This window comes from Scomber japonicus, chromosome 14 (assembly GCF_027409825.1).
Source record: "Scomber japonicus isolate fScoJap1 chromosome 14, fScoJap1.pri, whole genome shotgun sequence".
Lineage (NCBI taxonomy): Eukaryota > Metazoa > Chordata > Actinopteri > Scombriformes > Scombridae > Scomber > Scomber japonicus.
This window is the reverse complement of record NC_070591.1, coordinates 24,578,094-24,650,182: the sequence shown is the minus strand read 5'-3', so window position 1 is coordinate 24,650,182 and position 72,089 is coordinate 24,578,094. Positions and strand designations below refer to the sequence as shown.

Sequence of the window (72,089 nt, the reverse complement as noted above, 5' to 3'; positions counted from 1 at the left end):
ACAGACTCCTCAGCAATATTTCCTTTGAGTTCACGCTCATCAGTGCGTGTTGCTAATCTTCTTATTCCACTGCCAGTCGGATTACCTGACTGCTGATATGTTGAATAAACCTTCGTGTGTTTTTTCCCCTCTTTCTTCCCTTGAGCTCTCTCTTTTCGTGAGTGTGTCCAGGCAGAAGATGCAGCTAGTAATCATTTAGTTGCAGCACAGCTAAATTGCACCATATCCAGGGATTCCATCTTATACTTGCTATGAATTCTATCTGAAAGCATTCACATGTACTGGTCTTTCTCTTGTCTGATGGGGAAGCTTAGTTTCTATAACTATGGAGTGAAACATTCCCTCAAAGACTGTTTACAGACATTCACCATTGTTGGATAATCTCCAACATCATAAACTGCCATGATTGTTCTTTAAAATAAGCATGCAAACATAATTTTGGACAGCAATTTTCTGGTGACTGTAAACTTGTAACGTTAATTATCGAAAAGCCTTCTAGAAATGCTTGAAAGAGTGCTCTGCTGCTCTGTCTTTGCATCTGCTTGGTGAGCAACAGTTGCCAGCAGCTGCTTGGAGGACAGCCGTCTCAGAGTGTGTTGTATATTGTGACATCCAGGCAAGGACATATTTAGTCCTTCCTCAGTAAAGCCTCAGTCAGTGACTCTAGGCTGTGTTTCTCTGTGCCCTTTTCTCATTCGGTGCCCCTCTGTCTCTCACAGACACACACACAGACACACACACACACACACACACACACACACACACACACACAGACACACACAGGGAAGTGCTTGCATCTACTTACACACATGCACATAAACATGCTGGCATTGCTCTTTCATCTCCCTGCGTGTACCAGTCCCCAAAAACACAGAGATTTGTCTTTTCATTAATTTTCTCTGTTCTGCTCTACTTGGTGCAATGGCTAAATTGTTGCTCATTAAAAGAGACATGGCCACACAGTGTCCCAGGTCCATCCTGCTCCTCTGCGTACCGGAAACAACTCCACTATTAAGAGGGAAAGCATTAAGAGTGGCCATTAGTGAGCATACAGTGGAGACACATAAAAGGCAAAATAGCACTGCACATTGTGACAGAGAGTTTCAGGATTGCGTTATTATCTCTAGCATCTGGATAATGGCATTACCAATCAATTTCCAACATAGGCCGCCAGCTGTATTGCAAACATAGAGTCCTAACAGAAGCTCTCAAAAATAAGGACTCCAACATGTGTGATGACAGAAAATTCTGACTTTGTTTTAGCAGCAATTGTAATAATACTTAAATTTAATGACAGATCTCATCAAATTTGCTAATATGGAATTTTTTTTAATCATCATAACGCAGTAGTCTACCATTATGTGATGCACTACTTGCATGGCAAAAGAAAGATTCTAACACTGGCTATTGGAAAACTACCCACAAAATATTTTGTTTTTTCTCCATGTAGTCAGTAAATAATGTGGAGTCTTTTTTGTGAACTGCAGTGAAGGGAGATCCATGTCTTGTCTGAACTTTAATGACTCCTTTCCCACCCACCAAGTTGCAAAAAGGTCAGTGTTGCTCCCATCAATGCCAGTTTAACGTCCGAGAAAGCCGGGGTCACTGTGGAACCACGCTGCTGCAAAATCCTTTTTCCTGCTGCAACCTCGTTCTTAATAAGCTCAAAAGTTTGCTTTAATGGGCACTGTACTGAGAAGAAAAACAAAGACATGTTTACTTATGTATACAGTACAGGCAGCATGGGGAAAATGTTTCCTTTTCTCTAGCTTAAAAGGTTATCATCAGTCCTGGTGAACATGTGCATTTAAACAGCACTGCTTCATGTTTGTTCGTCTTAACTTTCAATTTACTTTATCTCACCATGACAGCTACTTAAAATTGCAGACTTTCCTGAATGGCAGCGGCTGTGCAATAAATTATTCATATAGAAATGTTATTTTGCCATATTTTAGGGCACCGTAATGGGTATACTCACAGCAAAATTCAGAGTAAAAATAAGGCTTGTTTGTGTTAATTTCTACTGACAGTCTAGCCCACACACTGTCTTAATGTGTTCTTGTACAATCACCATCTTTTGGGATATTACACATCCTTGGTACACACAGCACAAATTCATATAGGACAATGATTCAAATCAAATCTTTCACATATCTTCACATTTAATTGGAAGCCTACACAGTTGTCTTTAAAGAAGAGTTAGGGTTAGTTTTTCATAGTTGCGGCCCAGCTCCATAGTGTTAGTGCCTCAATATCAGCTAACTGTACAGAGAGTACATCAGCGGCAACACACAGCTGAGTTGGAGCGTTATGTTTTATTCAACATCGCCTGGGAAAGACGTTGGAATAAAAACATTTTGATCGGGAGAGAAGAGGAGAGGGAGGAGGAGGAGTCAACGGAAATTCACTTCTTTTTGACAGCACAAGGTTCAAGGTGAATGTCTTTAAGCTGTACTCCTTTGTTGTCCAATATGATTCTTTAAGGATTGACAATGTGTTCATTCTGAAGTCCTTTCCTTTTCTACAAAACTGTTGCTCTTTGCCCCTAGAGTACTTATTTTGCTTAAACCGCTTTTACGTCCGTTTCTCTTAAGATATTCTGAACATTTTCTTCAGGTTTTAATAAATCTGAGACTACTGAGCTGCCTAGAGGCATAGATGTATAAAAAAACTGCATGCATAATCCATATGTAGAGCCACTGCACCTTCACACAATCCCCCTGTCGACTACACACTGAAACACTACTGACAGCAAACACATAACCTATAGGTATAATTTTGCATTAATTTTTCATAACTAATTCCTACCTGATTACAAAGTCAGATAATGAATAGCTACAGAGGCAAAATTGCTTCCTGAATGGCTGTAACTGACATAAACTGTAATCAAAGTGCAAAGCAGTCTGTCACCTTTTCTCATCAGAGAATAACACACAATCCCATATCCTTCACACATAATGAAAATGCAGCTTTATTAAGCAGTGAGGATGGAATATGGATGGAATATTTATGTTTATACTTGAGGCTGTGTTGAAGCTTAAAGTTTGTGGTTGAAGTTTAAGCCGACATCTCCTGCACCCCCCTCAGTGCTCCATGTCTATGTAGGTCCGGTCTTGGTCCTGTACCTCGTAGGGATGTGATCAAACTTCGCCTTTGTCTTTTCCACTCTGCTGCACTTTATCTTGCTAACCTCCTCTCTCTCCTGCCAACCCGGTGTCTCTTCCCCTCTTCTCCCTCCCTGTCACTGCCTCGGGATCACTGCAGTGGAACCTGCTCTCATCTCAGCAGTGAGCATGATTGATTACCCATCAGTGCCCAGACGTATCTACTCTTACTATCACCACCATGCTATCACTACTCATTTTTAAAGGCTAGTGTTGGTCTGAGCAGGTCACCAGTGCAAAAAACAAGGGCGTGACAGACTTTGATTTCACCCTAGTGTTTTAAAAATCTTCTTATCTTGGTTGTTACTTTAACCAATTAGAAGTCTTGGCTCCCCAAGAGTTGAATGACCTTCCCACTCCAGTTAAAAGATTAAATTCAGTTCTCATCTTTCATAATACACAGTCAAGTCATCTTTTAGTCATGACAGCATCACAGTCTAATGTCATTGATATTTCACCTCTGTAGTGACTCTTAAGGACACGCTTAAAAAATTCCACCCTCTTAAATCAAGTATTCTGTTGTTTTTTATACAGTTCTTCTAACTTATTTTACTTTTTATGTCTTTTACACAGGAACAATAGCAGTAAGTAACGCAACTTAAAGCAGATTTCCTTGTTCTGCAAGATAGCAAGAAAAAACAAACAAACAAGGTGACCGAAAAGCAGAAAAAGCATCAGAAGAAGATAGGCGTGTGTGACAGGTGGCGTACTGTAGATGAATTACTTCAGTCAGTGGTCACAGTTTGTCCTTGAAACTAGAATGGTTTATGTGTAAGATTGACATGTGGAGAGGAGAAATAATGTCTGATATTATTTTGGCAATGTTTAGGTATAGAAAGGCAGCTTGAGATTATTATTATTATTAAAAGTTAACACAGATCTAACAGCTGGTGAGATGGTCCCATGAATCTGAATATAAAATTGAATGGCCAAATGGGGAATCAAGGCATTATTCTGTGATAACACCCTATCTCACTATGCAGTGAGGCCAAGAGCTACTCCGGCTGATGTCACTGGCTTGACTTCACTTTGTCTACCCTCTTGGTCATCTGTTGATAAGGGTCGAAAAGGCTTTTTCTTCCCCTCTACAACCCATTAAGTATCTGCGGTGCTAACATTGCGCTCATTAACTTCTCTTCTCTGGCTCAGCTTCCACCAGAGTGTGTCTCTCCTATTCCACCTCCTGCTCACAGAGTGGACCATCTCTCATCTGCCATCAGAAAGCACTTCACAGCATCCCCTTCATCGGGCCCCCCTGGGTGCAGACGTCCCTGTTTGTCACTCCTGCAATTGGAACCGGACAAACTGTTCCACTCGCTGTCAGGCTCCAGTGTCTTCCTCCCCTTCACCACAGCCACCTGTTACTATTTCAGTGCATCCTTCCATGCAAGCATCAGACCAGGTAATCAATCACTCAGCTCACCTGCACTTAGCCAGCTTGATAACGATTAGCCATAAACTTAGATCAAAGTTTTCATTTTATTTAGTGGCACTGAAATTGAGTGACCTGAGATATTAATTGTTGGAGACTCTATCATTAGATTAATAAAGCTTCCTGGAGCTAAAACAGCTAATTTTATAGAAGTAATTTCAGCTCTTCTCGACATCCATCCCCAGGGGCGCATTAACATCACTGGAGGCCCCTCGGCTACAGAACTTTATAAGCCCCCCCCCCCACCCCGCACCCCGGCTACAGGACTTCATGAGCCCCCCATCCCTAAGTGGTTGACACACTATATGTTGCCTATAAAGACTCGGTGTCCCACCATCCCCATCACTTTTACCACCAGATGTCACTGTAGTGCAGCGTCATGTGTGTTACGGTCGAGTGTTCATTAGCCTACATAATTATTCTCAATTTTTAGAAGCCCCCCCATGGTGGAGGCCCTGGGGCTGTAGCCCAGGTTAGCCCGTTCATTAATGCATCCCTGTCCATCCCTCTGTCCACACTGTGATAGTGCATGCTGGCACTAATGACATCATTTCCATTACGCTACTTGAGTCTCTAGCCTCCACAGTTGAAAGCGTGGGGAGTAGTTGTGTCCTGTCTGGTCAAACTCCCACTTTGACCAAGAGCTCTGAACTTTTCCCAGACAATGCGCATCCTGCTGGTGCTGGTTTTGTTTCCCTCACTAATTCACTCCTTCCTGTTAGGATTAGTGAAAAGCAGTGTGCAATACTAAAATCTACAGTGCACACAGGGACAATCTCATCACAGTTAAAACCAATTTCTCAAACCCTGCCTTCAGCTCTTGAATCAGCTCATTTCTGTTTACTCAATGTAACATCCTTTGCCAATGTCTTTTATCTGCCAGGATTTTATCATGACCAACAATATCGACTTATTTTTATCATCACAGAGTCCTGGATTAATCCTGATGAATATTGAGTTATCCCCCCTGAATATTTACAAGAATATTTAAGGCTGAGGAGGTGGCCTTGCCATAATACCCAGAAATTATTTTAGTTCTTGTCCAGTCTCACTTGGCTGTTTCTCCCCCTTTAAGAGGCTTAGTTTTATATAAAAGAATAAATAGCCCATTTTATGTGCTTTAATCTACAGACCCCCGAAGCTTATTCAGGAGTTTTAAGATATTTACAATATGACAGAGTTCTTATTCTAGGTGAATTTAATATCCATGTTCGTTGCCCTTCTTGCTCTTCATTTGCTTCTGATTTTATCAAACTTTTAGTTTATCTTAGTTTGACCCAATATATGAAGCATCTCGGCCATGACAAAGGGCACACACTTGACCCTGTGCTCTCCCATGTTTTCTGTGTACATGATGTCAACTTGGCTGATTTTGCTATTTCTCATCACAACACACTGCTCGTCTAGGTTCCACTCCTCTCTCCTGACCCTAAACCCACCACACTGATTCATTCCCACTCCCTGAAATCACTGTGTTTTCCTTGCTTCTGTCACGGTTTTACTGCCTCAAGTACATTTTTTAATACCACTGAACAACATGGCCTCACCGTAGAGGTGTTTGTAAGTGTTTTTAAGAGCTCCTGCAAAAATTGTAGATTCTGTAACTCCATTCAGATATAAAAAAGCTGTAACCTTCCTCTCTGCCATGGTTGAAGATTTGAAGATTTGAAAGATATAATGCAGGAAGGTAGAGTGGAAATGGAAAAAAGGATAAATTCAGTGTCTCCATTGCTTTAGGTCTAATTCTCACCTATCAGTGTGCAAGAAACACATTTTTCTGAACCTGATGGCGAAACAAGGTCATAATCCCAGAATCCCTTTTTTAAAAACTGTAAACTGTGATCAGTCCCCAACTCGGCCAACCAGTTGAATTTTTCATATCAGAGAGATGTGAAGAATTTCTCAATTACTTTTGCAACAGAATAGTGGAGATTTGTCAGCACTTTAACATGGAATTCAGAAAGCCACTTAATTGAAATCTCTCTTTTAACTTGAAATCCATTGTTGCACTTTCAAAACTATCCAGCTGTCTTATAGAATGCATTCACATTTGGTATTTAAAAGCTGTATTTCATTATTAATTGCCCTCTGTCGACTGGTAGTTGCCCCTCAAATTTCAAACATGCAACTGTTTATCCCCACTTAAAGAAACCTTCTGTAGATCCTTCTGTTGTCCCTCTATTAAGTAATTTTACGCTCATCTCCAAGCTGTCATTTTTATTGAAGATTTTAGAAAAAATTGTCTCCACTCAACTGATTTCTTAAATGAAGAACAATCAAATCTTTGAATATTTTCAATCTGGTTTCAGCTCCCTACACAGCACTGACACAACTCTGGTCAAGGTCACATCAATTTTAGTCCTCCTCGACCTCAGCTCGTTCTTTGACAAAGTGGACCACAATGTCCTAATCAGCTGTCTGAAGAACTATGTACATCAGTGATGTGGCTCCCATCTGTCAAACAACAAGTCCTTCTCTGACATGCCTCCTCCTCTTATGTTCCTCTCTTTTGTGAGGTCATCCAGGGGTCTTTCTTGGGTCCCCTCTTATTCACTATATACATAATACCCCTGCAAATCAGTGTCGGCATAACATTGATTTCTTTTTGTTTTTCCATGACACCCAATTATATGTCCTGTTAAAGCCTGGTAACACAGTGTTTCTTGTATTATGTGTTGCCTTGCTGAAATTAAAATTTTGATGTCCAAAAAGTCACTCAAATCACTCAAAAACCACCCCCACCCATTGCCCCAGCACTAGCAGTGTTAACAATCTTCTTGACTGTTTGTCTCAGCAAGCCTGCAACCTAGCTGTCATTTTTGACTACTGTAATAGTTCTCTTTTGATGCTCTTATGGCCAAAGTGTTGCATTTCTGCTTTGCCCAACTGAGACAGCTAATCAAGATCAGGTTTCTCTGCAGACTTTGAAAAGGTCATTCATGCATTTATCTCTTCCAGACTTGATTATAGCAATGCACTTTGTTCTGGTATCAGAAGGAGAAACATCCAAAGTCCACAGGCTGTACAAAATGCTGCTGTCAGGCTTTTAACACATACTAAGAGAACCCATCTTAATTACACCCATCTTTGCTGCCATTCAGCATTTACCTGTGAGAATTGAGCCTTGAATGGTCAGGCAAGGATGGTCAAGAGATTGTAGAGAGTGAGACTGTGTGAAGACACATCTACAGGCTACAGGAGACAATGTTCTTGTAGTTTGCACTTTTATGTACTGTTTTATTTGTACATTTGTGAATACAGGCTTGGTAGGTAGGTGTTGGTAAGTCTCAATATGAATACCAGGATATGTCAGACTCATCAGACATAGATATTTGGGGTTGAGCATAGCTCAGCGGGTAGAGCACCCCCCCCCCCATGTGTTGAGGCTACAGTCCTCGTTGCAGGTGACCCCGGTTCGAATCCCGAGCTGAGCGGTCTTATCCTGCGTGTCATTCCCCCTCTCTCTGCCTCCTGTTTCCTGTCTATCTCCACTGTCCTGTACATTAAAGGCAAAAAAGCCCGAAAAAATATACTTAAAAAAAAAAAAGACATAGATATTTTAGATTTAGAATTATCAATAAAGTATATATGTAGATTAGTAGATTTTTTTGTATTCATTATTGATGAGAGGCTAATTTGTTATAATAGCAGCTTTACAAGTCAGGCGGTGCTTTAACTTTTCTTAATGTGTGAATGTATGTCTATGAATTATTTATGTGTCTCTATATTCATCTGTATATTTAAACCTCTTGTAAACAGGTCTCTTTTGAAAAAGAGGTTCATATCTCAGTGAGATTACCCGTTTAAATAGCATTAGCATTCAAGCACTTCTCATCTGTTTGACCTGAACAAAAGAACACAGCTGCTCTGATGATGGAGAGCCCAAGACAAATGATTCACATAAACAGCCTAACGTGAAGATTAACTATCACCTAGGATTTTAATTAATTTTGATCTGATTTATTGTTTCTGTCTATTTGTGATAGCTTCTCTGTGCACATACAAAACTTCCTCTCACTCACATACACATACACGCAGACAGTCTTGCGTGTACCCTGGCAGTGGTCAATTAATATTGAGCTGTCATGCATCCTTGCTTTTGGAAAGTAATCTGGCTTAATTGAAACTGGGGTAATTAGCACATAACTCGTCCCTTGTCCAAGATGGAGTGTCTCTAATTCAAGCCCATTCATGCACCAGAGAACATTTGGGTGTACACGTGAACATACACAGATAGACACACTGAGATGCATGTGTGAGTTCATTTGTAGTTCTTTACGGTCTATAGGTTGGGTAAATTTACATTGGGAAAGGAGGAGAGTGAAGTGCAGAAAGTGCAGTGTCTTGCTGTGAGAGCCTGATCTTACTGTGGATTCCTGGCATTTATTCCTCCTATAAAGGCATCAACCTTGAGCTTCCTTCATTCTCTGTCTGCTTCTCTTTAACTTTCTCCCATTACATCTCCCTCTCACCCTCTCTGTTATATTCAACCTTGATTCAATTCTGCATTAAATCAATATTCTTTATTATTATGTAGCCTACTTGATGAATGCCACCAAAGTGTCAGAATACAATGCATTATCTGAGATAAAGAGAAAAAGAAAATTATTTTAAGCTTATCCTTTCATTCTCTCTCTTATATTCATTGTCTTTGTCTTTCTATTCCACCGTATGTCACCATGATTAAAGTGTATCCCTGGCAACGGGATCTATAATGTTGCTATTACCAACAGCTGTATGGGAATCAACTATGATTAATAAAGTGTAAGACATCATGTTATTTGAAATGTATAAGCATCATCACATTAAGCTGTTAAAACACTTTTCAAAACTGCTCTCATGGCCTTTATACCATCCCCATGCTACTCTCCCTTAACTACATAAGCCATGAAGCCTCGTCTTGCCTGCATGGGTTAGACTTACTGTTTTATTGAAACATCACCCAAGGTTTAATTCATTTTGTTTATGCCTCTCAGGCTTTTTTATTTTTTAATGCATTTCAAGTCTGACCATCCACTATCTTGTTATCCATTAGACGTTAATAAAACATCAAGAGCTGGGCCACAGCAAGACTGGTGATAAGTTGTGCTGACAGCCACATCAGCATACACTCTTTGTGCTAATGAGGCATCTAGTGTTTCCAGGACACCAAAAACCTTTTTGATGATTCTCTCAGGGTCAGGTTATGTGACACACTGTTGCACCTGGCACATCAATGATTAACCCCACTACATTAAATAAGGAATGAAAAATGAAGCTGGAAAATACTTGTTCAAGGTAAATACAAGTGTGATACATAGTCATCATTTTTCACACTGTGGTCAATTTGTGAGTATTCATTTTCATCGTTCAGTTTCTCATCACTGTCTTTGCTGAGTGCTTAGTGCTTTATTGACTCATTCCCTCCAATGTTTAAATGGTTTGAGTCAGCAGATAATGGTTCAGAGAGGGCTTAATGATTATTACACATAGCTTAACTGAATTCCGTCCCACACATATCTCCACCATTAGTAAAGAAAATGTCTGTACGTGCAAAAATTCTTGAAGGCTTAACAAATTTCTATTAACTGTTATTCTTTGTTCCTACCATGCTTACTCACAAATACACATATGAGCTATGAAGTAGGTGGAGACCAGTGACAAACTTCTCAAACTTCTTGTTGGAGTCATAGGTTGGAGTCAATGGAGTCGCCCCCTGCTGCTCATTAGAGAGAATGCAGGTTTAAAGCACTTTCTCATTGACTTCACCTTTCAAACCTGGCACTACTCATTTTTGTCAAACACGTCAGTCCAAACATTTTTCATAGGTGTTCAGTTGGGTTGGGTTTAATTAATAGGCTTTAACATACTTGGTAAAGTAAAAGTACTTGAAGTTGTAGGAAGAGGCTAGCTTCCCATTAAAAAAAGAGTTTGTCTAAAGTCTAACTTACGTGTTGTCTTCTTAGCTGGCTTGCTAATGTTAGCCACTGGTAAGGCCTATTTCACAGAAGACATTATAAGTCACAGTAAGAAAAGCAGAGGTGTACTAATGATATGTCCTGCTGTGTTCAAAAGCTCTTTTTAGGAATCACCTTTTGTTCAGAGCTGGAGGATGTAAAGCAGCAGTCTCTCTGTAAGGACAGGATTAGTGGTGTGTGGCTTACAGTCACTAGGGCTGAGCTGGTTGTTGATGGTCACTAAATACCTTTGAACAATAGACTGGCTGACAACTGACTAATTTTCAATTTCTTAATATTTTAAATACAGAAGCATTTGGGCTTGTGGAGATGTGTGATTACATTTATCTAGTAACTTGTCCAAATCTGTCTGCTTCTTTTTCTTTTTTTTCTTTTTCATCTCACAGTTCTTTTCTTGAGCAAAACACAAATGTGTTAATGAACCGGCACTATCACACAGAGCTCTCTTACTCTTCTTGTGCTCAGATGAAACTCAGTTAGACATGTGTATTATTCTACTGAGATACTGTGCAAATACATAGCCTTCATTCGCACTTAGTTGATGAAAATTATATTTCTGAATTGGTCATTTTGGACCATTGTATGGTGGAAGATGTCCATGCATATACACTGCAGGGGCAGCACCCTCTCTTGATAATGACCAGTAACAATGGTCATTATACATGTGTATTATCAGCTAATGCCAAGCCTATTTCCCTGTGAGGGCAAAATGGATATGCAGTATTCCTTGGGGTTATCATTTCCCTCTCTCTTTCTTAATGCTCACATGGCCCCAGTGTGTATTATAAGTCTTATGTGATTTATGTCTTTTCTGCCTTTCCTGACTCTACTGTACTCATGATAAATAAAATGTGTCTATTATGTGTCATTTTCCCAGCGTGAAGAAATGATGCACTGCAAGCTTAAAATCGTGGCTCATTTTGCTGTTACGAGGCAGCAATTTAGAGTCTTTTTCCTACCAGTATAAGTAATAGAAAAAGTGCCAATTACACAGATGACAATGCCTCTACAATACAACTTATTAAGGCAGTCATTAATATTCATATGGTGGATGTTCAGTTGCCTGAATGATAAAAATAAATCAGGGTTATCTTGTGGGGATCTCTCTATTGAAAGTGTGACATCATAACTCATTGTGACACCCAGCGCTGAAACCATCAAGCGAGACTGTTTGAAATATAGGGGAGAGCTGTTAACACATTCTGGAGGTATGATTGAAAGGGCTGGACCATTCATGTGAATCTGACATGCTTCGTGAGTAACAGACGGACTAATCTGATAATGAGAACTTTGAAGGAAAAATATATTTTTCAGCTATACCTCAAACTTTTCAAATTAACTAAGACGTGGCATAATGAAACATTAATTTGAACTTTCCATATGGATTTTTATGGCCCTGTTGCCTCTGTTTTATGTTTGTCCATCTCTGTGCCCAATGTGCTAGCCGAGGTGTGCTAGCCCTCCATTCCTTGTTTTCTGAGGAACATAAAAACTTACATAATGGAGCTGGATGTGTTTAGTTTCAAGTTTAAAGGACCAGTTATGATAATTAGGGGAGTCATACCACTGACTCTAGAGTGCATCTTTCATAACTGTACTTACCTGTTTACCTGTATCTCCAAATCTCCAAAACTAAGAAAATCAGCCTTTTATTTAAAAAAAAAACAAGTCAGAAAAACAAGAATGCATCCAATATGCCCCTCTGTGAAGCAGTGAATGGACTATATCACCACCTTTAGGTGAGAGGTCTTATGTCAGCCATAGCATATTCTACATTTTGAGTCTGCATTGCAGTTTTGTGCTCAGAAATGCAAATCTTCAACAACAAACCAAACAAACTCTATGATCTGCCTTTAAAGTAACAATTATTTAACTAAAACTAAAGCATGGGAATCCCCAAAATTGGCACAAGCTTTTATAATTGTCATGAGTGACTATTTGTATTTTATTCCCTTTGTAAGGCACATCAGAGAGGGAAAGAGTTTGTGTGAATAAATACACAACATACACAGTATATCAATACAACATTTCAGCTTGCACATAGGCACATCAGAAACAAAGATGGATATTGAGAATGGATAAACAGACTGATAGCAGTAATAATGGGGATATTTCACATGGCTGATAGCCAGAAGTCAAGCGCACTCAAAGCACTCTAAACTCTAATTAGGTTTTTACGTGACCCAAAGTGTGATTATCCCTGGTCTCCATTTTCATTATAGAACCTTCATTACACTTTGCAGCCCAGGTCCCCTGGCCAATACAATCACGGAAACTTTAAGGCTGTAGGAAGAAAAACAAGAGAGAGAAATAATAGACTGATTTATTACCTTTCACTCTATCAAATAATGCCTGTCCTGTGAGGACAGCCTGACTAAACGCTCCCTCTTCAGTGCAAAGCAAGACAGACCTGAGGTAAACAAGTAACTGCTGAAGACAGTTGCACATCTAACAGTTGAACACCCAGATATTTTTCGTGGGACACCAAACCAGATTTAAAAGGAATAGATTATTGGACATTTAAGGAGATGACCAGAAGAGACTGTCCTCCTTAGAAAAAACAAAACAACAGCCTTAATTGTTTCAGCAAATGCTCCTAAACAACTTGTCATTTTTACTCTTTGGTTCTTGTACAGATTGAATAAACATGTTAATCTATAACCTTTCGTGGGGGCTGGTGCTGTAGGCAGATTTTGGATAGAGCCAAGATATATGTTTTCTCCTGCTTACAATCCTTATGTTAAATTTAGCTGGCTTTATATTTGTATACACAAAGATCATAATGGGTAAAAAAGATAAATATAGTAACTATTCATTTAAGTCATTATTTTATCCCCATCCCACAACCTCTCCATAGTCCTAATACCAATTGTTATTTTTGTTCCTAAACCTAACCAAATGCTGCTTATGGAGGTGTCAGATATGAAAATGCTTTCATTTTTGCAACTGTGATTTATAATGTTTTGAAGGTGCTTACAACTGATGTCGAATTTGATAGAAGTGTCAGATCAGAAAATATGCTCTGGTGGATGATTACAGACAAGGGATGGGATGGGATGCTCATGATGCTCAGTCTTGCCTTGATGGCAGTTTTTTTTTTAACCTCCTACTGATCAAAAAACATGTAAAACGTGGAAATATGCAACATGAAAATAAAAGTATGTTTGATTTCAAATTGCGATAGAGTACTCACCACATCAGAATAGATAGTTAAATTAATGTAATCAACTGGAAATCAGACTCAGAGTCTGAATGACTGAGTGAAAACACAGCTGCAAACTTGTACCCAAGTGAACAAGAGACTGCACTGATCAAGGCAGATGGATGTGATGTATAATGATCTGCCACAAAATCAGCACATCGGCAATTTCAAGAGATAGTTTGACAGTAGAACATAGTAAATATTAAAAAGTGCCAAAAAATATGTTCCAACCAGTATACATGTTTTTAGATCTTCAGCTGAACTGGACAACCCAGATCCATCATTTTTATAGAGACACTGAGACACTCTGAGAAATATATTTGGCAGTGGTCTAATGCATTCAGATGAGGCGATCAATATGCATTTTATTTCTGGGCATCCACTGGCTACTGTTCCTCCTCACTTTTCAAAGAAAGAACATACACTGCTGGTTTTCTACATTTTTACCATCGTAAATGTGCCATTGCCATGGGGGAAACTGCTCAACTGAGATATATTAGATGGTGTTTCCTCTACAGTTACAAACAATCTAAGTTCTAAAATACACAAACCTCATACGAAGTAGACTTCTTCAACCTTGATGGTAACCTTGGTGTTAGAAGCCTACTTTGTGTGTCAATCAAAGTGTCAATTGTATTGAAATGATTCTACTTCATTTCATACTAAAGTCAAAATGCAAGCTGTGGCTTCAGTCAGGAGCATACTAGATGAGACCTGTCTGCAGCAACCACAAGGTCACTTTTTATACTTTCAGAAATTCTTGAAAGAAAGTGCAGAAAGAAAGTTGCTTAGATGATATCACAGTACTGACTAACCTGCCAAATTGATAGTGCAAACCTCAGTCATTTTGGTATAGATACCAGCTGTACATCTCACTTAAATGTAAACATATGTACTTCAAGGAAGGGTTAGAAGTACGATAATGATTCAATCTCAGTTCAGCAGGGTTCCTAAAGGCGTCAACCCTGAACTAATTATGATGAATGTGATATGTTCTTGGTGTGTGCATTGAATATATACAAAACAACCATGGGATGATTTTGACAGACAACCAAACATCCAGGATGTGAAGTGAGATGCAATCTTGTGTCAACCAGCTGACAATTAACATGCAAATCAGATAACAGCCGGAGGGCCAAGTCCAATAACCATCTGTCAAAGAACTCTATGAAACATGCTCATTTATTCTCACATTGGAAGTGAAAATTTGTTGTTTTATTTCACTATTCCTGGAATTGTTTTTTAGATTTATTGCACAATATGATGAGTTTGATGTTGTGATTGTATGACATGATGCAGTGTTTCAATACATTATGCGAGTGTGAATGTCATTTTCTCCTGAAGAAAACTGGAGGCTATAAAATCTTGATTACCTAAAATACACCATTAACACTGCAGTGAATAAACTGTTAACCTGGACGTGTTCTGATGATGAAAGCATTTGACATCCATGTCATATGTCAGTGTATCTGTGTATCAATAAATGAGAGAAATGTGCTACATCGTCACAAAAAAAAAGATATACGTATCTTTCTCTAAGGCCAACCCTAGCTTTCATGAGAATCAATCAAATGCTGTCATCTACCAGTTAATGAAAAATCGTAACCTTGTTACTGAACTGTAAAAGATAGAATTGTATATCTTTGTCCCAATTCATATTTTTTTGGACTTTCAGGTCTTCATTTTAATGTGGTTTGACTTTAATATTTTATTTGTGTTGCAAGCATGCGTTGCTGCAATTTGCCTTCTCCAGAGAAAGAGAAACTCTGAGTCACACTCAGCCATTACCTTGGAATGAAAGGTTCAGTGTAGATGTTTTTCTGAAATGTTTCACATTGAAATTTAGCTTTTTATAATGTTGAAAATGTTGAATTGAGTTATTCCTCTTATCCCTGAACTGCGGCAGAAGAGCAGAATTCAAGGAAAAATGAGACTGCCACAGAAAGCTTGTATATACATGAGATACGCTGTGTTGGTACTGTAGGTTTTGAATTCAGAGGGACCAGAGTATGGTATAGTAATACACACATCTTTCTCCCACAAATCATCCAGGATAGGTGTTGTCCCTCTGGGGTTGTATTTACAGTCATATAATCCATATTCTTATCCAGGGTATTCCTTTGTGCAACGGCATGATGGTTAAGTACCACCAATAAAAAAGAGAAAGATTTTGATACACTGAACTGCCAGCAGTTATATGAAGTAGTTTATATTCAGGTTGCACAGCTGTGGTGGCCAAAAGCCATTCACTACCCTCCCTTGTGTGTTGCCTCCAAACCCATCAGACCGGAATCTGACTTCACCACCTTCCTGTGGGACCCTGATCTGAGCAGCATGCTCACCCTGAGCAGCATGGGGTTTCTCCAGAATTTTAGAGATCTTGTGCCCAATATTGCATGTGATCATCATCATCAGATGGCAATCACAGGGGGCAAATTACAATTGAGGTTTAGAGGCCAGAACAGTTGTCTATAGCTGAATGTTATTGACATTTAATGAATGAACCCCCACAGAAAAAAAAGATTTCTGTTTCAACTAAAATGCAACTTAGAGTAAAAAGTTTGATTACATAGTCTGATAAAAACGCCATGTGTCTATAGACTAGCACTCTTGCTTGTCTATGTTTATTACATATTTTTACCCCATGAAGACCATGTATGTATGGGGAAGTAAAAACCATAACAGATACCAATGAATAGATATGTACAGTCTTAACCCAAATTATGTTTTATATTATTTTGTGCTTAATATTCTAGAATAAAAAGTGTAGTTTATATATATATATAAAAAAGGCAAATCTTGATCAATTTCATTCATAAAACAAAGAAAATAAAAACACAATTTTATACTGGTATTGAATGTTGTGGCACAACTTTATATAAAATAAACTGAGAAGTAATTGCTTTCAAACAGATATTATAAAGGTGATATAAAATGTCTGCGTGGCACCAGCCCAAAATCACAATTGTTTCAAAAAGTTTCAAACGTATAAAACCATATAATGATGGGAAAATATTATTGTTTGTTTCAGAAGTTAATTTATCACTTTTTAAAACAGTATTTCAAAACATTTCGATTTGTGAGAGAATGTATTGATTTCATCAGCAGCTTTGCTTCCGCATCGAGAAAAGTGAGCAATCAGATGTGGAACCTTTGTCGGGCTGAGATTTGTTCCTGCACGACGTTCTATTTGAAAAACACCGTTTTACTTCCTGTTACGATTCATAACATAGCCGAACCGCGGAAGCTATTTCATAGTTGCGGTATTTGCTCAACAAACGTGAATGTAGCATAAATACCGACCAACAATAATGATTCCTTACACGGTCAACATCAAACTCGCGGCTCGGACGTTGACTGGCACTCTCAATTTGCAGAATAAAACCGCTGTAGATTGGTGAGTACTGCAGCTCTGCCGTTAGCATCATTTTGATAGCTGGTTGATTTTGAGCGACTGACAAACGATGTTCCTCAACTGTTATTTGCATTGAATGCCTTTCGTTATATTTGTGCCCATCTAATGCTGATTAGAAAGATGCTAGTTTTCATTTATGGCGGCAATGAAGATTGTTCTCCATCAAAACACAGGAGCACACATCCTGTGTCATGTGATGTGAGATTTTGCTGGGCCTGATAGATTTCTGAAGCCTTTTCTGCACAGAAATGTATGAGAGACTGTGACTGCAGTGTGACTTCATTAAGCCACATCGCCTGATCTTTGTTGAAACTGATTTATATCTACCTGCAATGTTCAAGCTAACAGAAATATTACCATTTACACAGAGATTTCACTAAAGTCAAGTTTTATTCTACATGTATAAAGCTGGGAATGGTTCATATGGTAAAACATTTTCCTCCATTCATGCAGCTAGACAGAATGATGATTTTTTTTCTTCAGCTGCAGCTACTTAAAAAAAAACAAAAGTTCCTCTTATTATGTCTTGTCTTGGTTTAGAGTCACACACGTTTCATTTGTGAATTTTGTGAGCCTGCTGCACCATGACTCATTCATTTAATATCCGCTTGCATAAAAATCACCCTCAGCTTTCATCATATTTTCAAACTATGATGTGGGGTTGATTTGAGGTTTTTGTGCATACATGGCTGGATGCGGTCCAGCTGCATATGCATGCTGAAATATGACGAGATGAAAGTTGAAAAGATGGAGAGGAAAGCGGGAATTTGTAATGAAGTTTTCAATGAATATTATATTCATAGGCAGGGAATACAAACCAACACTGCTTCAAATGGCCACTTTCATTCATGTTTTCATCTAAATAAATTATATGAATTCACATGTGGAAATTTGCTCAGGGTGGACTTGTGCATCTTCCACTTACAAACCATCCCATTTCTTCTGCATTCACTTCTCCTCATACTTGCCTCATTATTCTTCATCTGTGAACATCCTCTCCCTCTGACATCCTCCTGCTTTTATATAGGGGCTGGCAGGGGCTGATAGCGCAGGGATGTCACTCCAGCATTCTTATCATCGATCCAAAGACGTCCCAGACCATACAAGTGTTGGAGAAGCACAAAGCCAACGTGGTCAAGGTGAGCCACCTAAGTAGCTCTTCTTCCATTTGTGTAAAAATGTTTATCACTGTAGGCTACAAGAAGAAAAAAGATATAAAAAGAAACATAAAGGCTTCAGACAAAAAACAACTGATAAAGGTTAAAGAAGTTAACTGTAGAGCATGTTACTTTTAGGCGCAGTCTGTTTCACTATCTTTTTGTCTTTTCACAATTATAAAAAGTGTAATTATTCAATGAATATCTCATCATTGACTGCAAAAACATAAATTACCTGTTGTACATTAAGCACCTCTATATAGAAGTGTGTTTTGTAAGCTCTCAGATTCATGCTGCACATAAAAATATTTTCTGTGGTGCATATTTTCAAATGTTTTTGACAAATATTCCTTTTTTCCTGATGAATGTGCTTCCAAGGAGAAAACACACCTGCTGCTGAAAGTACTATTGAATCAACCTGTATTAATGTTGGTATTGTGTGACCTTCAGCTAAGTTGTTTTCATCCCCCTCAGGCAGACAGATTCAGCTCTGCTTTACTGTGTAACCAGTGTTTGCTCATGCATTGATGGAGAGTCTTAGTGTGAGTGTGTGCGTGTGCGGGTGTATATGTTGTGTGTGTGTGTTTTTAGAAGGGTAAATAATGGGCAATAAATTCTGCAGTGATTATTGTCTTGGCTCAATCCGAGGCTATCATTCCTCACTCCAAAGCACGCTTTAATCTTGTAAAGCACCGCAGCCATAGCAGCAGGTCATTTCTCACCACCCAGCCTGACACAAGAAAGCCTGCTGGTTAAAAAAAAACAAAAAAAAAACAGTAGCTACCATAGAGAGCATGCCTTGTTCAGGAACAAACACACAGACACGATCAATTATGTTAACACATAGTCATTTATCTTTTTTAAGACAAGAATGCATTTTAATATTTTGAGGTTCCTACAGGTTCTGTTTCTTATTTCACCAGACTTCTGCATCTTTCTCTTTAGTTTACATTCACAGTATACACACAGTAGCTAAAATCTGTAATGACACTTTACAGTTAATTAAGAAGTCCTGAGATCTCAGCATCAGTAGTGTGACTTGTGAAGTTTCTCATCTTCTATTTTAAGGAGACGCTGTTGTCGTCAGCTTTTTTTGTTTATCTTCTTTAGACAAATGACACAATATCCCCATAGCAACTGCCAGATAATCAGCATCTTTTTGTTTTTGTTTTTCGGTAGGTGAGATGGTCCAGAGAAAACTACTACCACAACGTGAGCTCTCCCTATTGTCTCCGGCTGGCTTCAGGAGACGCCTCTGGGAAGATCATAGTGTGGGATGTGGTCAGCGGCACTGCCCACTGTGAGATCCAGGAGCACTCCAAACCTATCCAGGGTAAAGGATATGTCAGGAACCCCCCCCCCCCCAGCCCCCTTCCCTTTTGCCATGAATCCATTATTTTTTTCCTGCATTACTCTGACAGCTCTGCCAAGAAGGAAATTTAGGCTGTTTCTTTTGTCAGCTATTTGTTTTCATTAAGATGCTCTTACCATCACTCTCTGCCTCTCCTACTGGCATACACTATACCTCCACCCTCGTCATTGTTACATCCTCTCTGTCCTCCTCTCTGTCTCTGTCAGACTTGGAGTGGTTGTGGAACCAGGATGCGTCTCGTGATCTGCTGTTGGCCGTCCACCCTCCCAACTACATCGTGCTGTGGAACGGGGACACGGGCACCAAGCTGTGGAAGAAGAGCTACGCTGAGAACATCCTCTCCTTTTCATTTGACCCCTTCGATCCCTCCAACATGGCATGTAGGTGAACAACGGGGCACACTGTCTCTTTAACAGTTTCCCATTTCCTCGGCCCACAAGCTATATTCAGTAAAATTCAATATGCATATTTCTTTACATGTATCAGGCGACGTGGAGTCTCTCGAGAGATTCGTGGCATTCTATTATGTTAACTGTTGAACCGTTAGTAACGTCTCATTTTCAGTTCTTCACTCATTCGGAAAAAAGAGGCAATGCACAACAAGAACTCTTTCTAAGTGACGGTTACTAATAGAATACCAGCAGTGTCTCCAGCTGTGACAAGAATATTTAACTCCATTGTGTTTTTCTCTTGTTTTCCCCTTTTTTTTTATCCCAACAGTGCTGACGAGCGAAGGGATAGTCTTCATCACAGACTTTTCATACTCCAAACCACCAGGCAGCGCCGGCAAAAAGGTCTACATCGCCAGCCCCCACGCAAGCCCCGCTCACACCAAACCTGCACCCGCTGCTACTCCAGCCCCCACTGGAGCCAAGAAGGCCCTCAACAAGGTTAAAGTGCTCATCACCAATGAAAAACCCACGTAAGAACTACCAAGTTACACCTCCAAGTCACCTCTATAACTCTATTTTTAGAATGTAAGTGCAGAATGTTCTAAAGGGTTAGGCAGTTAAGCAGCATTTGTAAGTATAGTTGTTATAGTTGCTTCTCCACTCCTCTTTCTCCCCCTTCCATCTTTCTCTCTCACCCCAACTGGTCGAGGCAGATGGCCGCCCACCTAGAACCCGCTTCTGCTCGAGGTTTCCTCCCGTTATAGTGAAGAAAATCAGAGTTTTTCCTTGCCTCTGTGGCCAATTGCTTGCTCAGGAGGGAATGTTGGGTCTCTAAAAATAAAGAGTACAGTCTACATCTGCTCTCTGTGAAAAAAAGCCCTGAGATAACTTCTGTGAGGGTTTGGCGTCATATAAGTGAAACTGAATTGAATTGAATACATCAAACATACCCAGTTGATGGGAATCTTTTAACAGCATCACCTCTTTAATAATCAGTTTAAGTAGTAATGCTCTTACATTAAATGCATAGCATTAACTCTCAAGCCAAATAAGTCTTCAAATTAATCAAACAAATGTATCAGTTTATTTTGATCTTAATGTATGTTGGCACCAAATCAGTAGTGTCGAGCTGCCCCTGCAATTTTTTTTGTCCATATTTTAAACCATTTTAAAATTCTATCAAACTAATGTCAGTATATTAGTCCCAAAAATCTCCCAAGTCCCTACTTTCAATAATAAGTGCCACTGTTGGCTACTAAAGAGTCTCATCCCAGCAAATGGCGTTGCTCAGGGGCAACTCAGTGGAGTTTTATTCAAACCGAATTCTACAAGATAATTTTATTAGACAATTTCTTTTAGACTCGGGGCATGTGCAAGCAACAAAGTGAAAGTGTATGCCCTTGGTCTGCAGTGAATCTGCACCTGTCATCATGCATTAATTATGTTTAGTCGTCTGCTGCTGGACAACGTATTCATGCACCGGGTATATCTGCCTTTATTAATCAGAGCGTCCTTCTCATAGATATGACTGCAAACCACCAAGTATAAGAAGCAGTGTAGTATTGGGGGAACATTATTGTAATAACATGCCTTTTTTGGCTGTGTGCTCAACAGGTTGAGTCAGCTATTCTGCGTTAAAGGGTTAGATGCTGACGCTAACTTGGCGCTATCTATTATTCTGTCACTCTTGCTGCTCTTCCTATTTTTTCAGCAAGCGAACCGACATGTTGGAATTGAATTGCAGCATTTGGTTTGTTTGGGAAGAGATAAAACTAAAGGAATTAAAAGATTTTCTAAACCTGATGCTCCGTGTAAGAGAATGAAATGGCTGGCTTAAATATGTGAAATTAATACTGAATTTAATTTCCCCTCTTTTTTTTTCCTATTTGGTGCAACCCATCCTTTGAAGAGTTTGTTCCGTCTAGATGTTGGCTTGATTAATTTGACAAAGACTGGCGTTGAAACTTTTCCTTATCAGTTAAGATCAGGTTTTAAATCAAGTCATTTATCACAGATGATGTTAGAGAAGGAAATATTACTGATGTCTTTTTTAATACTGAGACACACAAGGCTAACCTAATTTTAATGCCATTAAGCAACTAACTTGGGAAATAGTATGAGACGTACTTTAAAAAAAAAAGTTTCGACAGATCAGGACCAAAGCATTGTTTGATGTACTGGCAGCTTCCTGCCTGAGCGCTTGTGACTGTCAAACAGGCTTATTTATAGCAGCAGCACCCTGGCCACTCTGTCCACCCACCCAACCCGCTCTAATAACAAACACTCCATTAATCTTACTTGTCTTTATTCTCTCTCCTGCCTCTTTTGTCGTGTCCAATTCTGTCTCTTTTGTCTTCTCTTGCTATGTGACACCTTCTTCCCTCACCTTTCACGCTGCATCTAATTTCTCTCCAAGACGCTGTATTACTCCAGTCTGCCCGTGTCTCTGTGTTGGTTTTGGGTGTTTTATCATGTTTGGTGTTACAGTAGCTTTCCTCTCTCTCTCTCTCTCTCTCTCTCTGCCTGTGGTTGATAGATGGGTGATTTAAACAAGATTTTGCTCTCCCATACTGTTATCAGAAACTCATTGAATACAGTGCTGTATCATGCACATTAGTGTCTCATCAGGCAGCCATTAATCTGGCTGTTAGCCAACACAGATTAGCTTCCTTTATCAAGATGACAGGAATTGGCTGCACACTGACATGCAAGAATGCCTGCTATTCATACACTAAACATTCAAACACACACACACACACACACACACACACACACACATGAACACATACACACACACACACGCAGACGGAGAAACTTTAAATATATTTTTAATGCTTTAAATTCTCAGGAATTTAGCAGTTTCTCATTGAATATGAATGCCAGTAATGAGGTTCAGTATAAAAGAAAATAAATGTATTGATGTGAGCTTAGGGTTGCTTCTAGACATAAAAAAGCATAAAATTAAAAATAAAATAATAATTACCTCAACAGCAGACATGAGAAACTAAGCGGCCGTGGAAGATAAACTTTTCATATTTCAAAAACATGCCAAAAATCACAAAGAATTAGATCTGAAGTTCAAGAAGGTCATGAATTTTAGAAGCTCGCAACTAAACTGAGCAACAAGTTTAATGCTTTGTGAATAGTTTTCCGTCTCTTTGATGTGTTTTGTTTTTTATTCCCTTCTTTTTTGCTGAGGGTTTGAAGCTTAGTTTCATCTTAGCTTTTTCGTGCCCCTGCTGTGGTGAACCATCTCCAGCTGCTGGTCCTCTGTCAGCCAAGACTAGGGGGCCTAAATTATAAAACCTAATTATGCACACATTTGGTGCTGCTTGTAGATCCAAGCCAAAGTCATGATTTATGCACCTCTGCCTGCCAGTGTAAAGCTGTATTAGTTTATTGTTTATTGTAAAGATGTCAGAGGCTAAAGCTGAGGTGACTACATAATGTATAAACATGGTTTGATTCATGTATATGACAGTATATTACCACTTATGAGTTTTTATGCCAGTCGGTCACAGAATAGAGAGAGATGTGAAGAGAGTGTGATGCTTCATGAATTGGACAGTGGGATATTTTGGGGAGGGGTTGAGCTTATATATATTCTTTTCTGTTTTTCCTCTTTTCTCTCTGAAGATCTGTCACTTCCTTTTTTTTCTTCTTCCTCTTTTTAACATGCAAGACACAGAAGTCTCTTTCACTCTTTCAGTCTGATATTCTACCTTTTGTGGTTCAGACATTTCAGCCCTGTATGTCTGCCTCGCCTGACTTCAGTGAGCTGGTAACAGTCGTGATTTAGCTTAGCAACTCCTTTTTAAAAGCTTCCTCTGCTGAGTCAATTTTTTATCTGTTACACCTTCCCCAGATGATAACGATCTCTATTGTGTTATAAAAAGGTTTTGTCTCTTTTATTATTCGATCTCACCGTGACCTGGAGAGGAATGAGCTACGAGCTATGGAGCCGATCACAGATTCAGTGAAAATCGTCGCTTTGTTCTTCATTTTTCTACTGAAGCGCTAAGCGTGTGTGACTGCTTTGTTGTCATGCAGAGGGATGGGGGCTCGGCGGCTGCCACGAGTAATAGACCATCTAACTAGTTAAAAAACACATGAAATAAGTTGGAGCGAATAACAGACTTAGTTTCACATTTTCAGGACTCGCTTTATGAATAATTTTCGTCTGATGCTGCCAATACCTGCTTAATTCATCAGCCTACCGTCATTAGACCAAATACACTTTAAAGTTCTTCCTCATTTGCCTGAGACTCAGAGACCACAACAGTAATAACTAATTCATACAGCCTGCTGTATGAGAACGCATGAATAAAGATCAAGTGGATCTTTAAAAATGAGAGTTGATATTAAACTTGTGTAAGACCCTCTAACCCGTCAGCACATCGGTGTGAATATTTCCATATTTAATACGCGCACATTGTTACAGTCGTGTCTCATGATATTTTGGGTAATGTATCTAGAGTATAAAGGATGGCAAAACGTCAGGTGATCTAGACCTCAATTTCGAGGTATTACAATTTTCTCTCTGCCTCGTTCGACATGTCGTGTGTACAGTACGTCGAGTTCAGGCAAGTTTAATTAAGTTCAGTGTAATTTGGAGTTACAGCTGGGAGCAGAAGAACAACAGGCATGCAAAATAGAGACAGTGAAAGCAGAAAACGCTGAATCCCGGGAATGTTCAGGAAGAGGCAAGGGCATAATTATCTCTGAAATGTGAATTAATTTTTCAGTAAATACATTATTTGGTTTGAGGCTTTTAGCTCACCCCTTTTTTTTAAAGAGTACATGCCAACAATTTTCAGTCAAGAAAATAATCTGACAGTGAAATTGATTTTCTTTTTTTCCTGTTTTTTCCCCATGGCCTTCTTCTTTCTCTTTGCTGTCCTGTAGCACTGAGGCGGTGACGCTGAACGACTGTCTGCAGCTGTCCTACCTGCCATCCAAGAGGAACCACATGCTGCTGCTTTATCCCAGAGAGATCCTCATCCTGGACCTGGAGCTCAGCCAGACGGTGGGCGTGGTGGCCATCGAGCGCTCCGGAGTGCCCTTCGTCCAGGTGAGAGGCAGTCTGTATATGCATAACAAATTCTGCCTAATTTTAGAAGAGCTTGATGGAGTTAAAGTTTGTGGAAACCATATATGTAAAAGGAGTTAATCTAGTTTTGGTGGGCAAGGCGCCAATTGCATGGACTTCAAGGTCACAATTCTGTCAGGCCTTTTTTTTAATGAATTTAAATGGGATGGAAAGTGCATTTTGGAAATGATGAGCAAACGCAGCTTGTGAAATGTTTGCACTGCTGCTTTACTTGGTCTAGGTAAGATAAGGGAAAGGATGGCTGTGCTGTCTCACTCTAACATGCTTCCTGCTGCACCATCTTTCTCTCCCCTCAAATGAACCCGTGCACAGTTTCTACTTTTATTACACCACTCTGAGAGCTTGAGAACTAAAATCTATCTTTTTTTTAAATGGATGATTCTCCCGAAAAGCCAATTCCCCCTGCCGTGAATGATCAAGTTCTCTACTTCTCTTCCTCCCCCTCCGTGCTCACGTCATTAGGGTCTGATGACTGCACAGCAGGGCCCTGCAGTTCTTAGCTACGGTAGAAAACCTCACCAGCACGCATATCGTCTGACTTCTCGTACCTTTCCGCATTCCCATTCGGCAGCACCAGTGACCTTTTTAGATGCCAATTCCTTTCTTTTGGAGTCTGGATTTCTAATTGGAAATTGATGAATTCTGTGGGGGTATTAGATAGAGGATTTGTCACGGCTGCAGAGCAAGTAATTGAACAGACACTGTCTTTTTGTGTCACTCTGTTAACTACGCTTTCATTCCCAACTTTCTGTGTCAGCCTGTGAAGGAATGACCATTGTGGAGGCTTGTCATTACAATGAGTAGATCTTATGCATTTCATTGCAGTGGTTCTACTCAGTTTGAGTCCATAATTTCCTCCTTTTTAAATGTTTAACCTTGAAGTTCATGCCTGCATGCACAGTTTACTGCTCCTCACTTCATCACAATGGCCACTGACATATTCTGTGTGTGTTCAGTTCAAAATGTTACCATCCGTAAGTCATACCTACTTTAGCTTATCGTTGATCCTGTTTTAAGTAATGTTTTCATGGTTAAACACTCCAAAGTTAGAGAACAAGGCTTTGTCAAAGAGTCAGTCTTAAAGTCACAGAGCAGGAGTAGAGGGGTATTACTCAGCCCCCAGTGCGGCAACGCCTCCCTTCTCTAAGTGTTATAAAGTGCTTGTCACACAGCCAATTTGCATGACTGATGGTACAGCTGTAGCTAATGTCCAAGCTGGAGTTTGGAAGCTCCATAAACCAGGAAGAGACAGAGAGATACAAACAGCTACACATTTGTGCTTTACATTGACAGACCTGGCATGTACATGTGTGCATATTGAACACTGGATTGCCTCTAGATGCACCTACGGCAGCTATGAATGTAATGCAATTCAGTACAAATTCTGTCAGTGTGGAGTCAGTGTTAATTCATCTCACTGACTATAAAATGTAACAGAGGTGGATGTGAGGTGTGACCTTTTGGCTATGTAGTGCGTGACTGTGAGGGGAGTTGAGGGGAGGATGCAGGAGGTGCAGGATCTAGTTTTACAGTGATAAGTTGCAGACAGAACAGCAAAGTTGAAACCGAGACAAAGAAGAAAAAAGAAGATAAATGAAAAATACCACTAATTACAAAAGCTGTAGGCTTACTGATCAAACCTCCTGGTCACCATCTGTTCCTTATTGTGAAATGTGAAAATGATTAAAGGCCATGAAAACATGTTGATAAATCGGTCGACTACTGTAGTCCAAACAGAAATATCTTAATAGCTATTCGATGGATTTGCCATGGAATTTTCTACAGTGGTTTATAGTCCCAAGAGGATGAATCCTTCTGACTTTGGTGATCCTTGTGTGCCTCCAGCGTGGATCTATGCATCACAGTTTGTCAGTCACTTTAATCCAGACTGAAATATCTCAACTGTATGATAGAGTACCATTAAATTAGGTACAAATGTCCATGGTGCCCAGAGGATGGACCTTAAAAACTTTGGTGATCCTCTGACTTTCCCTCTAGCACCATTGTTGGGTCAACATTTCAGTTTGTTTCATGATAAAATACTTCAAATGATAACATTGTTCCAGTTACCAAATGTTAGTATGCTAATATGTTACACTAATACAATCAACAGGTGAACATTTTATCTGACCTGCTACATTTCTGCACTGTCATTGTTAGCATACTGATGTTAGCATTAAGCTCAAAGCAAAGCTGTACAGCCTCAGAGAGCCACTGTAGACTCTCATTCAGTCTTGTTAAAAGTGAATACTTTTATGATTATAAAAGTGAGTTGACATGACAACTGTTATTTTATTTTTTTTATTATGACTAACAAATGGAAGTTTACTACCTCAGATTCACTTTTTAAATTACAATAAAACAGTTTGATTCAACTTAGATTTTGTTAACGTCTGTGTATCTACTAAGTTGAAATAAAACTACACATGCTAAGTACCAATTGTTCAACAGAAAGTCTCCCAAAGACAGCTGGTAAAGCTGATAATGAAGACACACATCAGCACCTGATTCCCTGACTCTCTGTGTTTAGGTGATCCCATGTGCTCAGAGGGATGCCCTGTACTGTCTCCATGAGAACGGGTGTATCACCCTTCGAGTGTGTCGCTCCACTACCACTTCAGAAGAGGCATCAGGTAGGAAACCCCTTTCACACGCTCATGTGCACACATACAGTGCATGTTATTAGAACTGTCCTCCCTCACAGACCACTCTCATTCCTGTGCTGCCTTCCAGTCATCATCCATTAAGCCAAACTGCACTGCAGTCAGAGGCTGTAGCCTTTGTCTATGCTCCAGTGGGCATTTAGCCTCTTACTGTCTCATTTATCTTCGGCTCAGTGTTATAGCCTATTGTCTCGCCAAATCTCGCTCTCTCCCTCTCACTTACTCTCCTTGCTATCTCATCCACGCTAATCTCTGTCTACCCATCTCTCTCTTTCTCTGCTATTTCTTTGAGTCTCTCACATACTCATTTATTCTCTTATTTCCTGTCCTCCTTTCTTATCTGCTTAAATCCTTCCCTCTTACTTCAACTTTCCTACTCTTCTTTCTTCTCACAGTTCCTCAAACTCATCATCAGTGGTCTCGCAATCATTCTTTCATCCACTCTTATCTATTCTTTCCTTTATTAGAATTTATTCAATGTCTTATCCTACATTTGCGTCTCCATTCTCATCACTCTCCCTCTCAGACGATCCTTTATAACACACTTATCCCCCTTCTGTCTTCTTTCTCCCTCTCTCCTCCAGATCCAGAGCAGAATGTGCAGGAGCTGGTGTACGACCTGCGCTCTCAGTGCGATGCTATCCGAGTCACCAAGACAGTCCGGCCCTATCGCATGGTCATCTGCCCTGTCAACGAAAACAACGCTGCGCTCACGGTCAGCGACGGCAGGGTCATGCTGTGGGAGCTGAAAGCCCACACTGGCAGGGCTCCCACCAATCAAAGGTACACACACACACACACACACACACACACACAGACAGGTTTTCAGGTGGTGGCCCAAAGGCAGGGAAAGGTAACAGTTAAAAGTTTTAATACTTTGTATGGCGCCTTAAATAAACTGACTTTAAACTACATAATCCTCTGACCTAAATATAGTCTTCTTATAGTGACTGTCATAGGTAGGGTGCGCAGTGACTTTAACTATCATTGATGAGCCCTGCTTCCCTTTGATGGAGCTCTCCCTCGCTGCTGTAGAGGAAGCAGGTTTTGCATTTCTCTGTTAAGTTGACTTCCTGTGTAAGGCAGAAAGAAGTTTGTCAGCCAGTGAGAAAACCACAATTTAATTCAGGCAAACAAGCTAAATCCACAGCCCTCACATTAAATAGAGAGATAGCATGTTTTGACTTTTGTAGCACCACTTTGTGATGTATTATAATATTATAAACCTGCCTAGTTTAAATGAATCTGCTTGAAGTTCCGAGGTTTTCTATTTCAGGACTATTCAGGTGCAAGCACTCGACTTTCACACTCCACTAGATTGATATTCCAGTGCTTCCTTCTGATTGTCTGATGCCCAATGTTTCTATCTGAAAGCTAAAGTAAATCCTAAAAAGAAGTTAGGTTAGACATGAATTCGATTCCTGTTAAACTTCTCTCAGTTAGATGTGTTGTCACAGACTGCTGAGCACATAGAGATATATTAAGATGAGTTATTTAGGTTGAGACACTTCACTCTGCTGCACCTGTGTGGTTTATAGATTAAGGCATGATTGTGTCAAGCTCCATCACAATTTGCAGCCCACATGAAAACTTTTTTTTTTTCTAGAAATCCTCTCTTTTTTTAATTGAGAAGCATTTAATCAATGCAAGGACTCCTGACACATTTCATTCTGTACAAGTGCCGCTGTCTCCCTCTGGGTTGGTAATATTTTAAAGAGCGGATCATACTCATCATTCTCTCAAGCAATATTCATTCATCACCCCCACCCCCCTCCCTTTTCACTGGGTTCCCATAATAAATGTGTGTCGTGCTCTCACAATGTATTTGATTAATATTCTCTCTCTTTCTCTGTGTCAGTTCGGGTCTGTCGCCACTCTACTCCCCGGTGTCATTTTGTGGCTCTCGGCTGGGTCCAAACCAGAAAAGGATTCAGGATCTCTCTCTCAACAGCATGATCGGTATGCACCAGCACATACAAGCACCAAACATGTTGCCGTGTACAGCACCACAAAGTTTAGCATTTCAGAATGAGCTTGTTACATATATTTTTTGTTGCAATTAGAGCCTGATGATCGGTCAGTGGATCAGCCGTTATTGGCCTATCATATATGTATCGGTATCAGCATATATGCTGTCCAATATGTGCTTATTCATTTTTTAAAGTTATATAGGCAGCATTTTATATGATTTTTTTAAAATTCAATTTTAATGTATATGTACATGTTTTTTGCTCAGTTTTTTAAAAATAGTTATAATTTAAAAAAAAAAGTGAAGTTTGCTGTTTCAGTGCAATGAAGTTTATTGTTACACTGTAACATATCATGCCTCCATTACATATCTTTGTCACAAGTGTTTGATTTGTGACATTTGAGGGAGCAAAAAATATGTGTTTATATATAACATAAGATTATTGACTGATGTTTTTTATTCCCTAATATCGCTATCGGCTCCAAAAATCCAGTATCAGTCAGGCCTTAGTTACGATAAAAGCTTCATTTTTGGAGGAAAAAAAAAATGAAAATGAAAAGAATGAAGGAGACAGAGTCATGTGTGTGTGTGTGTGTGTGTGTGTGTATGTGTTTGCATCAGGCTTTCTTATATCTTTTATCATACCTGTGTGTTGCATGGGCCTCAGGGCATTCCTTTACTTTCTATTTATGTGTGTGAGTATGTGTGTGTGAGAGTGCTGGTTTCTTCTCTGTGCATTACACAGGGAGGCATTATTCCCCAGATTGAGTGGCTCTGCACAAAGGCTCCCATGGGTGCTTAGCCCTTTCTTTCTTTTACTTTAGTCTTTTTAACATCATATCCTCTTGCTTATGATGTGTTTTCCCTCTCTGCATTGTATCCTCTCTCTCTCTCTCTCTCTCTCTCTCTCTCTCTCTCTCTCTCTCTCTCTCTCTCCCTCTCTCTCTCTCTCTCTCTCCCTCTCTCTCTCTCTGCTGCCTATCAAAAGCAAACGTGGGTATGAAATAGTAATGAGATGCAGAATTTTCTTTTTTTTCTCTTTTTATTCGGACGGTTTGTCAGTTGTATTCGGCGATAGTCAAACTGCCAGCGAGCGAAGGGCCTTGGGGAGTTAGAGCACTAGTAGTGATGCTGGCATGAGAGGGGAGGATTTTGTTGTCTCTCCCTTCTCACACACTCACACATGCACAGATTTGAGCCAGCTACTGCCTGGCTGGAGCTATAGCCCCGTCTGACAGTGGCTGACTAAAGCTCTTATGAGGGAATGTCAATGGCCTGCAGGTTGCTAAAACTCAGTGAATTCTGCACTGATACCACTAGTTTGTTGCTAAAAATCTAATGCTAATGCTGTTCCAGGCTGACACAAGAAGGGCATCAGATGGGCAAAGACAAACCAATCATGGCAATAGGAATTTACTGCCAAAACCATATTTGCATCCTTTTCATATTTTTGATTTACTATGCACAGCAATCTGTTGCATCTGTGGTGCATTGATGTGCTTGTTTGTTTGTTGTCCCCTGTTTCATTTTATTATATCTTCAAGTTGCACGGATGCTCATTTGGACATTAAATATCCAGTGTAAAGACTATTATGATGCATGAAATGAAATCCAAATGGATTTTTCAGCCAGTTGCAAATATAACTTCAAGGTTGTTGCATGCTTACAGGATGTCCTTAAACTCTGGAGCTCATACACAAAAGAAGATGGTTTCCCCTTTAAAACTATATAAGGTATAGTCATTAACTGTAAGATTGTGAGGAGCATGAGCATCCAAATCCATGCATTAGTATAGCTAGGATGTGTTTAGGTCCTTAGACAGATAGAAGATATTAAAGGGCCTGGGGCTTATATTTATGGTGAAAACTGGTGTTAAATTCTGTGACTGTGCGGTATTAGAAATTCAATGAAATGAGCAAAGCAGATTTAACTAGATGAAGCTTACCGGATACTCCTGTGCAAAACATGGGTCAGTGGCTTAATTGTGTCGACTCCCCTCTAAATCCTTGAGATCGTTAAACCTGGACAATTTGAGGCCAGAGCTTATTGAAACAAACAGATTTTTCTTCTTTTGTGCTGGCTCTACCTGGAGTCAAATTGTGTGAACATATTTAACTCACATTTGTAAAGACAGGTTCAGTTCACAGTGTCATTTGTAACAGTGCTAATAAGCTCTATTACAAATACATATCTAGCAATGTGGGGGAAAAAATAGGTAAAGAGAGATATCTGTACACTTCTTCTCTCCATGCTAAAAGAGATTAAGTTTATTGCAACATGCTTCGGCTTATGGCTTCGTCAGGGTACAAACGACACTGTATCACAGGACTAAGCAGGATGACTCATACCTGCACCAAATTAGGTTTCATGTATTACTGTGTACAGCCTCATCTGGAATGGGCTACTTTGGGAAGCTGTTCAATAGTTGACACTGTTACTGTATGTTTGTTACGTATGTAAAGTATGTTTGCTTATTGCTTGTTCCTTGAGCTTTCTTCCAGTTGCTTGTGTTTAATTATGATTCTTTATTGTGTTTGATTGTTGCTTTTGTTCATGTTAAATGAATGGAGTGTGAACGTCACGAGAGGCTCTACCATGCCCATATCTTTCAAAGTAAAAGTACAAAAAGCTCGAGGTAATCAAAGGTTGTTGTGATGCAGTTGGTTAGCTGCCAAACATGTCACATTGGATCTGCTTGACTCATTTTAATGCACACCTAAAATTATATTGGACACAGTTAGATTAACACATAAGTAATATTACAGGACTTGGATAGGAGCAAAAAAACCTAATGAGACAAGTCTAATTGTGGCTTCAATTACATTAATTGTTTCTATGTCATTTAGTAAACAGGCGTCAACGTGTAATGTTGATTAATTGCAGACTGTGTGCTCTACGCACTGTTAGAGATGAAGGAGAAAGCAATCTTCAGCCTCTTCCTCATATTGCAAGAAAAGTACATAAATAACAAAAGTAGAAAAGAGGTATTTGATGTAGCACTCCTAAACATGTACAATTTACTCTATTTTTTAATTTAAAAATTGCTCCATTTGTTTTTATAATGCCCCCTTAAACCTTTCTATGCTGTTTTTATCTCTAGGTCAGACCTTGATTGCTGGTGAGGCTCCTCCTCCATCGTCCAACCAGCAAGAAGTCCAGTTGAAGTTTTTGCTCACTGGCCTACTGTCCGGTCTGCCGCTGCCACCGTTTGCCATCCGCATGTGTCCACCACTCACCACCAAGAACATCAACCATTACCAACCCCTGCTGGCTGTCGGTAGGTAGCAAAACTCACTTAACAGCAAGGCATTACTGCTACATGTTTCAAATTCTGTTCCATGTAAATGACGTGATGAATGGTGATCAATCCCAAAAGTACTGGAACCTGAAGTAGCAAATAGAAGATTGTATAAAATACTTATGTAAAGATCATTTGCATAGATTAGGGCTTCTCAAAGTTGGGATTCATGTCTCTTCAGGCAGAGATAAATCTCTTATTCCAGTATTACTGTGGTGATTGAGCTACTCATGACTTGTCATTTTGGACAAGCACAGGTTAAAGGCGCTCTCAGTGATTCTAATCCAATACACTTTTCATCAGATTTAGTGAATATCTCTTCACAGTCAGCTAGCTGGCCATTCTGTGTTGATACACAGACCTTGCTCTGTAAATGGGAATGTACACAAATTGGCTTGGACCGAACCGAACAACACTATTCTGGCCAATTGCTAGCAGGGGCATTTGTGCTTGTGTACAACAGGGCAGGGAGAAGGGCAGGTGGAGGGGAGATGGGAGAAAGAGGAATGATTAATCTGGTACATGCATTGTTAAGAAGGAGAAATGGCTGAAGGTGAAGGTTAGAAGGACAAAAATTAACAAAAAAGTGCTATGATCAGGAGTGAAGAACCACGTTAATATTGGCGTCATCAAGATTGCTGTTTTAGAAATCCAGTTGCATCAGTACAGCAGTTCATAAATGGTCCTGGCAACAACCCCTAACTGTACATACTTGATAGGCAGACTCATGTCTGGATCTGGACTGAACAGCAATTTAATCTGGACAGGGAACACATTTTAACTGCAGCCTGACCCAGAAGGCTTGAGTGACACATTGCTATCATGCCCCCTCACCTGTCATCATTCAGCTGCCCACTACCTGCCACAGTTAACAAGGTTGTTGTGGAATGTAGGCGCTCCTATAGATGAAGTATAATAACTTGTTCTAAACTAACGGATACAAAAAAAGAAAGATTGACAGTGAAGAGATTGCATTTTAGCATGAGGACTGAAGAATTTTTTTTTTTTTTTTGCCTGAGGAAAGTTAGAAACCATTGAACTTGAATTGCAATGAAACAGTGGCCATAATGAAGAGTGGGAACACAGAATGCCACTATGAAACCAAACATGTCCTGTTTTAAACAAAACTATCCCCAAAACACACAGGTAAGAAGCACAAAACTGAACCAACTGAATAATTATAAAACCCAAGAACTCATTAATGAACACTTATGTCATTTTTGCGGTGGAATTGAACATGAATCATAGGCAGCTTCATTAGATATGATGAGGTGAAGTACTATTAGGTATTAGGTGTGTTTATTTTTTAAAATGCTTTTTTAAATTGAATTCATCCTTGGTTACCACGGAAACCATCCATGCATCTGTCAAACGTCTGTGACTGGGAGCTTCATGAAGACACCCATTTACGCGGTTAATTAAACTTCATTCACACATAAACGGTAAGAAAAACCAAGTTTCATTTAAATGTTTGTCACTTGTAGATGATGGTCTACAGTTTAAAGGAGTTTATCATCAAGACACACCTCTAGAGCATTACTGACAGATAGAGAACCACTGTTAGTTTACTTGGGTTATCAGTGTTACAATGTAAAACATATTGGTATTTATGGAAATCAGCTGATTGAAAAAGCTCTTTCAAAGTCAATCGCAAGATAAGATTGTTACATAACTGCCTTAAATCCCTGTCTTTATTTGATGATAAGAGTTGATTGAAAGATGGAAGAATATCTGCTAGAAGAAAAGAGTAACAGCAACTAAATGAATTCATCAACAGAGGTAGGTGATAGTTACTTTAAAGTCACTATAATGAGAATTAGAAAGTGGTAATGTGTAAATTCGTTGCTGGGATACATTTGTAGCATCTAAATTTAGAGCAATCAGTGCAAAGAGGAAGTCACTGCTATTCTATTGTAAATGTATGTATTGTTTGGTCAATCAAATGATTTGAAAGTGAAAAATTAACCTTCCTTCATGCTTAAAATAATAATTTAAAAAAAGTGTATTCATTCATTTGCTTGAGCAATTTGTCTTACATAACTGCCTTATATCCCTGTCTTTATTTGATGATAAGAGTTGATTGAAAGATGGAGAAATATCTACAAGAAGAAAAGAATAACAGCAACTAAATGAATTCATCAATAGAGGTAGGTGATAGTTACTTTAAAGTCACTATAATGAGTGACTTTAATTAGAAAGAATAATTAGAAAGTTTCTTCAGTGGTAATGTGTAAATTCGTTGCTGGGATACATTTGTAGCATCTTCAAATTTAGAGCAATCAGCAGTGCAAAGTGGAAGTCACTGCTATTCTATTGTAAATGTATGTATCACTTTGTCATAACAGAGAAATGTCTATGCTCATAAATAATAATCATTATGTAGTTAATAGCTACAGCATGGTACAACCAGTCCCAGCCCCAGAAGAAAGTAACTGGCTGGGCATTTGTTTTTTTAAGCTCCCAACCTAACCCAAGGGACCACTGTGACTCAACTGTTGCCCTATCACTCTAGCACAAACATCAGACATGCTTAATTTGCATACAGTAATGCATTAATTTTATGACTGTTGCAGCACCAATTACAAGTCATTTGTAAGCCCATAGTACAGCATACATAAATGATACAGAAATTGCGTCACCAAAATACACGCATATACGCACTCTGACACATACATACACACACACGCACACACACACACACACAAACACACACACACACAGACTAACAGACTAAAGTGAGCCCCTTTGCTTAATAAGTTCCACTGCCATAAAGTCTAAATGGCTTGCAATAAAAGGGAATACTAATGTTCAACAACAAAACTCATATACTCACTTGCGAGTGAATCCTGCATGCATCCTTCCGTCCTTGATACAGTATCACTTTCCAATGACATGTTACGTAAGCATCATTGCGTTTTAATTCAACATGTTTTGATTGTTAGCCCCAGCATACTAACCTCAGCTAGCCGCTTTCATTCTCCCTGGCCTGTCGCCATTTGAAGACTAATGGCCTTAGAACAGTTTCTGCTTTGCTTGCTTTTTTTATTTGTACAAGGATATCTCTTCCTGTATTAATTGGGACTCACTTTCACTGTTCTTTTGTTTTTGTTTCACAGAAAGAGACTGGCAAAATCCAAGTTACACCTCACGATGATGGTCAGGGGAGTTTCAATAGAGGACAGGTGGATCAACTATAGAGCAACCACATTGCTGTAACCGGGGGGGGGGGGAGTTTCAGTTGACATAGACATAGAGGTTTAAAGATTCACCAGCGTATCCACACAGGAGAAAAGCCTTACCTCTGTGACCAGTGAGGTGCTAGTTTTAGTCAATTATCACATCTGAAGAACCGTCAGTGTATTCACACCAGAGAAAAGGAACTTGCAGGAGAAAAGCGTTGTGTCTGTGACCAGTGTGGCAGTAGTTATGGGTTTCCATTTCTTTGAAAACTTGAAGGTTCATCAGCACCAACCACAGAGGAGAAAAGCATAATGAGTGCATTTATGCAATTTAGAACATGTATGCAAACTGTATGACAAATGGCTGTAAGAAGATTACATGAGGTTTGCAAAAGGTGTCTTTAAATAGTCTCAATTATATTCATATACATGCAAGTTGTCAAATTGTGTTGTTTCTTTATTTCCACTATCAAAGCTACAGCAGCAATTGCACACTCACACACACACACACACACACACACACACACACACACACACACACACACACACACACACTCATGCACGCAAAGGTCACTGAAGAGCGAACCACTATCTTAGTATAGCAATACATGAGCATGCTTAAACTGAAGGGTTGTACTGTTTTCTGCCTACTAATTTTATCAACATTCTAACACCTACTGAATGCAGAGTGTGTTTGTAAAAAGCCTAAAGGTACTTTCAGACAGCGAGTTCTTTCCCATTGTGGCAGCATCGGTGTTCTGTGTTTTGAATCAGTGTTTTTGAAATTTATAATAAAAATGGTGGCACGTGTATCAATGATTAATTATGATCACAGCACTTGATTTTGTGTGTGTGTGTGCAGAGCTAGTTTTAGTATGTGATATATCTCAATCATGGTTTTACAGTGTCTGTGTAAATCCTCGAGTTGTAACAATATACTCAGTGTCAGTGCTCGTCTTTCTTATCATCTCAGTAAATACCACAGATTTGGCCATTGAGTCCGGTTTTGAAATTTTGAAATGTTGCTGCCCAGTGATGAGAGCACAAAACATCTAGTGAGTCAGGAGTGCTTTGAAAGGCCCACAGAGCTCAATGATGATGCAGCTGCAGCTACACATTTTAATCGCTTGCACGTCTAAGCCCTTTATCAATGTCGCTTGTGGTTTGGTTCTGAAAAGTAAGATATAATAAGCACTGAAAATGAATAGCAGCAAAGCAAGACCTCAAACGTCAATCCATCCAAAAACAGGAAATGAACAGATATTGATATTGAAGGTAAGCACCAAGTCAAGCAGGCGTTCACATCACAATAGCAACACAATTATCAGATATTCATTCATATGCTTAGCCTAAAGGACATGTCAAAGTGAATGAATATTCACGTCAGCAATTGCCAGTACTTCCCAATGTAGGATTTTATTTACTCTTTAATTTAAGGAATCTTCAATATGTTCTTTGTAGTTCAATTACAATATGCAATGTGCATGTATAGGATGCTGTAAAATTCCTGAAAGTACAGTGTTCCCAAAGCTGTTGAACCTCTTGCAAATTCTCATCCACATGCTTTGTAATGTGAAATGTAATGCGTCTGTCTGGTGCTCTGTCTGTGTGTGTGTGTGTGTGTGTGTGTGTGTGTATGTGTGCACACAAATTCCATTTAAGGCCCAGGCTGTTCTCTCCCCAAAGCAGCAAACCTTCAGTTTACTTGTCAAGCTGAAAAATAGGCTATGCTCAATCCCCTGACATATCCCACATAAATTAATCACACCTCAAAGATACATTGCCTCCCTCAGACCCACTGACAAGCAGTTGAATAATAAGACCTTAAACCTACACATCTTACAACCGTTTTCTCCTGGTCTCTTTGTCTCTCTGTGATATGTGCATCACGTCCTCAATGGTGGAACACAGAGATCTCTAAAGTCCATTGCACATTATTACTTAATGATTGCAATAATTCTAAATTGCCTAAAGGGACGGCCACTGCTGTTCTCCATCAGTTATTTACAGGTCTGTATCAGGTGCTTGTCGAAAGTGTAAAGGCATATTTGCCTGAAAAACAACCACCACCATTCTCCCAAAAACACTTCTCAGTCACGGACCTGTCTTTTTTTTTTCCAATCAGTGTCTGAGTTCTGGAGCGGGTGCAGTAGGAGCCCTTCACACTGCAGATGGTCTGAGGTTGACTTGGCACAGCTGTTTCCCAATGGTGTTCTGAATCTAAAACTAGAACAAGGGCGATTGAGTTTTCTATGCACATCATCTTTTTTTCCAAGTCCCCATAGTCATCTTGCGAAATCAAGTAGTTAGCAGTCTCTAGCTGCATTATTTAAATGTGCCTTTTTGTTCTACTTCCTGTGAGCTGGCTTCTGCATATTAAGTTTGAGGGACTTGATGATTACATCAGGGATTATGATGGAGGGCGCCATCTCTGCTGAAAGATGGCGGCAATGTCCAGGGGACTTAAAAACTGCAGTGTATTCAATTAAAATGGTATCTTGAGGCTAGTATATTTAATTTATTTCCAGTTTACTCTATTAGCACACTGAGGGATGATGCTTATTATTATTGCAATAAGGAAGATTTTACAATAATTAAGAACTGCCTCATTTAAAGTCTGAAGTCAGAATCTGCTACTTGGCCTCACTGTTATGCTTTGTGAGTTGAATTAATTCCCTTGATTACAATTGCAATTGCTATTTCCTCAGTAATGATGTGGAGGTCAGTAGTATCATGACTGGCGGGTATTGGCACCTGTTGCGTCTGTTTACCAAGAATATACCTGATCAGTAAATCCATAGCAATCCATAGATGAGTGCTTGGCAACTTATAGTTCAGTCTCTTTCTTGACCTCTGTTCCAGTTTACATTGGTTATCTCCCTTATCTGTAGCAGAGTTAAAAGGCCGACTCATTAAGTCTCTGTGATGTGACATGAGTCAGAGGAAAAGCCAAGGGAAACCAAGTTTTTCCACCTTCAACTAGGTGCAAATAAAGCAAGAGATGAGAACACTGCTGATGGTGTGAAAGCAGTGGGGCTTGAAATTGCCATCCACAGTTTCATAACTGTTCAACAGAAGGCAAGGATTCCCGTCTCTTTTTTTTCCTGTCTGTCAATCTTTCTTGCTCCTTGCCTCCAAAGGGAAGTTTATAGAAGCTATGCAGACAACCTAGCTACCCAGAAGGACTGTTGCCTGGTCGCATGTCTACAAAGCTGTAATCTGTGTGAGACCTGACAGCTCTGTTACAGATAGGCACAAGGCCCTGAGGCTTCCTTTTCAGTAACATGTACACAAACGCTGCCAAACTGACATCCATTCCTAATCACCTGATTTGTTGCATGCATACTTTATTTGTCGATTCTTGCCTGACAGCTACTGCTTTGCTTGGATCAGTAAAAAAACTGCATTAAGTCTTGGGAAAAATAGCAAGAGAAGAAAACATAAATTTGTCGACTGCAAAATGTGGGAAATGAATGCCTACGTAATATGAAGGCAGTTACTGAAGCATGAACCTCCAAAAAGCAAAACAATTATCAGATGGACTGATTCTCATTCTCAGCTCCAGTGGTCTGTCAAAGGGTATATCAGCTACGTCTGCAGTTCACAAAATAATCTATTAAAACCCTCCTGTTTAGAAATCTCAGTAATTCATAGAGTTGGGTTCAACTCAGGGTAGATCAGCTCTTTCATCAGCTTGGTTCGATGTTGAAACATATTAGATTTTGGATTGGTTCTTGTGAAGGATTTCCTTTACGCTAATGGAGTTCAAGTAATTTCTTTTTATGGGGAAATCAGACTGCATGCACAGTTTAAAAAATAATCTGTTGCATAACTTTATGTGCTTAATTTTATTGGACAAGTATTACAGATGCTGATACTTGAAGGGGGGGGGGGGGGGTGGTTATGCTGATTTGCTGGCAAGACTTATGTGCAGGATCAGTAGTACTCTGTCTGTTAAATATGAATCCACAACCAACCGCTGCTTGGATTTTTTTAGGCCTGCAAAAAACAGGAATAATGAATTGAATCATTTTTTTCCATATTCAATTAAATAATAGCCTCCATGTGAGACGCTTCGGTCGGTAAATGTGTGTTTTCAAAAGTTTTTTTTCCGGGAGGGCGCTCACTCTCTCACACTGTGCCTGAAGCTTGGCTATAAACACTTTCTAAGTAAGTAATAGAAACTGTTAGTGCCAGTTTATTTTAAAAGAGTAACAGCTAATGGGTCTGACACTGGGCTGGCTGGAAATGTCATTGATCTCACAAATATTTGGATTTGATGACTTCAGCTGGTTCAGTTTTGTGGTTCTTACCTCCTTGTTCTGAGGATACTTGTTAAAAATGGGCATGTTTGGTGATGCAGTGGTACTCTTAATTATGCTCACTGTTATTTTGCAAATCAACTACAGTGGTCTTATTCTTCCCTCGGGCAAAATGAACGCATATTTCTCAGTCCACTCATCCTTAAACAGAGATTTCACTGTCACTCTTTTTTACTTTCAAGTAGCTGTGAACAAGCCGTTTTACTTTAACCAGAGTGCTACCATCCTCCAGCTACCTTGCTAATTGCAGCACCTAGTGGGTGGCCTAATGAAAGCAGGTGAGGTGATGTGATAGCAATGTGTTACTCACAAGTGCTCTTCATCAGGCTATAATGAAATTTGAGCAGCACAGACCACAAATGACATCTTTCTGATTGGTCTGTTTGCAGACTGACCTGACAACTGACTCTCACTTATCATGTTGTGGTTAAAGAGGCCATGTTCCATTTTTTTTTTTTTTTTTTTTTTTTTGTCTAATTTGAAATAACTGCCCCACAATCAAAATGAATCTTTTTAACCACACTCACTGGACTCTACAAATTTAGGGGGCGCATCATATCGATCATGTTAATCAGATGAAACAAACGGTGGCAGTGGGGCGACCCAGGGAAACCACAGGAACAGAAGTATCTGTGTTTATCTCCCACAGCCCACTTCCTGTGTGCCAGACCTCCAGCTGAAACATCCCACTGTCCCTCACTACATGCCATCTATCCTCTACGCAATGGGCAAGAGAGGAAGACACACACACACACACAAAAACAAATAGACTGTCTATCACCGCCTCCAGATGTTGTATCAGCATGTGGTCATCTCGCTCAAGCCCAGTGCAGAGTGAGTCTTTTGCAGAGGGACTGGGCATCTAATTTGGAATAATTATAGAACTAATTGTGCTGCTGCATCTGCCTATGTTCTCTGCAAAAATAAAAATAACTCCCTGGAACCTTTTTTAGATTTGCTTTCACATCTGCTGCTGAGTTTTTTGCCATGCTCCTGAATTAAGTAATTATTTTAATTGCAGTGTTTTTCAGCTTCCTTGCTTAGGTTATAACCTCAATTGTTTTGTCCTTTTATGACTGCTTGTTTTTCCCACTAATGGAAAATTAGCCCAGGGCATTCTACAAAAAAAAGCTGTTGCAATCAATGGGGAAAAACATATAGTAAATAGAATGTCAGCTTTTTATGGTTCAAAGCTGAAATAGTGAAAAAAAGGGTTATTTTTCTAAAAAGAAACAGGTGACACATTAATTAAACACATGAGTAAAAAGGGTCTGTTATGGCCAAAAGTAAAGGAGCTAAAATGTGACACCTGTTCAAATGAAACAAGATGCTACAAACACAAGATAGGGAAAATGAATAAGTGAGTCACTTTTTCCTCTGGCAAGGCTACACTTGAGTTGGCCACCAATAAGCTCCAGTCAAGCTTCACAGTATAATTTTCTTCTTTCTCCTCGCCTTTTTTTTCTTCTCATTATGAATTTGAACCAAGCCATTGCTTAAAAACACGCTCCCAATATCTCATCAACTCTCCCTGCATGTGGGGGAAAAAAAAGTTGTAAGTAGATTTTAGCTTAATTTAAAGTTTTCACAGTTTGAAACTTCAGCTGGGTATATATGCATAAAAAGGGACCTTAATGATTTTGGTTTGCTTTTTTCTGTCACAGTATGAACACACTAAAACGTCTTTTGACATTTTGTCAAACTTGCTCAGAGTTTCCAATCAGAGTGTCAAATGTCATCTGCGCTATTTAATCAGGTGGAGTTTCGGGAGGGATTGAGCTGTTGTGCTATTTTCCCAGCAGCAGATGAAACAGTGAAATATTTGCAGGCTGTGAGCTGAGTGACACAGGGTTTGATGTGCTGCCTCTATCCGCACCTACTGCAGTGACAGGGAACACACAGGAGTGTCACACTGACACACTCTCTCTCTGATCCTGCCAGAGGGTAGATGCTGCTAAGATAACTATATGGCTTGTGACCCCTTGTTTTTCTATATCAGTCTGTCTCACATTTTTCTTTTCTTATGCCCCGCTCTCTGTCTCTGTCTCTGTCTCTCCTTCTCAGGCACCAGTAATGGCTCTGTGCTAGTCTATAATCTCACCAGTGGTCTTCTGCACAAGGAACTCAGCGTCCACTCTTGTGAAGTCAGGTAAGATTTTGCTCGTGTGTAAAAATGGCACACACACACCTTCACTAACATGAGTATGCTCTGGGTGAAAAATCTGTAAAATGGCACGTCAGATGAACCCCAGTGGCTAGTCAGTCAGCTCCAGGTGGATTGATTTCCTCTTGATTGTTTTCAGCCTCATTAGACTTTTTGTGGAGACAATCAGCAATCACATAATTAGAGCACCTTGTCAGCTCTTGTGTTTTAAAGAGAAATAATTCCCCTGCTTGGTGTGTGCTTCAGCTTGGTACAGTACTCTTGACTCAAAGAGATGAAGATGACAACCGCAAAATAGAAAGAATTCACACAGGCACTGAGATTGTGTCTGAAAATGTGATATACGTGATATAGATTTTTGGGTAAAAATATTATTTAATGCACCGTGCAGAGCAAATGAACCTAAAAAAATCTCCATATTTTAGTCTAGCTTTTATGACTGGAGTTGGAATGCCAAGAAGGTAGTAGCATTGCTAATATATGTAAATGAAATCATATAGGCGCAAATAAAAATGCTTTATGTTGCTAAGACACAATCTGGATACTAATATTATACAGCGTTGAAGGGAAGAGAAAAATCCTGTAGGGTTGCAGCTAACTATTATTTTCATTATTAATTATTCTGCTGATTACTTTCTCTATTATAAATCAATTGTTTGGTGTATAAAGATGAAGAAAACTGAAACAGAAAAATGGCCATTCTATTATTCCAGAGTCCAGAATTACACCTTCTAATGTCGTATTTTGTCCAACCAACAGTTCAGGAAATGAATGACAAGATTACACGATTATCAAAATAGTTAATAAATGTTTGAACCAATGCACATTTAAGAACCTAAACAGTGTGGAGGAGCTGATGAAAATACCGCAGAGCTGCCTCGGTATGTTTATCCTAACAAATTACTGAAGGTTGAGGGCTTTTATCCTGAAGTGCAGATGAATGCAGAGGGAGCTTAGATGCACTTGAGAAATGGGACCAGCTTAGTGTACCATGCAAATCAATTAATCACAACAACCCAATAAACTGAATAACAAGGGTTTTACTCTGTGTATTTGTGTGTGATAGTAAAAGGTGGTGTGTTAAATTAGTGATGTTTAATGTTACACATTTACCCAAAGTTGCAAATGCAACACTAAGATGCAGCCATGTATGCAGTATGTATAGTGTCAGTAACATGTATATTATTAAACCCTGTGGCTGAGCTCAACACAACCTCTAGATTCTGTTTACACCTTTCTCACACTGGACAATTTCACTTGTGAGTAATGCTACTAATAATGTAGGACTCTTGTATTCTGCAGGCTACGTCAGTAGCACCTGAGCAGAACACAACCATTATTGATGTTGTTAGTTACACCTGTGTTTTTCCTGCTATGACAAGTCAAAATGTATGCTGTGAAAAAAAGGTCTGTTGATTTTTGGGTGGAATGCATGCTGCATATAAACACTTTCTTGGTTTGTCACAATAAATTACAGCAACTTTTTATGGTGGGTTTCCAGCCAAATGCTCCAGCTCCTCTGGCAATGCTCCTTTAACCTTTTCAGCACTGCACTATTCCCTCAAGTCTAAGAAGCTAATTAATGGACCTGTCAATCACACGTCAAGGGGGACAGTCGGAGAGGAGCAGCATTCCATATTAGGAAGCTTTACTCTTAGTAAATAGTTGTTGATGACATTTCTTGGAGTCGACAAGACCACCAACACAATTAATAGCTTTCAGCTATAAATTAATGAGCTTGAATTTGTTTTCATACAGGTTTATTCTGTCAGAGATATAAATTGTAGAGATTGTGAAGCTTTTTGTTCCCTTGGATGCTCTCAATTTAATCCATTCCTACAAATTCCTACTGTTCAATACCTGTTGTAATCCATTATAGGAATACCTCAGTGCCATGACCTTCTGACTTCCTTTTGTATTAAGATACAAAGATTCACTACGTATGTTTTAGTGTCAAAATGACATTTTCCCAAACCTCTCTAAAAACATATCCCTATGTGACCTGATGTATGTTTCTGCATGATGACGTTGCTATATATAAGCCAATATAAATCCCTAGCCTACCTAGCCAGTAGCCACAGAGACAGACCGAGTGCTACAATCGTGGTAGCATACAGAGGCAGAATACTCACTGTTGCTGCTGCTTTGTTAAACATGGTAACATACAGAGGCAGAGTACTCACTGTTGTTGCTGCTCTGCTAAATGTGGTAATATACAGAGAAGGAGCACTCACTGTTGCTCCTCCTCAAAGTAAAGAAAAAAACAAAAACTCTGAACTCTCGTCGGCCAGTAAACAGCTCTGAATTAAATCAGAATCCAATGTGACTCGTGGGGGTTATTCGTCCTGAATCTCTGGCTCTACTCCCAACTCTCTCCTCCAGAGCTGCCAGCACTCAACAGCTGGGGGGGGGGGGGGGGGCATCAGTGCTCTAACCCACGTAACTGCTTTATACTGAAGGCTAAGCGGGCATATCAAGTTGAATAGCCAGGGAAAAAATAACGCGGATGGAATTGTCCTTTAACTATTGTCTGTCTTCTTAACCTTAGCACAAGGATGATTGAGAAATCCATGGCGGACAAACAAAATGAACTACACTCTCCTGTCCTGTCTGCACTGTATATGTGCTCAGAAGTGATGTTAAAAAGCCAACAGTTAATTTAATTCTGCTTTTTGTTTTCTTTAATTTTGGATTCATTTGGTTTCCAGAACATAATGATTGGTCACACATTACTAATAACACTGAACATCAAATATCAAGTTGCATATTTATTTGAGTGTATGTATTGTATGTTTAGCATGCAACATTATTATTATTATGTGTTACACTATTTCCACTAATTAAGACAAAATGTGTTTTTTCAAGATAACTTGTAGAAATGTGTGCATGACTCAAGCCTTGCTTTGTTTCAGTGCAGCTGCATTACAAATTAAACCCTTTTGTCCTGCTGGGCTTCTTCACAATGCGTCGGTTAATTATGGTCTACGAGGCAGGTCACGCTGAAAAGGGATAAAGTCAGAGTACCTCGACACCTTCTGAATGCCCTCACAATGCAACAGAATACATCAACAAAAAGCAGCCTGCACTTCATTAGTTAGTATTCTCTAATGAGCAGTAAAACTATTTCAATAGGATTAATTAAACACGAGATTGAATCAATTAATGCTGTTAAGAGATTGATTGGGAGCAAACACCATCCGTTCAAGCATAGCCAGGCTTTCTTTAATGAGAGAAGTTGGTATCCACAAATGAAAACTCCAGCAAACTTTAATGAGCTATGCAACACAAGCAGAAGTTGCCTGAAATTTTTGTAGCTTCCCCTGCATATTTATATATATATTTAGATATGTGTGTGTGTGTGTGTGTGTGTGTGTGTGTGTGTTAATGTTAAGGATTAGTGATTTGGCAGTGTCAGGTTTTCTGGTGTCACTTTATCACTCAACAGCTGCCTTTCTTCATCTGCGTGTCATATCACTCGCACTACTCTACCTTCTGCTGACACGCCGCATATAATATTTAACACATGCAAGCACTTACTATACACACTGTTTAGTTGCTAAATATTGCATAGTGCTTTCATATATTAAACGCGTGACCAAAAGTAGAGCACGAGAATTCAAAAAATAAATAAATGTCAAAGAATCGCACGGTCATAAATATGAACCTGCTCACTCAGACGTTCACATCAAAGTCGTGCTTGCCAGATCAGGGATTTCTCTTAAAAAAAACCTCTCCGTCACATTTTGCCCCATTTCTCCGTAGATTCATATAGAGAGCCGTTCTTATTTCCACTGGTGTGATGTACAGCGTAAAGTTCAAAGATTAATGTTTTCTGCGGTGGGGAGAGCAGAGGTGCTTAATGGAAATGAGCCCAGCAGCCATTGCCCCGGCGCAGCCATGCCAAAGGAGGCCTGATTACTTAGCATCTCATTTACATTTAGTGGGGAAATTGACTAATTAATCATGTGGCTATTTACCATCTCATTACGGTGGAGTTTGTGCTCCCTCAGCTTGGCCCACACCTCAAAAATATTCATATCTTACACCCGCTGTGCTTTTTTTTTTTACAGCCTCCTAACAGATTTTTTAGAAGTTTAAGGTTTACTGTTTCCCTTCCTGCTTGCCAGACTGTACCGGAGGAATATTCCACAGCTACACTGCAAGTATTAGATAGCAGTATTCTTTATTTAACTGAAGTGTGTGTGTGTCTGTGTGTCTGTGTGTCTGTGTGTCTGTGTGTGTCTGTGTCTGTGTGTGTGTGTGTGTGTGTGTGTGTGTGTGTGTGTGTGTGTGTGTGTATTCCACAGGGGTATTGAATGGGTGAGTCTCACCAGTTTCCTATCTTTCGCCACTTCTGCTCCCAACAACATGGGCCTGGTGCGAAACGAGCTGCAGCACGTCGACCTGCCTACTGGTGAGAGGCTTACACACACACACATACACACATACAGTACATTGTCACTTGTACCTGAGGGTACCAACCAGCACTTTCATATCGGCCTTTGTTCTTGAGGTTGCTGTTTTGCTCAGCCTTAACAACTGAGAAAACAGTCCCCTCAGTCTCTCTCGTTCCCTGCCTTTCTGTTTTTTATCTGTCTTTCTATTTCTGTCTGCTTCTTCAAGAGAGTCTTTTTGTTCTTCTCCAGGGAATACTTGCAATCTCCAAATTAAGGTCCAAACTAAACAGTGTCAGGGTACCACCAAAGGGATGCCTAGCTTTGAAAATGAGATCCTATCTCGATTCTGTGCAGAGCAGCTTATATCCCCCCTGCCTGAGCCCTTGAAGACAAGCCTATGGAATTACTGCACCACTAGTGACCATTGGGGGTTCTTACTTCCTCCTGGGAGTAAAAAACTAAATAATTTTCTGCATTTTCTGTGCCAAAGAAAGAACAGAGTTAGAATGTAATGTGTGGATGGAGTGGTGAACAGTCAGGAAGAGATCGTTTTTAGTGGAAAACAATACGATATATGTTATGGATGACCACTTTTATTGTTTTTACAAATCTTCCACATCTGTACTTGTTATGTGGCACGTGTGTCTGCCTCCTGCATTTTACCCCCATAGTGTGTTTGGTTTGTCGAGGCACGCTAAAAAATATGGTTCAGTCACAGAGCCTTTATTTCCAATTCATTTAGGGCAATGGCGAGGGCAAGTCACTTCTTTAGTGACTCTGTCTTAAGCACCACAGTCGTCAAAGTTAACAGTCCATGGGATTAGCTTTGGTTACAGCCCTGCACACTTTCCAACACACACACACACACACACACACACACACACACACACACACACATATGAATTGTGTTTACTTAGAAGTTCAAGTGACTGAGGTTTGAGATTTAAACCTGTAGCAGCTCCTTTCACTTAGTATATATTGTCTTACATAGTTTTGTTGTAAATGTCTTTATTTCTGTTTTATATAATTTAGGATTACTCAGTTCTGTGTATATTCTGACTGTTATGTACCACAACACCAAGGACAATTTCTAACCCACTTCACAATAAATCTGGTTCTGATTCTGGATCTCAGCATGCACAAGTGTGTGTGTGTGTGTTTGCTGCCCTACCAAGAGTTAGATGAAAACATCGATATCAATTTCGTGTGTGTGTGTGTGTGTGTGTGTGTGTGTGTGTGTGTGTGTGTGTGTGTGTGTTCGGTACAAAGATACAAAAAGGTCTGGGACGTGTTTAATCTAGCATAGAACCAAGATGACAAGTGGGGCAGATCACTAAGCTCCATCAAAACTGAAAAAAATAAGCATTTGAGCAACTCCCAAGATGTCTTACTTACAGATTACAAGCTGCTTATTTATCGCATGTTGAAATATAAAAAAGACATTGTGGATTAATGAGCATGTAATGATTTGGGAGGCTTTTCCTTTTTACCAATGGAATCTTAATCTGACCTTTTTTTTAGTGGTTTAGTTTACTCCCGAAAAAATCTTGGAACAGATTCAGTAACACTGCAGGCTAATCTGCACGTTTTTGTTTGTGTTACATGAGCTTATGTGCTTTCATGCTCTTTACTTGGAAAAAGTGAGCAGATTTTTTCCATAAATGAGTCCTCAAATAGAACAACACAAAAGCAAATTCTGTACTTAAAGATTCTGAGCTTTAATCTGTAAAACAAATCCAATACGGCAGGTACCTTGTGGCCTTTACGGATAGACCATTTTCTGATAAGATGTGAGAATCCCAGCAGGAAAACCATCTTCCTTGCTTGCCTTACTCAATTGTGTTGATACCTGGTTTCCGCAGCAGTAATAGAAGCTGTTCTGAAAGGACATATGCTTTATCTCTGAAATGTTGTGTGTGTGTGTGTGTGTGTGTGTGTGTGTGTGTGTGTGTGTGTGTGTGTGTGTGTGTGTGTGTGTGTGTGTGTGTGTGTGTGTGTGTGTGTGTGTGTGTGTGTGTGTGTGTGTGTGTGTGTGTGTGTGTGTGTATGTGTGTGTACGCTGCAGTATTTTGGGAGACTTGGTGTTGAGAAGTGGTGGTGATGCCAGTCTTATTTTGCATTGCCTAGCTTACTGTATAAATATTAATTATGTGTTAAAATAATAATTCCACATTATTTATACATTCATGATCATGACAGGTATCATCAGCTCAGCACTTTGAGGCATCTTTCTGATTCTCATCAGCCCACACTCTTCCCTTTTCATACAGCAAATGAAAAAAAAACAAATCTACTGTGTATGCATATCGTCTGTGTTGTTTTTGCCAACTTTTCTGCACCACGAGCTGTTTTCAAGACCTTGAGTCGTGTGTGAGCTCGTTTTTGTGAGTGATTAGACCTGCAGGCTGATGATCTGTAGAATCAGATACCATAATTGACACTGTAATCAGGACATGCGACCCCTCCAACTGTGTCTGAATGAGGAAACAAAAGAGGGAATGGTGAAGAGGGCTGCATTAGCCTCAAGTGCACCACAGGTCTACAAAGTTTTCTCTACACCATATGCTTTATTCTCTTTTATCCTCTCTAGTAAACTTTAACTGCCATTTACAACACAACTGTTGGAGGTCACATGCCCCCCCCCCCATCCTCCTCCTACAAAACAACCACAGGCTGCTTTGTCCCTCGTACATTTTAAACAGGCCACCTTCCTAAATGCCCTCCACAAAATCAGAACAGCATTTCCTTAAGCAAATGCGATACAATACGCCTGAAGGGCATTCATGTTTTGTTTAAAGGAGGCACCTTCATGCCCTGCATAATGTCTGCTTCAGTGTGTGAAAAGTTGTGAAAAGAAAAGCAGGGATTAGAGCAGGCGCTGAGAACAAGTTGTCGGAGGTTTGCTCTCCACGCTCCCGAGATAAAAGAGAGGAAACCGGGACGCCCCGGTAAGATGTAGGTGTGAGGAAAGACAAGTCTTTTGCCTTACATCATCACCTCCCACCCTCACCCTCTTCACCCCCCCCCCCCCCCTCACTCTCTGTGTCTGTTGTGTTTTTCAGGCAGGTGCTTTGCATTCAGAGGCGAGCGAGGAAACGATGAGCCACCCATTGAGATGATTAAAGTGTCTCATCTCAAGTGAGTTGCCTGCTCAAAACAACAATCACACAATCACTACTGTTTTTACCTGATACACAAACCTGTACATTTATATTTACACTATTTAAATATATTATATATTACCTGCCTAGAGCCTCCTTTCTCTGTCTCCAAAGTTTTATTTTGTAATTTTGCTTCTTTTTTTTTTCCTGAGGTGTTTTAAAACCCGGACGTAGATCATAGTAAAAGTCTGTTTAAAGAGCTGAAAGGCACATATTAATTCTGCTCTTTGTTTAGTATTGTCCCCAAAACTCTTAAATATTCATGTTGTGCAGTGTTTTGGATCAGTAATTTTCCATTCAAGCGTTTATCAATGCTTCATCTTTTAATGTGAGGAAAATAAAAAGAACATACATTTATAGTCATCACGCATATTGCAAGAGATGAAAATATACACAGTGTTATCAGACAGCAACTCATTTGCCTGTTTATACACTCATTTGCCAATTATTGGACAGTAAATTCTGTTTGCTTGCCAAGGGCACCATATCTTGACAATGCCAAGCCAATCTAAAACTTATGTATACATAAAGAAAATGATTAGGTAGATGGTGTATGATACTGAAAGTTGACATCTCTGATTTTTCCGCCTGGCTCCATTGCTAACAGCGACAAGTGTTCCCTCCTCCAGAGAGAAACGAGTGGGCTGCTGTGAAAGCAATGATTGCAAGGGTCAGTGCCCATGAAAATATTGTATGAGATATAACATGCAGGTTGCTCAACAAGTACAGATTGACTACACAATAAACATGAAGGGTTAGCATGGCATTTGCACCTTACTTTGTTAAACTTCTCTGTACTGGCTGTTATACTCATTCAGTTACATTGGGTAAACACTATATCCAATAGCTGTCAGTCTACTGTAAATGGGTAAGTACACAATATGTTTTTTACCATCATGTCACCTCTTTACAGAACATTTAGCGGTTACATTGTCATATTGATTCTAGTATAAGGACACTAAACATAAGATCAACACTGCAGCATCACAATCTAGATAGCCTTCTACTCATTTTTCTTATAATAAAATGTATGATGCACAACTGAGGCGCTGCACTCTACACTTCATATTACAGGGTGAATGGAGGCAGAAAATTATGTATTTATTGGCCAGTACATGATTATGTGTCTTTCTATTTTACTCAGGCAAGTTGCCAAATATCACAATCTTATAGTAAGAAAAGCTTGTAGTTTGTAGTCACAGTGAGAAAAAGAGTTAAACATGTTATTATACACTGAAGTTCTATGAGGAGCGTTCCAATACTTCCGTGCTCTTGCACTACAGCAGCTCGAAGTGAGATATTTTCTCTCACAGTTGGGACAGGAGTCTGTTACTTGGCCAGATTTTTTTAGCCAAATTCTTTTCCCAGGTTGGTTAAAGCACTCACACCGGCTAACTGCAGCTCACAAGTCTGAATAAATAATTCAAATGTGCAATGCTGCTGTGCTATGCTGCTCATTTGTTTCTTGCTGTAAACAGCTGTTTACTCTGTGTTTACTGCAATATGCAAGAGATGGATAAACACAAAGCAAGGATGGGTTTGAAAAGTCATCTTTTGTGTATCTAGTTTCTTTAGGGGTGCTTAACACATTTGTGAATCTAAAATATTATTGTAACATATAACAGAATAATACTCTTTGTGAAACACTTCAGTTCAAATTCATGATTAATAATTCAAAATTAAAAATAATGCTGGTATTCTGACTCTGCATCAACTGTTAAAACATCTAGGCTACATGGCAGTTAGAGTTTGAGACCCACTTTGATTTCAAGAAACCTTCTTGTGCACGCTGTAAGATTGACTGTCTGTGTCCATCCGTAGACAGTACCTGGTGGTGGTGTTCAGAGACAAGCCCCTGGAGCTGTGGGACATCAGGACGGGGACGCTTCTCCGAGAGATGGCTAAGAACTTCCCCACCGTTACTGCGCTGGTACTGACAAATCAACTCAACATTAAAAACTTTAGGATAGAGATAGAACAGAAACAATACATTTCCCTTCAGGTGTTCAGGTATGCTCATGTAAATCAACAGCTACATATCTGAACACCTGCAGTTAACAAAACACACTCATCAGTACTGTAGACTTTTCCCTGTGTGTAAATAATCTCTTACACTTTTTTGACCCCTTCCCCTTCTTTTGTTTGTATGGACCATTTGAAAGATTAGTCTGAAACATTCCCCCAAGCTCAGCAAAGAACAGCGGCTTCATTAGGCCAGAGAAATGCTCATAAAAGAAGAGTTATGCTGGACAAACTTTACAGTAGGGCTATAAAATTCTCTACAGTGCGAATAAAATAGCCAGTAACTTTAATAATACATGCTGGCCTCCCCCAGCCTCATATTGCTGCCTCATTTCCATATTGATTACAACCCCAAAGACTCAGACTGCAGTGTGAGTACCCCAACAGTAAGACAGGAAGGCTGAAGGGAAAATAGCTATCATGTGTGCTTTAGAATCATTTATATGAGCATCTACTGTACCTGCAAATAACCCCCTCCCCCCTTTCCTCGTGTCTCTATCTGCTTTTTGCACAGTAATGGTTTGATGTTATGTCAGCAAATGAGCTTGCGTCTGGATCTTTTTTCTGGATTTGTCACTGTAACTGCCTGTGTGTGTGTGTGTGTGTGTGTGTGTGTGTGTGTGTGTGTGTGTGTGTGTTGTGTGTGTGTGTGTGTGTGTGTGTGTGTGTGTGTGTGTGTGTGTGTGTGTGTGTGTGTGTGTGTGTGTGTGTGTGTGTGTGTGTGTGTGTGTGTGTGTGTGTGTGTAAACAGGAGTGGTCCCCATCGCACAACCTGAAGAGTCTGAAGAAGAAGCAGATGGCAGCGAGGGAGGCCATTGCTCGGCAGACGGTGTCGGACGCCGAGCAAAGTAGCGTTGAATCCTCAGTCATCAGGTACAACACTATAAACCTTCATTTGTTCCTGGAAGCCTTTCATAAAAAAAAAAAAAAATGTCTTTTAGATAGGTAAGGAAGTCCCAGAGGCATGGTTAGACAAGTTTTCCAGACTGACACTAATGAGTCAAAGTAAGGGTTTTCCTTTGATTTTAAATGAAGAGGATTACATAAAATGCTCCAAGAAACTAGCCGTGCTCAGGGAGGAAACAGTATCATACCTTATATGGTAGTGTCCCAGACTGTTATTTTGCAGGCCTATAGGGATCCTGTGTAAGAGCAAAACAAAATAATATTTTAATGCAATTATAACACACTTTTTTAGGCTTGTTTGTTCAAAAAAATACACTGTGGTAGCAATGGAATAAACAAAAGATTAAGACTTACTGTATTTTTAATTCCTATCATTAGTATTAGTTTTTTGTAATTCAGTTAATCATTTCTCTTTGAAAACAATTTGTTGGCCCAGTTTCTCTCAAAAGTCAGCAATCCAGTCAAAGTGTATTTGTATTCCTCTATAATTGAACTCAGGAAAAATCAAATATTCTCAAGCCGCAAACACACACTGGCAGTGTGACAGTAGTAATGCCTGCAACTGTCAGCAGCAGACAAATTTACTTATGTCCAAGTCCACAAAATATGTCACACTGGAACAAGTGTTAAAATAACAACCGACATGCTGTGATGAGAAATTTGTTTGTTTATTTGTTTGTTTTTCTACCGCTACAGCCTCCTGCAGGACGCAGAGAGCAAGTCAGAGACGAGCCAGGCCATCTCAGCCAGGGAGCATTTCGTATTCACTGACACAGACGGCCAAGTCTACCACATCACCGTGGAGGGAAACACAGTCAAAGATGGTGCAAGAATCCCTCCTGATGTGAGTCCAGAGACTATGCTTCTTTTATTTTATGTCTCTCTTTTGACTTCATATCCTTCTGAACTATACTTCAAGGTCATGGAGTCATATCCTCTCACAAAGCTATCCAACCCTCCTCCTATCTCTGCCTCACTTTAATTTAATGTTTTTGTTCATCCTTCATGTACACAGAGATCTAAATCTGCCTTTTTCTTCTTTTGTGTTTACTCTGCAGCGATGCAGCAATATATCTTTATCACTGCTTCCTCCTCTATCTAGTCTCTATGTATCTAACTAGTAAATACATTCTTTCAGTACATTCTTTCAGTATTGACCCTTTCACTTTACTTCACCTTTACACACCACACACACAATCCATTATTGTTCAGAAACTTTTTTTTAGATAAAAGACTGACTACTTCCCATTTATTCTGTCGTTTTTCTCACTCTGGCATCATCTCCCTTCAGGTTAAATCTTTTCTGTAAACAGAATGGAGTACAGCAAAGTGTTTCACATCAATTGCTTCCTTGTTTTGGCAGTCAAACATCTGCATTCTGTCAACATTTCTGAGCTCAAAAGAAACACCGCTTTGTGGTAAATAAGCCAATGTCTGCACTATTTTTTACTCTTTAAAGTTATCATTCCTCCTCTAGCCTACATCCAGTGTCCATCAGGATTTTCTTTTTTTTTTGTTTGTTTTCTTGTGTGTTGGACATAGCCGTTGGAAACTCAACAAAACACAGCCAACATAAATTGCTACACCGCATGCAATCAAGGTAAAGGTTTTCCGAGAAATTCTACAGCTTATGTTTTTTTTTTGTTTTTTTTTCCCTCTGGAGAACAAACAGCAAACTGAGTGTGGGTGATTTTGAGTGTGTCATCAGTGTGTCATCAGTTTGTCCCAGATAGTGTTTTTTTTTTTTGCACGTGTTCTCTGCACTGGTTCACAGTGTGACTCAGACTCAGAGTAAGGAAGTCTTTTCTTTGTTTACCTGTAAAACATTTAACGCTAAGTGAGCCATTCTTTTGCTTTGACAGCAAAATGGCCGGGACGGTAAACTGAACCAAGCTCGAAAAAAAGCCTTCCTTTTAACTTTGGATGTCTACAATATGCACTAGTAATGTCACAGCAGTGGAGGTTTTGATTGCAATTCACCAGTAACAAAGAACCATTTGATAGTTAATTAAAGAAAGGTGTTAAGTTGCAGCATTCATTTCCCTCCCTGAATAGCATAAAATTGAAGCTATTGTTCATGAAGTCTTTTCGAAGACTTAGACTTAAGATACTTTTATGGGCTATTTTTTATCACGTCGTGACTTGTGCAGTAATTGTATCTAGCTGAGTCATGATACAGAGTAGGCACTGATGGCATCTTCTGTTGTTGATGCCCACAACTTCTGCCAATAAGAAACAATCCACTTTTATACCTTGTCACGCATATTTATCTGTCCTTATCTTACATTCTAGATTGAGATGGCATGGCGTTTAGTGTCATATTGATCCGTACAATATTTGTAAAGGAAAGCCACTATAACGTATCAAATTGTAAAGTCCGTTTCTGAGCAGCAGATTTGATTGTTTTGCAGTCTGTGCTTTGCTCTCTTCACACAGACAGACAGTGAAGATTTACCTCGGGATTTAAAGTCTTATCTTCATGACGGCTGCAGATTCATCGCTCAAAGATTTGCATACCCCCAAAGGTTTTACAGCACTTTCAGGATGATAGAAGATCTTCATATCTCTGTCAGGAAACCAGTGGAAACTCCTAAAAAGTTTTATCCTATCATCCACTGCATACACAGTGATGGTGAGCTGACACTTAATGTCTTCACATCAGAACTCCTGTCTGGTGGTGCAGCCTTATGAAACCCAGAGGTGTCGAGCTTGTTTACCACTCAGCTGCCACAGATATTTTTATTCATTGTCCTGTGTTCATTTACACTCAAACATGAAATGCCTCAGAGTGTGAGGTTTTATAGTAGAGAGAAAATGTTGGCAGGATTGCACTTTTTTAGCTACCTGGTGGTTTGCCTCATTATTTGACTTTGATCCTTTGATTATATGGAGGATGATCATGGACTTCTGATGATTTTTTAAACATTCACAAAGGTGGTCTCATTACATAATGATAATTATACAGACTAATGATAATTTGCTGATGAGGGCAGAGGGTAGGAGGGCTACCCCCTGACACTTAAATCATCAGAGAGATCCTTCAAGTTGAACAGTTGCTTTTTTGTGTGTTAATTGTATTTGTTCACATTTACGATGAATGTATTTTATGTTTAAAGAGAATGCAGTAGCTTAATAAGCTTATCCCACTGAAGACGAGAAGTCTTTTCTAAGCTGACAGTGCTATTCATTTATTTAAAATTTTCAGGCTCACTGTTTTTATTTTCAATTAAAATTTAATTGACATGTAAAAATAATTTTGAATTTAAATCATTCTATTTGTTGATGTATTCTTGTTTTGATTTATTCATTAGTTTTTATGTTTAAAGAAAAATAAAGCAGTCTTCCAGTTAAAGAAGAGATATCAGTTATTTCATTGCGGGCAATGACGTGAATATATTTTAAACAGTTTAATTGGTTTATTCATTTACATGCTGCTTTTATGTTTAAAGTGAAATAAATACATTAGGATCTCAGAGCTTAATTTAAACAGAAATACCTGTGTGATGCCTGCCCCATTATCTTGAAACAAATCCATATAGTAGTCCAACATTATATGCCCTCAATTTAAATAGGCCTAAATTAAAATCTTGCATCATATTCAGCTGTTATTGAATTTTGAATGCTCAAAAAATATGTTCCCATAACTTATTCATATGACTATGTTTATGTGGTCGAAATTATCACTGAAACCTTATGCCAATGGATTTTCTGATTGCCGGACAGCCAAATCAAATCTTTGTATTGAATGGTCAAATCTAATTCAACTGATACAATGCTGAGTGGAGTACAGCCCCAGAGGATACGTCATTCTTATAATTTGTGTATGTAAATAGTAGAAAATGACCCAAACAGGCAGGCTGCCTAACACAAAGTCATGCTGTGAAAACTGTTCAATATATGTTTAGTTCTACTTTAGTCGCAGTTTTCAAATGCATTACGCAAGGTCGAATGTGCAGCTCTTGTTTCTTATTTTTCTTCTCACCACTTCTCATTAAATGTGTTGCAGGGTAGTATGGGGAGTATCGCCTGCATTGCCTGGAAAGGTGACACTCTGGTGCTCGGAGACGTGGATGGCAATCTCAACTTCTGGGACCTCAAAGCTCGTTTATCCAGGTAATGACTTTGCTTTAAGACATATTGCCGCTTTTAGGCCACTTTTTAGACCTTGTAGCTACAGTACTGTTTTCTACATTACTGGCAACCATTCTCCAAAACACTTCACACCTGCATGGGAACACAGAAGACAATAAGCAGACTGTATTGCCACTGAATAATGAAGCTACACCAGTAAAAATAAACCTGGCATCAGATAATGGCCAGTGATGGGGGGGAGGGGGGGGGAGTGTGCAGTGTCATAAATTAACAAAGATTCACTAAAAATATCCCAATGTTGTTGATGTTTTCAGAGGAATACCAACACACCGTGGCTGGGTGAAGAAAATTCGTTTTGCACCAGGGAAAGGCAACCAGAAACTTCTGGTCATGTACACGGACGGAGCAGAAGTCTGGGACACTAAAGAGGTGACTCTCCATGCATTATAAATTCCCAGCATGCATCACCTGACGGCACTGCATATCTCAAACAAGATTAAAGAATCTGCTATGGTCTGCAGGGTTCATAGCTGTAGTTTACAGTTTTGCAGATTTAGTGTGGCAGAGTTAATGTGTTCCTGTAGACTACAGTATTGTGGCGGGGTATATTTTCCTAATGTCCTGTCTCAAACTAACGCTGTAGTATATTCACGGTAATTGCCCCGTTGTGTTAAAGAATCATTACAGTGTGCTGTACAAACACACATACGCAAGCCCTAAAAGCTTTTCCGCTGACAGGCACTATATAAGCTCAACCATAGCAGGATGGATGATCCTTATTCCTCGCAGCGGCATGCATCCTCGCTCCCTCTTTAACTTTGTTTACCGAAGTTGTTGTCATCCAGAAAGTCCTCTCTCTGCACAATCTTCATTACACCTCATCTAAGATACCTTCCAGCTATTTTGCGCCCCTGTTCATCATTTGATCTAATGTCATTGACTGGATTTTATTTGTTTGTTATCTGTATCAACGCCACAATATTTGTTTGCTTACCCAGCAGCAATGAGGGTTGCAAAATTAAAGAGAGGATGAATGTGGACACAGATAAATGCTCTGCTGTATTGAGCTGCGCGGGGCAGAGGGAGATGGTCCCACTGGAGCACCATTGTCTGGGTGGAGGAATGGGTTTTCTTTAGGGGACCCATGATAAGACAGTTTTCAGTGCCTAATCGTAAAAGCCAGACAACAGATGGATCAAGCTGCAGAGGGAAACAAGCAACCGCTATTGAGCGGGAAAGAGAGGGAGTACCAGGAGAGAGTGAGGGAGGGAGAGGAAGTGCAGGAGAAATCTCTGAATTGCTTCAGCGGTCTGCTGACAGCTGGGTTTCACTAACTCCCCTACAGCCCCATAAAAAGCCAGAGAGTGGTTTTTAGAACACCTCCTGAAAAGGCTGTTTGTCTACTGAGTCTTTCCATCTGCGTCCTGCTGCACTCAACATACTGTAAATTAGTTTAGCACACTGTGTGGGCCATACTCTGTTTTCAATCCAACAGGCTGTTATTGAATCCAATCATCCCATGTTGTGTCTTCATTGTGCAGAATACGGGTTCATTTCTCACCATATCCCCCTAGAGTTGTTACTAGGTGTTTTTAAGAGAAACATTTAGGTGACAGTGTGAACTAAACTATATTTGTAGGTCCAAATGGTCAGCAGCATACGCATCGGTCGCAATGTGAACTACCGCATCCTAGACATCGACTGGTGCACGTCAGACAAAGTCGTGCTGGCCTCAGACGACGGCTGTATCCGAGTGCTGGAGATGGCCATGAGGTCTGCTAGCTACCGTATGGATGAACAGGACCTCACCGGTGAGTCAGGGATGAAGGGAATTTTGTTTGTTTAATTCAATGTAGGGAGCTCAAATCATAGCAAATAATCTATTTTTTTTAAATGACTGTTCAATTACATAATGACAAATGTTATTTTCTACTCATGGCTTAATACTTTGCTCTGTTTGGTTGGTGGGGATTATATCCAGATTCCGTTTGGTGTCCTTACCTGCTGATGCCCCGAGCTTCTCTCACCCTCAAAGCTTTCCTCCTGCTGCAGCCCTGGTCAGGAACCTTCACTATGGACATCACTCAAGTGTAGGTCTCACCCCAAAAATGTGTCAAAAATGATTCACTCTTATTAAATCATGAGTGGAACACTAAGACAAACACATTCATTCAATTCAATTCTCTGGACTTTGACACCCGTGAGGAGTAAACACACATTCTTAGCTTTAGTTTTAACATTCTCTACTGTGTGTGAACAAAGACATACTGTCAAAGAATAGAGAAGAATAAAACAGTGAATTATGAATAGTCTTATTTGTGCTGTAAGTGCCCTGAGCCAGTCTTGAAAGATCAGTATCAGGGCTGGCCAATGCATTTTTTAAGTAATTCTATCAGCTCTGTAAAGCTTGATCCAATTCCAATGCAGTGTTTATTTCTATCTCACTGCAGTTGGGTACACAAGCTGTAAAAAAAACAACCCATTTTGCTCCATTGAAACACTGGCTCATTCCCCTAAAGCAAAGCATTGAGAGTGAACAGAACTGAAGTGAACAGAGCAGCACATTGATAGCAGCCAGTAGTTTCAATTATTGATATCCACAGAGCGAGCATCAGCGATTGAAGAGAGCAGCTTGAGGTTAAACTGTGTTTGAACCTGCGTACTGTACATTGTTGAAGCTGAGGCTATAGACCTCCAGTCAATCTTCTGTTAAACATTCCTGTCACAGCTTTTACACACTGATAATAAAACATATCAAATTCAGCTTTGAAAAATATCTAAGATTGTTTGGCTTCATCAAAAAAACTATTTTGATGAATTTTTTAAGCTTTTTTTCAGTAGTAGTTCAATTTTAAGTTACAAACCTATACTTAGTTGGAAGAGAACAGAATATTGAATACATTTCTAATAATCACAGGAATTAGACTTGCCTTAATTTAGTGTCTTATACCTCCACACTATTTGTCAACCACCCAAACATTCAGTTTAATTTGATAAGAGAAAAAGCACAATTTGGCAGTTTGAGCAACACTCCCTCATAAACAAGTTCACCTGGGAGCTGATAGAGGCCAGACCGAGAGATAGAGACTGTGTTTTTGTTTTTTGTCAGACTGGCACATCTGTGTTAAACTATACTCTGGTGTAATTATACCCCATTTAACTGAGCCCTAAGTGTGGCACTGCTTTCCTCTATTAAACACACACAGCTGCCTTATCGTAATTTAGGCAGCAATATCAGCAGCAGTCGCAGAGTGCTACCTGACCTCAGTATAAATGTTAAAAAAGAGTTATCTATTATTGCCTGACACCACAGATCAACTTCTTTCAATCTGGTTCTCAGCTTCCCATTTAATATCAGGTCAGGTTTTATTTCAGGAAGACATGGGGAGCCATTTGACAGAATTTGATCCCTCTGTTTCAGAGACTACAATGAGAAAGTTGAGATAAAAGGTCTGATCCAGGAGCAGCTCAACTCTTTGTCAAAGTAAGTTATTATGCTATTTCTCTTGTCTTCTTTAGACGATGATTACACACTGTAGCTCAAACTACTGTACAATATTTAATGTTAATGATATGATGCAAGTGCTCATACAGATGTTGATGCATGTGAATGTATGTGTGATTGTCAGTATATGTTTCCCAAGTGTCAGTTTGTGTTTATGTACTTTTTGTTTCAAGGGTGCTTTGTATTTAGACAGCAGGCCCAAAGAGCATGTAGTCTGTGGGTTGACAGATAAGAGGAATCTTCTGTAACAGCCGCACTGGGCCTGCTGTATTTGAGAAATGGAATTGGCTCTTGCTGTGGTCTCATTGTCTGTCTCTGATTGGCTCCCCAGTGATATGAAGAGTGTGCTACAGGACCCGGAGCTTAGCCTGCTGCAGCGCTGCCTCCTGGTGTCACGGTGAGTTACAGCTCAACATGAAGTTACAGTGGGACTGTTTGCTGTCTGCACAGACTGAATTGTCTTCATGAGGGTTTCCTGGTACCTCCGCACCATTATATTAACATTCAGACAGTGCTGCTGAGTTCTAACAAAAGCATAGTTTCTATAAGCTTTAAAATGATAAAAAACAAAAAACAGCTGTGATCCTAGAGGTGAGCTGAAACCATAAACACTACAGAGTAATCTACTATTAATGAAGAAACTCAGAAGGCATTTTAAACTTGTCTTGGACTGTGGACTGAATATATTTGCTTCTGGTAATGTCTTTCTGTCTGTTTGTATGAATATTTTCTTCAGGTAATGGAGTGTGTCTATTTGTTACAATGAACTAAAGCCAATCTGTGGCAGCAGTCTAGCATAATAATTAAATTGAAGAGGGCATAATTAGATGGATCGGGGCTCTTTTCTCTGCAAGAAACTGTGTCTTGTGTCTTGATGGTATACTTTTTGAAACAATATTCAGTTGCCCAAATTCAACATTGACACATGATTATCTTACTGTACAACTTCCTCCTGTTAATACTGATCCTTCATAATGTGTAATAAGTGATGTAATAAGTAAAAATAAGTAAATATCTGACACTAATATGAAGCTACAGATGTCCAAATGTGTCAAATCAAGTAGATATTCTTTCAAAGTTGGTCTTTTCAGTGTCACATTCCCTCTTTTTGTCACTATCCTTCCACTGCAGCTCAACAGGGAAATACTGTCTATCAGGACACAGAGGGAATGTTATACAAAGATACTGTAACTGTGGCAGATATCCACTTTATTTGACTCACTCAGACTGCTGAAGCCTTAACTTTAGAAAAACTTTTAAAAGCATTTTTGCTCAAAATGAGGACTTTTGGATTTTGGCCCCCATCACTCACATTGTAAAGGTGTTAAGACGGATCCTCTAATTATCAGTATGAAGAGGAGAAATGATTATAGTGAGCAAAACCTGCTTCAATGTTCATATTTGGGCAGTGTCATTATAGAAATATAGATTTAATTTAGAATATGTCATTTATGTAGTGTGAAAGATTAGCATGGTGCATATAAGATTATTGTACAACAATTCAGTACTCATAATGGTATTTTTAAAATTGTCAAATTATCTGCCACAACAATAGGCTTTATTTTGGCGTAACTGTACAGCTATGTGATCTCTATCTCCACAAAAAGCATGACATCAGAGTCAATGTCAGTAACTCTGATCTTGTCAGTGTTCCATTTTTCATTTCCCTTGAGCATCTGACAAATCTAAAGCAGCCAGCATGAGCAGAAATGCAATATCTCCTGCTTGTTTGCATCTTGTTATTAAAGCCACGATTTACCTGGAAAGTCTACAGGAGCCTTTTAGCACCACCGCCAATATTGAAAGTGTGCACACACACAGAGAGCTTGTGATTATGTAATGTCTCTCTGCATCCAGCCATCCAAGTTTTCATGCCATTGTTAATGTGGCAAGGTAACCTAGCAACAGCTGTGTGCCTGTGCAGATATGTTAAAAGGAGGCTGAGGGAAGTAAACGACGGAAGAAAAGGAAGAAGGATGCGGAGAGGGGATAGAGGGAGCTTGCTGAGACAGTGCGGCGTGGGCTGGGGAGATCCAGAAACTATGGTCATTAGTGAGCAAACTACAAGGAGAACACAGCAATGTTGATTCAGACTGATGCAATCTTGTGGCAAACTACAGGCTGTTTGGGGACGAGTCAGACCTCAACTTCTGGACAGTAGCGTCCCACTACCTCCAGTCTTTCGCCCAGGCTCGTCAACTCAGCCTGTCCGCAGCCGAGGGTCAGGCCCAAAACGAAGGAACCCAGCAGTCACCTCACAATCATCTGGACATCTGCCATGACGTCCTGTGCGAGAGTTCTTACTTCCAGGTCAGTGAAACGAAGGAAGAGGAGAAAGTGTTGGCGTGTGTTTTGGTTGAGTTTTCTCTCTTTGAAAAATAGCAACAATAAAGACAAGCACATGATCCCAACAGTGATTATTTTAAACAATCCTCTTAGGAGTCATACCGAGTTTAAGTATCTTCAAATCACACCACGTATAAGCAAACACAAGCAGCCTGTGCTTTGTCATCTACAGTGTCAACAACAGTGCTTTCCACTATTAATGTCATGTCTTTGTGTATCTCCACTGATGACTCTCTAAGCTCAAGTCTTTAAGGGAGCAACTCATACTTTTAAGCCTTTGAGGTCAAACCTATCTCTCCAAAATGAATTTCACAATGAGTCTAGCCCACTGGGATACGTTCCACTAAATAAAAATCCCTCTCTTGTTTGTGCTCGTCTCAATGCGTCTAGCTAATGACATGAAGCTGAAGCAGTGTACAGGGCCCTTGTAAACACTACCCTGAAACCTTAGAGGAAGAAGAAAACTTTAATGATCGACCCAGTTTGCTCTGAAGAGTGTAAGAAAAGTTTCTTCAAAAGATGCACATTAATTGGTCATCCTCTACTCTGTCTGCCTGTATCTCTCTGCTGGTTGGCATGGCAGCCACTCGAATAGAGACATCTGCCTTTATGTTGCCAGGGAATGTTCAGATTAAACATTTTTAGATTATTGTTTTGTCATCATGATGTGCCACACATTCGGACTAAATTTTCGTGCAGCAGAAAAAAATGCTTTTGTGGACTTTATTTAAAAAGACGAAAGGAAAGGGGGAAAAAAAGTATGGGTAGTAATTAAAAAGTTGGCCCACTGTGCAAATGAAGAAAAGCATTATCTGGTCTTTGGTAGGTCTGTTCTTTTTTCCCCCCACAAGGCTTCACCAGAATACCCAAGGAAGCAGAGGAAAAGAACATGTACTCTTTTTTTTTTTGATGAAAGAAGATTAGCTAGTTGAAAAATAAGTGTCAAGTAGCTTTTAGCTAGCATTGAAGTTCGAAGTAGCAGAATATAAATGGACTGTCTAATTTCAGTGAGTAGAGGTCCTTTTGAAAAGTCTCAAATTAGCCTGTAATCTTTTTTCTTTGAGTGTTTTTCGTCTGGTTTTTATGGATTATGCGCCATTCTGTTTTTGTGAAAGTTCTACTCCCCATTAATGAGGGGCCATGCAGTGATCACACAGTTAGGAGTTTTCCAAAGAGCTACCCAGACAGTATGCAGCTACATTTGGCCCCTGTTGTCATGAAGCAGCTTCAGTGGCAGCAGCCTGACTGTAATTACTAATATCCAAAACTCCAATACAGAGCACACAGCCTTGAAGTTACTAAACTCATTTGGTATCTCTGCAAGGATTTATGCCCACGGCTCTGACACACAAGAATTCATCATCATAACGTACAAAAAAAGTAAAGCTTCTGTGCTCAATATAGATATAAGTACTCACACTCACACGCGCACACACACACACAGGCACTCATACTATGCTCTTATCTCTCCCCTCATTGTTTCTTGTTCTCTCTCTAGTCCTCTTATAAAAGTGATGAGCTCTCACACTTTGAAATATCTATTGCTGTGTAGATGTTTCACACCTATCATTTGCTCAGTGGAGAAAAAAAAAATCTGATCCCCCATCAGGGGAAAATTAATCAAACAGTTGAGAGAAAGCCACCAATAATGAAAGACTGCAGCTCTGAAAACACTGTGTAAACTCCAAGGACAGAAAAGAAACAATGGGTTATGAGGCTACTGGCATATGCGGTAAGCACTGTTACTAGCTAATAGTAATGAAACACAACCTGCGTGGTTGGCGAAAAGATGAAAAGGAGCTAACTACATGCTCCGTATGCCACACCCACTTGTTAGCAGTCCAATGAAAAGTGAAGGATTTGAGTTAAATCCCTCTTGTTATTGTACACAAATCAATCAATTTAATCTATATGTATCAAGCATAGAATACATCTCACTTCATAACTTCTGCATTTTAAAAAAAATAAATATATATACGATTACATTTTGTGTTTGTGTTGAAAAGTTAACTTTTTTCTTTTCCACCTTACTGCTCAACAGAAGTTCCAGCTGGATCGAGTTCACCTGCAGGAGGTGAAGCGCTCCAGTTATGAACACACTAAGAAATGTGCTGACCAGCTCCTCCTGCTGGGACAGGTAAGTACTACACTACCCGTACTGCTCACACAAACATGGCTGTAAGGAAGGTGGCTGCAGATACACTTTGCATTCATATCATAAGAGAGTGACTTAACGTAAAAGTTCCTGCTCAGATGTTGCAATAGTTCTGTTCAGACAGACAAAATGTTTTTGACATTTTGTTTTTAGCTGCCACATCCTTCTGATAGTTTACAAAATAAACATTACATTTTGCATTCTCTCCCCCCTTTCTTTTACAGGCTTTTAGACCAACTGCTATCACACAAATACCTTCACACCCATTAGTTGTACACACATGACATGCATATTGTCATAATAGTAAATAGAACCTATTTGTGCTGTGAAATCGAATGAAGCAATATAGATGATAAGTGCTCCCTCTGTCTTTTCTAACATCTCTGCCTGTGAGGATTGGAGTCACCTCTCTCCCCTCTCAATGTCACCACTCTCCTTCTAATCACACACTGCAATGTGCAGGCTGAGTGATGGTGGTTTAGTTTTTACATCTGAGACAGAGACAGGCAGATGCTAGCCTGTGCTGACCCCAGTGTGGGCTCAAGCCTTCATCTCCACCAGATGAAAAGCATGATAATAGACATCATTTCCCTCCTGCCACTAGGAGCTACTAATGCCTTGTGTCTCTATGTTCTCAGTCATTACATTGTCATCTCTTTGTTCTTGCTCTCAGACGGACCGGGCAGTGCAGTTACTGTTGGAGACTAGTGCAGACAACTCCAGCTACTACTGTGATTCACTGAAGGCCTGCCTCGTGACCACCATCACCTCCTCAGGCCCCTCACAGTCCACCATCAAACTGGTGGCCACCAACATGATCGCCAACGGCAAGCTAGCAGGTAGATTTTTGTACCTGTTACCAACATTTCCTGCTCTTATTTTACAAGCAGTAGTCAATATATGTGTGTGAAGCCTTGAAATAATTTTAGAATTTATTTAAATAAATCAGCAAATGTCTAGACTTGTCAAATTGCCTAGATATATTTGGAATATATGTTTTATCTTAGTTCTCTTAAAAAGTTTGCAGTGATTTCTGTCACACATTATTTATTCTGAATTTTCACAATCATTTTGAATTCTAAATCCACATATTGTGTAATGAGCCTGGCTACTGCCAGCAGATTTACACTGTATAAAGAAATCATCACAATGGTGTCACAGTGGAAGAGGATGGATAGTTATGGGCCATCATTTCTTTATCTCACTTACACAACTCTGCTCTCCTTTCTGCGTCTATCAGAGGGAGTACAGCTGTTGTGTTTGATTGACAAGGCGGCGGATGCTTGCCGCTACTTGCAGACCTACGGGGAGTGGAACCGCGCTGCTTGGCTGGCTAAGGTAACTCAGCATGACAGCGTCCATCAACAGGAAACATCAGATAGCTACTATGTAATGTTTGGATAGTGTGTGAATAGTGGGTGTTCTGTGTGCTATCCTACAATTCTCAAAAAATAACAGTCCTAAATATCACTAAATCACATAGCATGTTGTGAATACCACTGTGTCACATGTAGGTAGTCACACCTGTGAGCTGCTTAGCACAACTGGTGGTACATAGTGTGTACTTTTTGCCTCAAATCAGCACCATTAAAACAGTTGGAGTTTCAGTGCATTGAACGTGACTGTTTTTACAGGTGCGTCTGAACCCGGCAGAGAGCTCAGACGTGCTGAAGCGATGGGCAGAACATCTGTGCTCTCCACAGGTCAACCAAAAGTCCAAAGCCATCCTGGTACTGCTCTCTCTAGGCTGCTTTTACAAAGTAGGAGAGATGCTCCACAGGTATGTTTTCGCTGTTATTGAAGACCGGTGCTCTTATGAGCTTAACGTATGTTAGAAATTGAGTAAGGTAATCTTGAAAGTTATTGAATTTTTAAATGGAAAACAATTTAGAGATGAATTCCATCCTGACACATACAGTTTTACACTTTTACACTTCTGTAGTCTTTCAGATTCTATTTTAAAATGTATTTACTGTGTTTTCTGCTTGAATTCCTCCTCCTCCTTCATTCACAAACATAACCACTCACGTATTTCTCAGTGGTCTGCCCCTGTATCTTCTACCTCCAGTTAACCTCCTGTTGGTCTATCTGTCCTCCACCTTGACAACTTGTGTTCAGAAAAGCCTTTAGCAGAGAGAGCTCTCATAGAGAATTAGACAGGCATCAGGACGACAGGGTGGATGTATGCTCTAGGATCAGAGACATCAAGACAGGGATAATGCCGGTGTGTGACAATAGCTCTCTCTCTTCCTCTTTCTCCGGCCGGTGTCTTTCTCGTCCTCCTTCATCTCCTGGACAGTATGAGGCACTTTGATCGCGCCGCCCTCTTCATCGAAGCCTGTCTGAAGTATGGGCTGATGGAGGCCAACGACTCTTCCAATATCCTTTTTCAAAATCCATTACTGTACCCTGAGGGCCATTTATAACCAGAGACGTAGCTCCGCTGCTACCCCTGTCTATCTCTGCTACAGATGTGCACTCAATAGTTTTTTTCCCGATGAAGGTCAATTTAGTCGCTCCACAGAGCACATCGAGCTACATCTCACATATTCCCGATAGCCAATGTCACACTCTCGTCACAGAACTCAGTTAAGCTGCAGAGTCATGAGAGGACTTTTAAAAACTAGACTTTAAGACCATTTTGTATCACACCTGTCCACTGTGAGACAGATCTCAGTTTGAGTATGATCTGTTGTAATAATAATTCCAACTATAAAAAGGTTAATACTTTATCTTGTAATAACTTCATTCCTAAATGTCCTTCCTCTATACTGTAGATTACACCACAGTTTATCACAGTTTGTGTTTTATCTCAGTAGTAAATATGTTCAGTTTAGACTGTTACTGTTATATTACTGAAATGATCTTGTTGGTGGATATTTACTTCATGGTCAGCCATTGTCTTTTTTTAAATAGCCATATGCATTTTTAATTCTAATATTCTATATTGTTATATTAGCAATGAATAACACACAACAAGACAACAGAAAAAACTAAAATGGGAAATACCCTAAAGCAATATTTTATCCAGTATGTATAATTAATGTTCTTACAGCCACTTATTTATTTATAGATAATATCTGAATTTGTTCCATTTTGTCGTACAAGTACTTTTTAGGAAATATAGGCTGGTTACACATTCATGGAAAAACCAACATAAAGATCCCTCTTTTCCTCATATTGGGCTCAAGTTGAAAATGCAAGCACAGTCCCAGGAAACAAGCACCAGTGTTGACCAACTAATGTTGGAGCAGAGGCTAAAAACACTCTGTAGTAATACTGTAAAAACTTCTTATAAATGTGATCTTTACCAAACTCTGTGACCCCTTAAAGCCTGCTTTCATAATGCTTATTTTACTTTGTCACCTGTTTGCATGTGGACATTTTTATGGAAATCAAGCACTACTTTCCAACCTCCTATCAACGTCAGTGGATCAAAAGTAACGGTGTCGTAGCTTTTAATATTTTTCCCAGCAATCATCTAGTGAATAGTTACTCAACTTTGGCAGTTAAAAAGTGTGAAATTAGATAATAAGAAAGTTTTGAGGAGATAGCTTTCGTTGGCATACTGTGTGTTTTATGTCCCATGAAATATCATGAGTTGTCCTTGACTCGTGTTTTCACATAAGCTTATTGAGGCTGCATTTTTAGACTATGCACGGCTGCTCCGCCAGCTTGGTCTGCGGGAGGGAGCTGCTCTGTGGGCGTCGCGGGCCGGCAGCGCTGGGGAGCAGCTGATGGAGGAGCTGTTCCAAGGAGAGGGAGGTGCGGCAGAAGTCGTCGCCGAAGAGGAAGTCGAGCTGGGCCAGGAGAGCACCGAGTGACCCTCGAGGCCGAGAGGTTTTGAGGGAAAATGGATGACATACTCTTCGTTCAAATCGAGAGCTGGGTATTCAATCTAACTTCAATAACTTTACTATAGTGTAGGGAATCCAGGAGGAATCACGTTCATCAAGACATGAGAGATGAGTTTCCTCCATGTGATGTTGTCAGTCCGTCACTGGAGTCTGCCCCCCCCCCCTCCTCCCTCTCTGTGGCTGTAATGAGTTTGACATTTCTTAATGTTTGGTATGATCAGTGCGTGTTTGTGTGCATTTGTGTATGCATGTAACAGCCCCCAAAAGAAACACGTTTATCCTCATTCCCCCTACAAGGGAATTAATATACATTGTTATTCATCTCGATATAAATCTGTGTTTTTGTTAGTTAATGAATTGAACTCATTTGATTTTTTTTTTAAATAGTTGCTTGTTAAGCTTTATTTCACGTGCCTGTATTAATATCTTCAAAGTACTGTTGTAGTTTTACAGGTTTAGATTTAATTTGCCTTTTTTGCTGCTGAGATTGAATGTGGCACATTGAATTCATCCCCAGAAATAATACGTTCCCTGCTTCGTTTAGAAAATGCACTGGCATCGTAGAAGGCTTCCAATTACCAGCAGCCCTACGACGTGACTGAATTCCAACATTTTGCACTTTTGATTTAACCAAAAAAAAGAACACTTTATTTGAACGATAACTCGTGTGACCTTTCCTATAACTGAGATACAGCATTACTTTAGACAGACACATAACAGACCGGATGTTTTGTCTTCAGCAGGTGGTGCTGTGTAAGCCAGTGACCAAAGCCTGCTCCAGCACCAGCCTCTGCAGCTGCTACTGAGGGATAGCAGTAAGATTTGTTAGCCAGGCAAGCATACACCTATTAGTTCTTATTGCCCCATTATCTCCCTGAACACAGAGGGGAGGGGGGGCTCGGGGGGGGACTAGCCGCTGCCACCTTGGTGATACCATTTAATTAGCTTGTGTAGAGTTAAATCGATGTGGGTTATTCATGAATCCATTCCATGAATCCAAATGGAATTTTTAATTTTCTACTTTTTATGAAGACTTGTGAGGATATTTGCTCTGTGTATTTCCTTGATGTTTGTATAATGAGGTTATTCTCTTGGCGTGTGTGTGTATTAACAAGAAGAGCCGTCGAATTGTGTTGTAACTCATTTTAATCAGACCTCTGATGGATCATTTACGCACAAATAATAATCCCTGCTGCTCCCGTCGCCGCTGCTGCTCATCACAATCGCAAAAAAAAAAAACCCTGACACATAGTTTAGGGAAACGGTTTATACTCGGCACCACGACTCCTCCGCCCCGCTGTTGCCTCATTTTTACATCGTAAATATCCACTGATCGTCAGAATCATCTGTATGACAATGCACAGAGTTTTGAGTTTGTATGCGTGGTAGCTGTGTGTTTAATTGCCTTGTAATGTGTTTAGTTGTCCTGAAACCAGACAGTAACTCCATCCACGGGACCTTTTTTTTTAGTGTGTTATTGTGTTTCATAAACACGTCAGTGCTGTTTCTCTTCTGTGTAACGGTGAACCCCAGGCAGTGTCACTATGGCAACCCAGACCTATTTTAGGACTACGTATTGTTCCTGTAGATCCATTTCACATAACCCCACTGACATACTGTAGGATCTCATCGAGAGTGAGCGTAGAGTCACACAACTCAACAGATAATCAGCTGTAGTCCCCCCCCCCCCACCCCACCCCCATCCCCAATGCTGCGTGTCCTCCTCCAATCACATCATGCAGTATTGTGAAGCAACATGTACTGTTCTGCCTCCTGATGATTAGGCACTAGTTTGATTAACACTCGCTGCTTTTCTTTATACTTCAATGAACTTTTCAAAATAATGCTCGTTTCAAAATTCAGGCATGTGACCATGAAAGAGAAGACATGCCTTAAAACAGTGTATCTTCATTGTAATCAATCATTGTAACGGTGTCAAAGTTCAGCCTTTTTTCATTGTTCTCTGTTCCTGGTTTACACAGTGATCTTAATGCTTTAAGCTATATATATATATATATATATATATATATATATATATATATATATATATATATATATATATATATATATATATATATATATATATATATATATACATACATATATATATATATTACAAGAGAGAAAAAAAAGATTTATGTACATATGAATGGCAATAAAAATGAATATTATCATTTATATTTTCTGTGTTGTTTCATTTGTGAATAATGTTGACACAAGAGGGCGCCCTTACCTCTCTAAAGGAAACAGCAGGCTCAGTGGTTGTGTGTGTGTGTGTGTGTGTTTTGGTAGGTTTTTTTGCTCTTTAATGGCAGGCACTTTGTTAGAAAAAGACCCCGTTGTAGTAAGTACCCTTTGCAATTACCCCCTTTTATTTCAACCCAGGTAGATAGAATTTAAATGTTCGTTCATTTCTCAAAGTGTCTTAAAAGTGAATCGGTTCCTGCATGAGCTGCTTCCGCAATTAATTACTTCTTTTCTTCTGGGAAAGGAGGGCCAACAGCTGGCTTCAGCTCCCTGCCCAGGTCTAACTGTCTCACTCTTTTCTTCACCTCAGATTTATTCATTGATGTGTATTCTGTTTCTTCTCTCTCCCTCTCTCTCTCTCTTGCAAAAAACCAGAGCACAAAGAGAAGAAAACCAGTCTGAAACAGAAGGCCACACAAATGACTTGATTGTGTTCCTATAATGGCTTAATGAATAACTGCCGGAGAGCCGATCCAGCCGTTACAGCCAGGTCATCAGTATGCAGGGCCTTACAGGCTTCTTTTCTTTCCCGCTGCTTATACTTTACGCTACCACCCAGCTAGCCAAATGGCTCTGATAGCAACTCCCATCCAAGCCATTCTCAC

At 39.7% G+C, this 72,089-nt stretch overlaps 1 protein-coding gene across 1 annotated transcript; it reads left to right on the top strand.

The window, feature by feature from the left end:
* The first annotated feature begins 16,983 nt into the window (after positions 1-16,983).
* wdr11 (WD repeat domain 11) lies at positions 16,984-69,217 on the top strand. The gene is made up of 29 exons (XM_053333053.1): positions 16,984-17,152; positions 18,198-18,309; positions 19,507-19,660; positions 19,906-20,079; positions 20,420-20,621; positions 24,997-25,162; positions 27,732-27,834; positions 28,449-28,647; positions 29,723-29,823; positions 32,934-33,110; positions 42,697-42,781; positions 47,104-47,210; positions 50,256-50,331; positions 52,176-52,284; positions 53,128-53,249; positions 53,979-54,126; positions 57,289-57,395; positions 57,689-57,803; positions 59,014-59,185; positions 59,356-59,464; positions 60,796-60,858; positions 61,211-61,276; positions 63,000-63,189; positions 65,267-65,362; positions 66,054-66,219; positions 66,621-66,718; positions 67,015-67,160; positions 67,680-67,762; positions 69,008-69,217. Exons 1-29 carry the CDS (start codon positions 17,067-17,069, stop codon positions 69,202-69,204), a joined length of 3,729 nt encoding a protein of 1,242 aa, XP_053189028.1. The 5' UTR covers positions 16,984-17,066; the 3' UTR covers positions 69,205-69,217.
* The last annotated feature ends 2,872 nt before the right edge of the window (positions 69,218-72,089 follow it).

Excerpts from the sequence above, each read along its gene's own strand:
- wdr11 (XM_053333053.1), top strand. The coding sequence starts at position 17,067 with ATGATTCCTTACACGGTCAACATCAAACTCGCGGCTCGGACGTTGACT. Across the intron at positions 65,363-66,053 it reads AGCTCCTCCTGCTGGGACAG|ACGGACCGGGCAGTGCAGTT; the intron begins GTAAGTACTACA and ends TCTTGCTCTCAG. Across the intron at positions 67,161-67,679 it reads GTAGGAGAGATGCTCCACAG|TATGAGGCACTTTGATCGCG; the intron begins GTATGTTTTCGC and ends TCTCCTGGACAG.